At 41.8% G+C, this 72,089-nt stretch overlaps 2 protein-coding genes across 11 annotated transcripts; one reads left to right on the top strand and one right to left on the bottom strand.

Annotated features, from left to right (window-relative positions):
• Window positions 1-23,160: 23,160 nt before the first annotated feature.
• LOC142401400 (uncharacterized protein F54H12.2-like) lies at window positions 23,161-24,468 on the top strand. The gene has a single exon (XM_075486794.1). It carries the CDS (start codon window positions 23,161-23,163, stop codon window positions 24,466-24,468), a length of 1,308 nt encoding a protein of 435 aa, XP_075342909.1.
• Window positions 24,469-26,751: 2,283 nt separating this feature from the next.
• On the bottom strand, window positions 26,752-57,500 carry LOC142401503 (uncharacterized). 10 transcript variants are annotated; one of them, XR_012773144.1, is made up of 14 exons: window positions 42,699-44,098; window positions 41,753-41,831; window positions 40,981-41,058; window positions 39,091-39,144; window positions 38,834-38,971; window positions 38,318-38,386; window positions 36,189-38,136; window positions 36,022-36,093; window positions 35,805-35,948; window positions 35,621-35,683; window positions 35,421-35,510; window positions 33,686-33,781; window positions 28,690-33,594; window positions 26,752-28,534 (listed from the first exon to the last, which is right to left on the bottom strand). XR_012773144.1 is itself a non-coding variant. In XM_075486956.1 (6 exons), the coding sequence occupies exons 2-6, from the start codon at window positions 56,659-56,661 to the stop codon at window positions 48,595-48,597; spliced, it is 1,209 nt and encodes a 402-aa protein (XP_075343071.1). In that variant the 5' UTR covers window positions 56,662-56,784; window positions 56,995-57,500; the 3' UTR covers window positions 48,572-48,594. The 10 variants fall into 10 exon arrangements, 7 of the variants coding, with proteins under 7 accessions (XP_075343071.1, XP_075343072.1, XP_075343066.1 ...); XR_012773147.1 differs by lacking the exons at window positions 26,752-28,534; window positions 28,690-33,594; window positions 33,686-33,781; ... (9 more) ...; window positions 41,753-41,831; window positions 42,699-44,098 and adding exons at window positions 48,572-50,254; window positions 50,350-50,393; window positions 51,566-55,051; ... (1 more) ...; window positions 55,983-56,784; window positions 57,180-57,500; XM_075486956.1 differs by lacking the exons at window positions 26,752-28,534; window positions 28,690-33,594; window positions 33,686-33,781; ... (9 more) ...; window positions 41,753-41,831; window positions 42,699-44,098 and adding exons at window positions 48,572-48,706; window positions 50,178-50,254; window positions 54,909-55,051; ... (1 more) ...; window positions 55,983-56,784; window positions 56,995-57,500.
• Between the last annotated feature and the right edge of the window lie 14,589 nt (window positions 57,501-72,089).

The raw sequence follows: 72,089 nt of genomic DNA, 5'->3' as shown, positions 1-72,089 counted from the left end.
CACCTCGATCACCCCCTGCAGTTGTAGTTTCTCCATGAAGACTCTCTTGACCTTTTCCTCTGAATCGGCCCATGTTTCTCCCGGTGTTTCTTCAATTCCATCTATGACTAAATTGAGTCTTCTGGACTGACCCTCCAGATAATCCATCTTGTCAGTGACAGGCAACAGACTCTCACATATCTTAAAAATTTCAGATTGCATATCTTTACAGTGATCAGACTGTTTAATATTACCCATTTTAATGTCATCGACCTCCTTCTGTGTGAAGTGAATGCTCCAACACACCTGATTCAAATGAATGGCTCCTTATCAGGCCACTGCTGAGCTTGATGGCGAGCTGATCATTTGAATCAGGTGTGGTGAGTGGAGGAGGGAAACATCGAAACACTGAGCTACGCTTTTCAAATTGAACAGACTGTGCGTGCTCCCGCGTACCGGAAATCAATTTCTGGCAGCAATCAACTTTTGGCACGGCACCTGTCATTTCACGTTAGGCCTATATGACCGCTTATATGACGACATTGAGAAACTTTTGCTACATCGTGAAATTGCCTATATCTTTAATTAACTTACCTGAGCAGAAGCGTTTGACTCCATTCAACGTGTGCCCACTGAGTGTCGTTGGCGCTCAGATCCCGGCCGGCAGTAATTGCTGCTCCTTGATTGGATGGTTGGTTGGCGCGTGGGTGGGCACGGGGTTGATTGGCAAGTCAGTAAGCAACGTGCTGATTGGCTATTCACTCAGGCGTCAAAACAGGGTCAAAATTCGTACTCGTAACTTGAGTTTTGTAAACTTGTAACTTCAGGGTCGTACCTGAAGGTGGGAAATTTGTGTGTCCATCGGATTTAGTTTTACACATGCACAAAATGTTTTTACAACTTCAAAACTTTGTTACACATACACAAACTATTTTTACAACTTCAAAACTTTGTTACACATACACAAACTATTTTTACAACTTCAAAACTTTGTTACACATGCACAAAATGTTTTTACATAGACACAAAATATTTTACAACTTCAAAACTTTATTACACATGTGAACATCATTGTACAAGTACAAAATCTTTCTGACCCTTATTTGATCCCACAGATGTCAGCCACATGTGTTGCAAGACGACACACTGTGCGGTATCTTTGGGGCGTAAGTGAGCTGGGATACCCAGGGAGTAGAAGGTTTAAAGCCATCCTGTTCTATAGCAGTGGGAGAAGAGAGACTAAAACTGGATAACAGACTCGTTATCCATTGCGCCAAAGCTGGGGAACAATAGCCTCTTAAGGGGGGGGGGAAGAAAGGAGAGAAGGGGGAAGAAGAAAGGAGGGGGAAAGAAAGAGGAAAAAGAAAGTCCCAGAGTTGCGAGTTCGATCCCACCAGTCGCATACTATGTTTTAAAGCTGCAGTCTTCAACTCTTTTTCAAGCATAATGCCTGGAACTGTCCGGGGATTCTGAAAGTAGTACATTAAATACCCCAATACAAAAAAAATGAGTTCTCTAGGTCCCCTACACTGTAAAAACGAAAACTTAAAATTGTTGGTCTCATTATGATTTCTGTGTAAGATGAATACAAAACATTAAGTGTCAATGTCAACTTTGCAATATAATTTAATCCAACAAACAATGTTGAGTTTTTGGTCAAGAGTTGGGCTCACTGTAGTTTATTTGTTAGCAAGACACACAAACTTAAGTCAGACTCGATTTGAGGCCTGGCCAACTACATTGGACTTGCGCATTTCGACCCTTTGGAAAAAACGGGGTTTCTAACGGAATTTTCAGGGGTTTCACCTTCAAGCCTACACGTTGTGGATCTCCCTCCATGTTCGATCAGCTTTCTCTGATGGTGAGTATTTCTCCAAATAAACTGTTTAAGTTACTCTGTATTGTTGTAAATGTAATTCGCGATTGTTTTTGTTACGTGTGTATTTACACGTTTCATATTATTTTGGGTATTAGAGATTGTTGTTATATTAGCAAGAAAGCTAGCTAGGCTAGGGACAGCATGAAATGCATGCACTACACAGACGGCCAGCATCTGCTAGGAAGCACCAGTCCTGACGTGAAGCATACCAAAATGACGGTGAGAAACTCAGCCAAAAGCCTCTACCAACCCAAACGGAACATTGTTCAATCCCCAAGCAATTATATGCGCATGTAAGAAAAACACATATGTCCACTTCAGTGCTTATGCTACTTTCACCACTTCAACCAAACCACACAAACGAGGTGTCCCGTGAAAGCAGAGACTCCGCTGATTACAAAGATACATGTCTCATCACAGTGCGGCAAAAACTAGGCGAGTTGGTCCCCAAAGAGTAGAAGAAGAAAAAAAAATCCACAAAACGATAGTATATGTTTTATCTTTGCTATTTTGTGGTCAAAAGTCCTATCGAAGTTCTATTCCAGCGGGAAAAAAAATAAGATATGCCTCCGTGACTTTCTACCCGCTGTCAGCTTGCGGACTCGTTCCTGGGGCAATGGGGCTCAGCAGCAAATTAAGCGTCATTTGATTAAGTACCTAGCCACAATTTTACATATGGTCGGTGATGTTTTTTCTATCGATAGGTTGCGGTAAATGTGGCTATGAGCAAAAATGGGTATGAGCAAAAATATACCTCAGTAAATGTGGCTATGAGCCACATTTACTGAGGTATATTTTTGAATGAATGCTAGTGAGTTAGCTTTTAGTTGACTACCCTGTAGCAAAGAGTGTTGCTAAGCGACGCATACACTTAATCACGTGACGTCGCGCTAACATCAGTCAGATTACTCGGTGGTGGAGATATTAGAAATGAACTTAGTTTGTCATCTTTAGCTGTAAAGGTAACATTGTGCACTGTGTAACTGTAAACTCAAGCTGTCAAATTAGCTTGAACAGGTGAAACGGGTTTCCAATCTAACGTCAGGTAAAGTGTTGATATTAAGATATTAAGTTTTGCGGACACCATACATTTGAGATGAATGAGGTGTATTTACTTTGAAATAATAAGGATAAAGACAATTAATTTGTTTGTAAGCTAATGCAGGGGTTTTCTGTTTCTCTGTGAAATGTAGTGCTTGTTTATGGCACAACCATCATGTGAAATATGAATTCATGAATGACAAACAAGGCAAAGAATGATAATTAATGATATATATATATATATATATATATATATATATTTATTTATTTTTTTTTTAAACAAAACACTTATCTTAAGTGGCTGCTCTTGTCCACTGTCCTCTTTAATCCTGAGCAAAATAATGTAAAATGGGCTACAGTTACTAACATTTCTAGACTAGTGTGGGTGAGCTGAGCTCCTTTTCCTGATGAGTACACTCATTGTAATATCAGCATTGAAATTGTATTTTTTTTCATGTGTTCTGGGTAAAACATTATCCAACTAATTGTTGTCTCCTGCTAATTTTTATTTTAGATCATATATGCAGTGCAAATTCTGTACATTTGTTGGGCCCAACCAAGATGTTATTTTGAGACACCACTGGCTACGGCACAGAAGAGGAGCACACTGGCCCTGTATCCATATTGGCTGTGAGTCTAACTTCAAAACAGCTGGTGCACTCAGATCACACCTTTCCAGATCACACAGCAGGACTGTCAAACGGCAAGAGAAGTCACATTTTTCCTGTGGATTATGCGAATTCCGAGACATATGTAGTGAACGTAAGTTTTTGGTCCATCTTGGACATCATCTAAGAAATCAAGAGACTGTGCATTGTCCCTTTCAAAGGTGTGACTTTGAAACAAACAATTTAAAAAGTTTCAGCAGTCACAAAAGTAGAAACCACAAAAATCATACACTTAAGGAGATTCAAACTTCAGAATTTTCTGAAAGTGAACCTCATGTCTTAGACCAACCGTTTGATGACCTTGTTGAGGCAGGAACTTCACAAAGTGGTCTAACACAAGAATCATGTGAACATGTTAGTTCAGAGTATTCAGAGGATGTAGATACTAAAACATTGGAACACAAACTTGCATCTCTTTTTCTGTGCATGCAAACACTGTTGCATGTTTCTAAAAGTGCAGTCCAGAAAATAGTTGAAGAATTGCATGATATTCTGCAGTTTTCAAAATTTCATTCTTTCCAAAGAATCAAAGAGGTGCTTACAAAACACAATATTGAAATAGATGACAGTGTTGCTCAGGAAATTAATGAAGCAATATTCAAAACAAATCCATTAATTTTAACTACTGAACCAAAGGGCGCTTTGTCTACTGATCACAGGAGGGATCAATATTTCAAGGAGCACTTTCCTATAACTGAACCAACTGAATATTTGTATGAACAAACCCATAAAAACACTTTTGTTTATGTTTCAATCACTCTAGTTCTAGAGACTTTATTAAGACGGACTGATGTTTTAGAGAAGGTAGTATTCAGTCAAGAGCATTTACCAGGCCAATACAGATCCTTTCAAGACGGACAGTACTTCAAAGACAATAAGCTTTTGGGGGAGCAAGACACAGGTATTTCTATAGGGCTTTACATTGACGATTTTGAAATCTGCAACCCTTTGGGGACATCAAAAAAAATTCACAAGCTCACTGCTGTCTATTGGGTTTTTCTTAATTTACCTGCCAAGTTTCGCTCCAGTCTACCCTTGATTCAGCTAGCTCTTCTTGGAAAGAGTACTGATGTAAAACTGTTTGGGTACGATAAATTTCTTTATCCGCTGATTAAGGATATACAGTCCCTTGAACACACTGGGGTGTTTATTGAGGTTTTAGGAAGGTTTGTAAAGGGAACAATATTCTGTGTCTGTGCAGATAACCTTGGGGCCCACAGCCTTGCAGGCTTTCAAGAGTGTTTCAATGTTGATAAATTCTGCAGATTTTGTCTGATTAGTCGAAAAAAAATTGGAACCACAGAGACAATTGATTTTCAATTAAGAACTGCAGAACAGCACAACACCTTTGTGGCAGAGCTTGAGGCTAGTGATCAGCAAAGTGTGAATGGTGTTAAAAGAGAATGTGTATTGAGTAAGCATCTGTCATACTTCCACCCAATTACTGGATTTCCACCTGATATTTTACATGATTTTTTTGAAGGCGTTATTCCTTTGGAATTATCTTTGTGTCTGAATGAACTGATTGCAAAAAAATTCATTACATTTGATGAACTGAATTATCGCATAAAATCATTCCCATACAAGTATTCTGACCGGGTCAACAAGCCACAGAAAATTACAAAAGCAAACCTTGCAAAGGGAAGTATTGGAGGCAATGGGCATGAAAATTGGGCACTGCTACGATTAATCCCTCTCATGATTGGAAGTAGTATTCCAGAACAGGAGCCTTCATGGGAAATTTTAATGGACCTAAAGGAGATTGTTGAGATTGTTGTGTCCAACAAATTAACAGAGGAAATACTGGGTTACTTGGAGAGTAAAATATCTGACCATCGGAATCTGCTTATTCATTGTTTTCCTGACTTAAACCTACGGCAAAAGCACCACTTCATTGAACATTATCCACATCTGATACGCTGCTTTGGACCCCTAGTGGATTTATGCACAATGAGGTTTGAGTCCAAGCATAGCTTCTTCAAAAAAGTGGTGCATGATGTTCACAATTTCAAGAATATACTTTTTACTCTCTCTTCAAAACATCAGCAAATGATGGCATACCACTTTGATGGCCCTAATCTGTTTAAACCACGACTGTACATTGGCAATATTGACACTGTCAGAACAACATCATTGGATGAACTACTGAGGACTGCAATCAAGAGAAAATATCCATATCAAGATACTATCTCCCTGGCTAAAGACATTCATTTCTATGGGACGCATTATGTAAAAGACATGATAATATCTGCCGGTCAATGCAGTGGGCTCCCAGACTTCTACAGGATACTTGGCATTGTGGTCAACCTTGATAAAGTGTCATTTGTCTCTAGAAAGTTCTCATCCTGGTTCTTGGAATATTACAGGTCTTACGAAGTTGTCGAAAACAGGTACGGAGACATAGAAATCCTAGCTCCAGAGGTTTTGAACGACTATCACCCCCTGGCTGCCTACACTGTACAAGGAAAGCAGCTTGTGACCCCAAGGACGTGCCTGTTGTATTGAAAGGACTTGTAATGGTATGTAATCACTCATTGATTAAGTTCCTCTCCACTCCTTTTTTCTTGTTCCTCCTGTTGGATGTTTGGAGGGGAACAGTTTACCGTGCATTTGTCTTCTCTGCCCCCTAGCTATGTTGTCAAAATCTGTCACAATTCTTATGTCATTTAAATTAATCAGAATTGTAAGATAAATGTGATCATCACTATTAGTACAGCACAGCCTCTGATATAGACTAGCTCTTTTATTTAGTAATCCTTTAAATTACCTAGTTTATTTTCCCTGTGTTTTACAGGCTTTGTTACTGCGAGTACAGATAAACCCAAAACTCATACGGAAAGTTCAACTAACTCAACCACCAGAATCTGTAGAGCATCTGCAAAATGAACTACAAGAGAAGCTTGGACTTAAAGGAGGATTTTCTCTACAATATGAAGACCCAGATTTTGATAATGCACTTTCTAATTTGGTGGACATTGTAGAGTTGCCAGCTGAACGGGTGGTCTTGCACATTCTGTGGGATAAAGACACGTCAGCATCTGATCAATCAGAAATGCAGTCAAATGCTTCTGTTACCCCTTCCACCTCTTCCCTTGATACGGAAAACTCAAGCTCTGCTTTCGTTCATAGATATTTACGAAACACTGCAGAGTGGCCTTGTCCATTTCCTATCCCCCCTTTCTCTTATGATGTGGAGTTAAATCCCCGAAAGGGCAATGAAGTGTATGAGAAGACGGGCAAAGGTATCACTGTAACGAGGGACATGAAGATGGGCATACTGGAAAAGCTCGCAGATACAATATTTGCCTTGAGAGCCTACCCTGACAAACATCAGATTGAAGCTGTTGCTTCCGAACTTGTTCAAAAACACCCATGCCTTAAGGAGCCGGGCAGCGGCTCAGGTTCTCAAGGCTGGACAGTTAACCTCAAGTACAAGCTTGGTAACTATAGGTCAAAGCTGCGTCATGCAGGCTGCAATGAGGTCAGTGTAAACAGGAAAAAAGGGAGGGGAGAAGATGGTGACAGGAGTAGTCCGTCTTTGAAAAAAACAAAGCGTGGAGAGGTCAATTATGTTCCCGATCATCCAGAAAACCACGATGATGATACTTTAGAAGGTGAAAGATGTGCCATGGTAAATGAGATGAAAAAGAGAAGCAAAGACATGACCATTATCAGACAGAAGATGGACCTCACATTCTCCCTCAGGAGGAAGGAGATTGTGGATCAACAACCTATGGTGTCAGAGATCCAGGAGAGATGGCCTGCTCTGTTTTCTGAAGAACAGGTAATAAAATGTCTGTGATTTCATTTCACATTAATATTTTTAGCTCTCCTGTTAGCACCGAGTTTCTTGTTCACTAAAGTAGAATAACTCTTAAAAGAATAGGTCACTTTTTTTTTTTGAAAGGTGGTGCTGTGTGTCCCAAAGCAGTATATCCCTAGCCTAGCAAGCCAGACCCCTACAGCAAAAAGCTGTACAGGGGTCTAGTGAAGCTGGATAGCAGTGTGGGCGGGATAAACGGTTGTCTGTTAAGTTGCCTCTGCACTCAACGCCACGCAATAGGATGGCGCAACAATCAATCAGCTTGACGGAAAGTCCTCATGAAAACGTCCTTTTTTTTCCCAAGAAAAACTAAAGTGCAGTTATCTGTTCGTCTCGCAGTGAAAATGTATATTTAAATCTTCTAGAGTCGCTGCCAAAGCCAACTTGAAAGACTATTCGCTGGGCGCAGCCATTGTTTACCTCTCTCTGGAACTACACACTGAAACGTCGCACCCCTGTCGTCACTAGGTAGCCCGGCCTCCGACCCCGCTCCCCACGATTTGATTGGCCTGATTAAGTTTAAATTTTCAGCCTCGGAAAACGTCCACAACTGACTAGACTGCGCCCGGGAGCAAATTCAATTTGCGGTCGCTAGGGGCTAGTATATTCCAAAGTTGGTGGTGATACATTGGCTGTGGATAAATGCTCAACACAACCTCAATTTTGCTACTGTTTGACTTTGGTAAATCCAGACTAAACCTTTAAAACATCAGTCACACACCAACACAAACGTTTGGTTGGTTTGGAGAGAGCAATATTTGGTTTATATGAAAGTGGTGTCCCATCAGAAAAGGTGGCAAGGTGGAGCAGTGACAATATTCTATATACAGCTGCTGTATTACAGCATACACTTAAGCTGATCATCTAATGTAATACAAGAACTTTGGATTTCACAGTGCCTTATACACCCCACTTCAAACAGTCCACCTATTCCTTTAAAATCATTAGATATACATGTGAACTCTGAAGGGTGACACGAGTGATTCCTATAAACTCAACAGCAATTATTTACCATAATATTTTAATTTGAAATAAACATTTTAACACTGAAATGTGATTCTGCTTTTGTGTTAAACAGATCTGTGCAGAGTTCTACCGTGTCACCACCAAGGAGCTATTGGGGACCTTCAGGTCAGCCTCAGATGAGCACTCTACTCGCCTGCTGAAATTATACCATGCCAAAACGGGTGCCATTGGTCAAGAAATGGAAAAACTCCTTGACAGGCTTGATCACCAGGTAGACTGATTACTTGAGATCAATTTAAATGTTTATTATTAGAATTTACATATCTGTGGCTCAGTTTTTGCTCTAAGGAGGCAACACCATTTATGTAATAATACAGTGTTGGTCACTTTTCTGAAAAGAAGTTTATTTTTTTTGGTGGGGGGGTTTCAGACAAATGACATTGGACTACACAGAAGGAACACATCCTTGCAAGGTCTACCGCTATTTCTTCGCGAGGATTCAGAGAAGCTCTTCAGGACATGCTTGGTGAGTACAGTAAGAGGCTCAACATTTTTAGATTTATGGGAAGGAATTGGGTCATAATTTTCCATTTTCAGTTATCTCTATATTTGGCACCCCCCTCGTGTTTTTATCAGGAAACTGATCCAGATGACAGTTTGACAAGAGGACTCAAGATTGGTATCATCACTGTCCTTGAAGATGATGGTGCCCCCACCTTGCTGTCCAGAGTCCAGAATATTGCTGTTGTGTTGGAAGAGGACATTGTCCTCACAGATCTCCCAGACCTCCCCACTGCATTCGCCTTGCTGTTTGGCCTGCTCTATGCATTAAACATCAATTTCCCCAAAGAAAACAGGTACACCTTTGAAGTGATCGAGACCATCTTTATGAAACTTTCCACCAACTGCACACAGCGTGTCAGGAACCTCAAAACCAAGCTTTTACTGTAAGTCAGCTAAATCCTGATTTTAAAAAAAAGAGCATGCTATTTCTTAAAGCGATATTCAACATTTTTTTTCTTGTAATTAGCTTCTCAATCGAGATCCAGACCAGAGGATAAATATAATCGCCTAGACTGTGTGTGCATTAACAAGAAACAAACATACGGTAGTAAACAGGATTCACTCTTCTTGGTCATCATCAGATAAACTTTCCAACGGTGTTAACGGTCCTGTTTGCTTGAAGAAAACAACAAAATAAAATATCTTTCCTTCTCCACGTACATAGACATTTTATTTTGTTGACCTAATTCTTCCTGTTCTTGTGCTGTTGCTGCGCTTTACTTCCTGTAAGTATTTGATTTAAAAAAAACAACATCACTCGCTAATTTGACTAAAAATTACATAACCGGGTAAATAAATCAATCACAACCGGCAAACAGGACTGTGTACACCATTAGAAAGTTTATCTCATGACTAAGCAGAGTGAATCTCGTTTATTACCGTTCATTGGAGAGAAGCTAATTAAACTAAAAAATTCTATCTTCTTGTCTGGATCTGGGTTGAGAGGCTAATAACCAAAAGGAAAAAATTGGTAGGAGCATTGCTTTATGTTGCTTTTGGCTACATGCAGATATGCATGGCAAACTTTTTTGTTTTGTTTTTATGGGTGTTTTATTCAGTTGAATAATTCTTCCCAATTTACAATGTTGAATTGTATGCCTTTAACTGGCATTGTTTTTTTTTTTAAGATTTTAACTGTTGTGTTGTGAACCGCACAGGTGCTTTTACAGGTTTTACGTATTTGTGTTTGACACACCAACTTCAGATATGTCAGCAATGTTGTTATAATTGTAATGCACTGCACTGCACAATGACTTGTTTACGACATGGAAAAATGTTTTGAATGTATTTGACCATGGGTCAATAACACTTGGAAGTTATTGGTATGGAGCTACTTGCTCTGTACTTGGTTTTGCTGCATTAAGACAGCGATTCTCTGCTGCTGAAGTAGCTGTGGTACATGTTGCTTGTTCTACTGCTGTCTGTTATTCAGAAATGTTAAATGGAACAGTTTCCAAATATTACTTTTAATAAAGTATGAAGTAAACTTTAAACTTGTTCTGTGTTCTGTGAAATGCAATTTTAAATGTTATTAACCTTAACTTGAAATATTAAGTTAACAACCATAACTTACTTTGAGTAAGTAAAAATCTTAGTTGGTATAACACAAACTTTTAAGTTTTACTAATGTAGAAAAGTAAATTATCTGAACAAAAGATTATTAGTTGGCCCAACTGTTTGAAAACATAGACTTTTAAGTTGGCACAACTCCGACTTTCAAGTTTGTCTAAAAAAGAAAATGTAATTATACAAACAAAATAAAATGAGTTGATGAAACTTTTTTAAAACTCAGCTTTTTTTGTTGGGCTCAAAACTCAAAAATTGATTGCAGCCAGTTGCCTTGAAATTTTGAGTTTTCTCAACTTTTTCATTTTTACAGTGTATATGTCCCGCTAGGTCCCTCCAAAGCCAGCAGGTTTGTTTACAAAATTGCAGACCGGACCGGTAAAAGGTAACCAATCAGGTTACGAGCTGGGCTCTGCTGCCTGTCAATCACCGATTGTGCACGCGCGATACAAGGTAGGCTCGTCCCCACGCTTATTTATCTAGACTATTGAACTTCATTACGGGCTAGTCTACTTACTGTGTCTTCCATGATCGCAAATGACAGGTGAGTTGATGAATGAGGAGTCGTGTACGCGCATCTGGCGTGCACGTAGACGTGTAGACGTGTGTTTTGATGGGGCGGGACAGGAAGTTGAATAACTTTTTATTTTTCAGTTAAAAAATAAGCATTTCTTGCATTTTGCGACTACGGAGTTCACCGTTTTCAACTTCAAGCGTTCTGATAGATCATGTAAACTCTTAAAATGCCAAAAATTAGGACTTTACGTATGACAACAACAAATCCTGCAGACTGCAGCTTTAATGAAACGGCTCAAACTATAGTATTGTTTTAAAGCAATACAATGTAACTTCTCAAAAAGCCCATTATGGAGCTCCCCCTACAGGCTTGGAGGTAATGTACGGTTACACTGTCGTAAATACAACACCCTTTCACTTTCACGTTTCACGTTTGTTGACGAACCGGCGAGGAGTCAGAAGGTGCAAGCTATGTCGACCGAGAAGGTAAGAGTAATCAAATGTACCTGGGAGCATGAGAGGGGTCTATTTGTTTTTGCGGTAGGTGGACCGGCCATCCTACCCATAGACACCCATAGAGTATTCAACATGCCAGAGGACTGTGTGGCGTATTCCTGTGCAAATCGGCGTACGATTGCGAACAGGGTCGGGGGATTACTTTTCACAAGTAAGAATATTAAAACTCATTCTAGCCGCACAATTTTTTTCAAGCTGTTATTTTAAGGTAGAAATGTTACATAGTATTGCTTTAAAGCTGCGGTCGGCAACTTTTTTTTTGTCATATTAGCTTGGAACTGACATGGGATTCTGGAAGTAGAATATTAAATAGGCTGTTTAGGAAAAATAACAAAATCTGTAGCTCCCTCTGAAGCCTGTAATCATGCTTGTAAAAACCGAGCGCGCCCGGCTGTTTTTAACCAATCAAGTTAGGGTGGAGGAATCCTACCTGTCAATCACAGCTTGTGCACACGCTGCTGAGCGTGAGTCTGCCCCAGCTTGTGTGCGCTCACACTGGTGTGAACACACGTGCACAACCTCGTCCACAGAGGGGGAGGGGTTTGGGGGGCGATTCGGAGCTTGTTAGAGGTTGGGGGAGGGACCTGAAAGTTGTATCAGTTCGAATTTTCCGACTTTAGACTCGCAATTTTGAAAACCTGCCGACGGCAGCTTTAAAGTATGTATAAAGTATATAAAGTATGTATATTTCCTAAAGCACTTTCTGAGTGAATTGAGTGATAAATTGTTCCTAGTTTATGCATAAAATTATTACTAATATTTCAGAATCAATAGCAGCTCATATTTATTCACAGTAAAAGATCATAGACCAGGGGGGTATTCCTAGAAGCTGGCTTAGCGGAAACCCTGGCTTATTTCGCTACTTCTGGCTAAATTTAGCGAGAGTTCCGTTCCATAAAGGTGGCTTATTTGAACGCCCGCTGAGTAACCATGGTAATTTATGCTGCTGAACTAGCCTGCTCCCGGGCAGGCTAAAGTTGAAGCTTAGCTTAGCTGCAACTCAAAAAATGTCCGAACGGCTGAAACGGACTCCCGAAAGAAATGTTCACCAAGAATTCTGTGCTCCCGCAACTCATGTCTTGTCTAAAAAGCGAAACAAAAACTGTGGTTATCATATCACCACTTTCACTGTCTCGAAAAATCAATCAGTCGGTGCCAGTGCAACTAAAGAAACGCAACTATACACACGTATTGAACATGAAATTAAATGAGAGAGAACATGGTATTCATTAAAACTAATCAATACCTAACAAACATCTGATCTACACCCACGTAGGACCAGACTCAGAAACATGGGGGACAGGTAATAATGTTAATGATACAAATTATTTGTACAGTCAAGGACTGTACAAACAAGATATTAGATAAAACGCAGGAATTAAAACATCTTACCATATTAAAAATATGACCTCTGTCCTTTCAGGCTGCTGCTCCACATTTACAGTAGCCGATAATGTAAAACAACCTACTGGCTGAAGTATTTGCATTAAGTTCATCATCTCCCTCAGGCTTCCCTAATGTTATCGGTGCACTACACTGTACCCAAGTACGCATCCAAGGCAAGGCAATTTGTAGAGCACAATTCGTACATAAGGCAATTCAAAGTGCTTTACAGCTACATAAAATCACAAGAAGGCAATAAAATCATTCCAAAAAACAAAAAAATCATTAATTAATTAATTTAAAAGTGAAGAGTGCAGATAAAATACTTTCAGGTGTCATATGCACATCTAAATAGAACTGTTTTCAGTCTGGATTTAAACATTGTCACATTGTCCAGGCCCCTGCTGGACCTGTGGAGGCTGACTATGTAAACCGAACATTTTTCCATATCCTAAATGTACAGGTACACTTGGGGATAATTGTCCATAGACTCTGAACTGGATTTCTCATTTTGAAAAATACCACATCAACCCCTTTGAGTAATGCTGAGCAATGTTACATTTATGCCCTGTGAAACCTCATCATTGACTCCTATCCTCCGAGCATACAGATGATCTGTGATGGAGGTCATTTCATTTCCAACATTGAGGCTAAATGGCCGGGATCAGTTCATGATTCTAGGATCTTCCGAGCATCCTCACTGGCACAGAAGTTTGCACAAGGCGCAAGAATTTTACTTACCCGAAGGAGTGTACTTTTGAAGTAAGGTGTAGCATAGGCAGAATTTTGGTAATGTAATGAGAGGTCAGGTGTAGAGGTCATCTCAAGGAATTTAAAGTGCTCATCATACTTTATTATAAATAGCCATATAAGGCACATATTGCATCAAATTGCCTAAAGTCTTAACACATGTATATCCATCCAACATTTCTCTTATTCTGCAGGAGAGTTCAATGGTGTCCTGCTTGGGGACAGAGGCTATGCATGCTGGCCGTACCTCCTCATGCCATATCCTGATCCAGGAACAAGGGCATCCACATGCACATGCACATGCTAAAACAAGGGCACGGATAGAAATGACCTTTGGCCAAATTAAATACAGGTTCATTGCTTAAACTTCTCAGGCACCATGGCTGACTTCTGACAGAGCCATCTTAAATTAATAGTATACTTCATATTTTATACATTTTGTCTTGTGGACAACTTTTCAGGCTGAAGTCTGAGTCCCTGGAGCTTCCTGTGCCTGAAAGGACTCAATTTCTCCTGACACAGTGAGGGACCTGTACAGGGACACATATTTCCTTTGATCCTTATTGTTGTGTGAGTTAGAACTTCTTTTCATAATTTAGCATTGACACAGTAGCAGTTTAAGTCAGAGCAAGTGTAAGAAGGCTAAATGGACAGAGTGATTTATAACTTTCCACACGTTTAGGTCATGGCACCCCACTGTGAATATAAATGGAAAAAACACATTTCTAACACGTTGCATGAATCGTACAATAATGACAAGTTTGACTTCAAGTTGTGTTGAATTGTTTAATTATTATTACATGTTTCTCAAGCTGTGGAGAGAAAACAGAATTAAATACAGTTCACAACACGAAATTCTCCTTTATCTGAATTTATACTAACATCCATCTCCAGTTTCATAATCTCTAGCTTGATCTTTTTTATTTTCAGTTTCTTGTATCTAGTTTGGCGCTCTCTTTATTGGACAAACACATTTCTTCAAAGGCTACTTACCACTCTGAAATATTTTCCTGTACTTTACCTTCACTTGCTGACAGGTACGCTTTTGGCTGTTAAAGGGGAACTCCGGGGCATTTGAAGCGCATTTCCATTGCTACAGGTTGTCAAATACTGATAGTAGGACACAGACAGGTGCAAATCTGCGCTCCCTGTGTGGAGATCGCGCTGTTCGCGCAGCCTGTCATGCGAGGCTAATACGTGGTGGCTAAGTGGCAAGTGCTAACCCTTCCACGTAAAACAACAACTTGCACACTGCAGAAACGTCACACCACTTTACTTTCATAACTTACGCATTTAGTCTGTCAGCAGTTGTTTGCCATGCCGTTTCTTCGCTTTATTGATCGCAGCTGTATTACCATTTCTGGTGTTGACACTTTTAAAATCCTCATGCAGCTCCATCAGCATTATTTGTTCAGCTGACGAAAAAATAACAGCTCTTGTCTCGCTCTCCTTTTCACACAGATCTCCGTTTTTCCACCATCCACTCGTCAGGGCTTCTTATGTTATTCGTGCACTCGCACTAAGCTAGGCAATGTAAGCCTCGCTTGGATTAGCCTCACCGAGATGCAGCTAAAATATCTTTGAGGAACGACTTAAGGCTTAAATGGGAGATGGCGCTAGTTCAAGCGACGCTTACCGGCTATAGCCTGGCTTTCTTTAGCTACTTTCTAGGAATACCTCCCTTATCTATTTTTAAAGAACCAAATATTTATTTGTCAACAACAAAAAGAGTGAATTAAACAATTTTTTAACCTCAAAAAAACTAAAAACAATCTTAACATTTACTTGCAACAAATTTTAAACAGTTGGACTTTGTACACAATCACAATAACAAAAAACATGTAGTATCATCACTAAATAAAATAAATAACCCTCTGTGAAATAAATTAAAAGATTAAGAGGTCTGAAACAGCAGTAACTACATACAATAAAAAAAAGTTTGTAAATGCTAAAAAAGTATAAATGAGTACACACTTATGTCTTCTTTTTAATTTCTTCCAGCCACTGCTCTTTAGTTAGAGTTTCACCAGAGGGACAGTAAATTTGCCCTCTATATTGGCTGTGTCCTGTTTCAGCAATTCCGAACTGCCCGCATTTTTTGCACGTGTTGTGCAAAACTTTGCGGGTCAGTTTTCGGGGTGCTCTATTAGGGTGAGTGTAGCCTGCTATGGGAGCCGGAGCAGGGGCCAGAGGAGGGACCAAAACAGGAGCCAGAGCAGGAGCATGTGGAGGAGTGGCAGAGAACATCCAAAAACTCTGTGTCTGTAGAGTAGTGGGGATAACATGAACCTGTGAGGCCACTGGAGCAATTGTCATTACCTGAGGCCTTTTGGGTGGAGCAGGGAGAAGCTGTCGCTGTCCTGGTGGATTACTATCATCTGTAAATTTCAGCTTTCTTTTTAATTTGGCCTGTCCCACAGTGTTAGGTGGTAAACTGTAAATATGTATTGGTTCTGAATGTGGTATGGTATAATGGGGACGTATATTGGCGGGGAGAAGTGGGTCAGCAGCTACAGAAAACCTGCTAGGAAGTTTTAGCCCTTGTTGCACCACAGCCGTTTCCTGCCTTTTCACCCTTTGATTATGCCACTGAACCAGGGTGGTGTAGCTCACATCCACCAGCTGCAAGGGTCTGCTGCATGATAGCTCCGTTTGCTAAAATGAGCTGCCTGATCTTTCTGTAGTCCTGAAGGATCAGATCCCATCTTGAGAATGTGCCTGTCCCTCTTTTTTTTGGACTACGATGGATACTGCAGAGGCGAACAAAGATGGTCTCCACTAGGCGGCAGCAGTCTGGCCATCAGGCAAATGAGGCTGTGGTTGTTAAGGCATGACGCTTCACACTTTCCACCCCAGGGGTAAATTCCTGCCTCTTTTTGGGGGACCTAAACCTCCCAGTGTTCAGTTTGTCTTGGTGCCTTGCAGCAAATACCACCCTGTTCTTGTCCAGCAGGCTCTGCCACAGAGCAACAATGCTGCTCACCTAAACAGGGAAATAACACAATTGTACATGAGGACACAGCAATGTTCAAGTGAGCTGAGGAGTGTGCATAGTGCATGTATGCAGCAAGCAACAACACGTTACTGACCTCCTGGTTGCTCAGCGTCAGAGAGGTTTTGTTCCTCAGCTCCACCAGATACTCAGCCAAGCTGTCCACTTTGTCCAGGCCTGGTACGCCTGACTCATCTAAACCCTAAGACAACACAACCAACATAACAGATATTAGTTAAATGACATTTTGTTCAAGTTTTCTTTTATCTATCTACTATTCTACAGTTTACTATATATTTCACACCTCAGACATACGGCCAGCTATGGCAGGCTGGGTGGAGGGAGCAGGATGGGTGGAGGGAGCAGGCTGGGTGGAGGGAGCAGGTTGGGTGGAGAAAGCAGGCTGGGTGGAGGGAGCAGGTTGGGTGGAGGGAGCAGGCTAGGTGGAGGGAGCAGGTTGGGTGGAGGGAGCAGGTTGGGTGGAGGGAGCAGGCTAGGTGGAGGGAGCAGGTTGGTTGGAGGGAGCAGGCTAGGTGGAGGGAGCAGGTTGGGTGGAGGGAGCAGGTTGGGTGGAGGGAGCAGGTTGGGTGGAGGGAGCAGGCTGGGTGGAGGGAGCAGGCTGGGTGGAGGGAGCAGGCTAGGTGGAGGCTTCGAGCTGTGAGGTTGCAGAGAAAAGTGTATCACCTTGAAGTCCTGACACCAGTAAGTCCAGAGCATCTTCATCAATGAAGCCTTCATCTTCCTCTCCTTCACTTGCGGCCACATCTTCCAGAAGCCCGTCAGTCTCTTCCGAGGCTGTGGTTTTAGAGACTTGCCCGTTTGACTTAAAGGCGGGGTAGGGGATCTTTTTCTGGAACATTTTTTTACATATTGCTTGAAATACTCTTCACACCCCCATTGCAACCAATTAATTAAAAGTTTTGACACAAATATGAAAAGTTTTAGTGGCCTCTAGAACGTACAATCTAGGAAAAACACTATCCAATCATTGTGAACGGACCGTTCACAATGATTGGATACTGATGCGTGTAACAAACTGCAATCTGCTCCTCCCTCCCCCTCCTTCCCCCTGTGCGCGTACCCTGCTCCGTGAACGAATTACGCGTCCAGAAGCTTGGCAGGAAGCTAAACTAGAGCCAGCTTGGCTAGCACCTAGCATTATTAAACGTATAGTTAGCATAAACTAAATACTAAATACGGCAACGATCGATGCTTGCTGTCAGAACAGCGCTCGTGCGCGTTCATGTACTCTAGAGGCGTGCCTTCGGGGGGAAAGTGAAGAAAAGGGTTGGGACTTTTTACCTGTGTATTTTCAAAATGCAGCTTAGCTGGACTCAAAATCCAGGATCTCCTACCCTACCTTTAACAGGTAGTCAACACCCAGCAGCTCACCTATGGAAACATAACAAACACACAACACACTTATAGTCCCGCCCTTTCCTCAAACTGAATTAGTTAATTGGATGTGACAGGTGAACTCTAGTTGACCCCTGGTCACGAGGTGAACTCTAGTGACCCCTGGTCATGTGGTGTGGGGGGAGGGGCAATGGGGGGGGGGGGAGTGGTGTTAGGGGAGGAGTTATGGGGAGGAGTTTAGGTGGGGAGTGGTTAAGGGATGGATTAAGTCTAAATATTTATTGAGTGTATAAATGAAAGATTGTTTAATTACAGAATAGGGAAAGTTTAATTTTTAGGAGCAAAGCTGACAACATTTGAAGTATCCTATGAGTCGGGACTAGGAGTGACGAAAAAATAGCTGTTTGGCAGCTTTGCAGATCCCTGTAGGGGGAAAATAGAATAAAGTAATTAGGTAAGTCTAAATATTTATTGAGTGTATAAATGAAAGATTGTTTAATGACCGAATATGGAAAGTTTAAGTTTTAGGAGCAAAGCTGACAACATTTTGAAGTATCCTATGAGTCGGGACTAGGGTTGTGGAAAATAGCTGTTTGGCAGCTTTGCAGACCCTCACCCTGCAGGGGGAAATAGAAGAAAGTAATTAGGTCATGTATAGCCCGTGACTTTGAGAACCAATGAGATGATAGAAGGGTGGGGTTTTGGTAATGTATAAAACCCTGAACGAGTCCGTATGTAGAGAGCAATATCAGTGTGAAGATAACTGATTCAGGATGATTAGGACAAGCAGCAGAGTGAAAGAAGAAGAGAAATCTTCGCAGATGGGGGAGAGGTTATTTACTCGGCGCGCTCTCATTTGTGAGACTCCGGTAACGTTATATCAAGATCCTCCATTGGTGCCAGATGCTCCCAAGAGGTGTACGGTGTTTCTGTGCAGAACGCAGCAGCCTCCGCCTGAATCTCTACAGGAAGAATGGTCGCTGGAGCCCTATGGAATGCGTGGAAAATGGGGGTATGTGTTCAGGTATGAAATAGGCGAGCTCTGTCTGTATCAGCTCAACGAAAATGCTGAGACTCTGGGGCCTCTGACCAGTGTGGGTATGCTAACCTCCAACGACTGGGGAGTGTTGAAGCTAGCGACAACTCGTCGTCGTCCTGGAGGATTTCGGGAAGAGGCACCAGTGAAGGTAGAACCAGGAGTAAGCCAGGGACCTCCTGCTAAACGCCCGAGAGTGGTGACTCCTCTAAATGACACCGAGATAGCCCAAACAAGGATGACTTTCAGTGCGGTGTGGCAATCGAAAACAGCCGTCAGTGGTCGTTGGTTCTTTCGTGCAAGCTCACGGGAATCTAGTGATAAGATAGACGGGGATCTTTTTGTTCTTGAGTGTTTTAACTCTGACTGTGGTGTGTTTAGAACGATGCTAGCACTACCTCACGCAGCTTGGATGGAGAAGATGGATGAAATAGCGGAGCGGATTTCCTCGCTCTTCCGCAGCTGTCAGAACTGGGTTGAAATTCTGGCAGTCAAGAAAACACTGGCTGTATAGACATACCGCCAATCAAGTACTACCTCCTCATCCTCCACCCCCTAGACATTAACCACACCCCCAACCTTTAGGTTTATAAAGAGACATTCCAGCACGGTCAGGAACTCAGAAGACCACGTGCGGGGAGATCCCTGATTGCTGTTCGGTGGATACTTCTCCCTCGCTCTTGGTGCAACCAGGGAGTCCATCTGAGGCATCCGTATCGCCGCAGTGTCGATCACCAGACTATGACCTGGAGCCGTACCACCCTCCCTCACGACCAATATCACCCGAGTACTTCCCATCCTCTTCTCCTGAGATTGAGTTCTCCCCCACGGCACCCGATGACAGCCTCGTAACGCTCTACCGGGTAGGATCTAGCATCAACACCGTGGCCGTAATACCGGAGGAAGCTGAGTCTGACAACCTGGAGGACTCTCAGATTCCACCAGGCCAGGGTACATCGGCTGGCATTCGGGATGACCGAGGAGCGGAGGACGTGGATGAAGGAGAAGAGGGGGATGAGAGTGAGGATGAATTTGATGGATGGGTACACTCGGGGTTTATCAAAGTTGTAAAAACTGCAGTGTTACACCTCTTGAATGAGACCATCAAAAAATTCATGGTAGAATGCTGCTATGGATGCACCGTGGACCATCCTAGTTTACGACAACATCAATGTATGGATGTGATGGAGGAGGACTTCTTCCATGTCCATTACTACAGACTGATGCGGAAACTTTATAATCATCGATTCGTTGCTTCTATTCAGCGTCTTTTGACTGCGCGTAGGATTCGTGAGGATGACGCGAGAGTCACGGCTGTGGCGGAAGCTTACTTGTATGAACTGACGGTGATGAAACAAATCAATACAGCTATTCAGGACATGTACGAACACCTGACTGGAGAGGATGCTGAGAAACTGCAACAACTTCAAACCATGACAAAGTTTTGGGAGGGTTGAAGAAGAGGGATGTAACATTTTTTCATTTTATAAGTGTTTAGACTAATGATGTAATCACGTACGATGTTGTTATAGCATTTAACTTTTTTTCTACTTATTAAATTACTGCCATTTATCCATTGTTCATGAATATATAAGTGTGTGTATCTGTGTATGTGTGTATATAATAAAGATAAGATTGAAATATACATGCGTTTTATGTTTTTACGTCAGTACAAGTCTGAACCTGCATAAGATAAGATGACTGAAATGAGATTAATGAAAAAGGTTTACCACGATCCTGGTCGACCAGGTAGTTTTGGGGGAGTAGAGAGTTTACGTAAAGCAGTGCAGGATGAAAGTGGTAGGAAAGTTATGTACGAAAAAGTTCAAGAGTTTTTATCAGGGCAAGACGCCTATACTCTACATAAGCCTGCAAGAATCCGTTTTCCGAGAAACAGAGTTTTTGTCACCAGCCCTTTAAAACAATTCCAGGCAGATCTCTGCGACATGCAGGCCCTGGAGGAACATAATGATGGTTATAAATACCTATTAACCGTCATTGACATATTTTCAAAAAAGGCGTACGTTTGTGCTCTCAAGAGAAAATCCGCTGCAGAGGTGGTGAAGGGTTTTGAATCTGTTTTTAAAGAAAGTAAGACCCCTAAAAAACTTCAAACAGATGCTGGTAAAGAATTCTTTAACAAGAAATTTAAGGCTTTACCATGGCATTGAACATTTTGCTACACCTAGTGAAGTAAAAGCATCTGTGATTGAGAGGTTTAACCGTACTTTAAAAACGAGGATGTGGAAATTTTTTACCGCTAATAACACGCTCCGATTACAATCATAGTTACCATTCAAGCATAAAAATGATGCCTATGCAGGTGACTTTAGAAAATACCCTTCAAGTGTTTAAAAACCTGTACGGTAGTACTTCAGGTCAACAACGCGCAGACTCGAGGATAAGATTTAAAATAGGCGACAGTGTAAGAATATCTAAACTGCGAGGTGTGTTTGATAAAAAATATGAACAAAGTTTTACAGACGAGGTGTTTACAGTGACTGATCAGATTGCCCGATCTCCTCGTGTATACAAACTCAAAGATTTTGATGGAGAGCCTATCGAAGGTTCCTTTTATGCGGAGGAACTCCAAAAAGTTCAACTGAATAAAGACAAGATGTACCAAGTGGAGGAGGTATTAAAACAACACACCGTCAGAGGTATAAAACAGGTCTTTGTCCGCTGGAAAAATTGGCCTGAGAAATTCAACAGCTGGGTCAGAACCAGCGATCTTCGCGGCGTATAAAAGAAGCCTTCATTACTCCCCACCAATTACTTTACATCATGAACCGAACGGTAGACGACGAGGGGTTTTATATCACCCTGCCCTCTAACGCCAGTCTCGACATCTTTAAGCATAATTCTAGCTCCAGTTTTCGTGTGGTTTTAGCACAACATTTTGACTTGGAAGGTTCGTGGCAAGTGGCCTTGACAGAGATTTCCTATCCACACACATGGCACAATGTCCCAAAGACTCAGGCTTATTTTGAGTGGAAGAAGGTTGGGGTGGAAAAGATACATCGCCAGAATATAGGATGTGGATACTTTAAGGAAATGACTCAACTAAAGACAGAGATCGAGAACCAGTTTAGAAAAATAGGTTCTGATATTTACTTTGTCCTGGATACGTTTGAAAATAAACTCAAGTACCAGGCAGGTGCCCAGTATCATCTACGCTTTTATCCACCATTGAGCTACATGTTAGGAGTGGAGTCTGGTGAATGGATTGTGTTTGATCAAAGGAGAGCCCCTTATCCGATGGATTTAAGATCAGGTTTCTACCAGTTTTATTGCTACAGTGATGTGGTTGCTCCACAGATAGTCGGTGATGCTTATGCTCCCCTCTTGCGTACGGTTAGAGTAGAGGGGCAGTTTGGCAATATAATCATGCATACTTTTAACCCAGTCAACTATCTTCCTGTAGCCAAGAGACATATTGAAAACATCCACATAGAGATTAAAACGGACCAAAACATTCCGGTAAATTTTACTTACGGGCAATTCACTGTGAGATTACATTTCCGACCAGTGAAAACGCAGCACGTTATGAAATGATGGTCATTCACTCAGATATCAGTGAGAGAGTAAGACATTGAGCAAACATTAACCCCCTAGGTGACGCCTGTGTTAGGAAAAAAGGATAACAAAACAAAGCAACATGGTTAAGATGAACATGAGGGATGACCCTCATCGCTTTGTAAACTATTACGAGAACCAGGTAGGCGGGACCTTGCCCGGCTTTTATGGAGCACCTGTAATGTACGGTCGCGGGATAGGGTCTATATTTTCAAAATTATTCCGTTTCGTTGCGCCCTTAGTTAAAAAAGGTTTTGCCATAGCCAAGCCACATCTTAAGACAGCAGCCACAAACATAGCCTCAGATGTTGTAGGTAAAGCCATGACAAAAATATCGGGAGGTCAAGACGGGTCAGGGATAATGGTTCTCTCACGAAGACCGAGGAAGCGACCGCCCGGTGAACGTGTGAGAGGGTTACAAATACGGAGGAGGGCTAAAAAGAAGAAGTCAGTCGGGATAAACAGACCTAGGGGTAGGAAGTCTACACAGAGCAGAGATATATTTCACTGAATCATAAATAGAAGGAGCAGGGGCGAGAGAATAAAAACATGGCTCTTTTGCATCACAAATCCCTGGAATGCACCCTGGCAGAACTGGACTTATTTTCAGTACCTATGACTCAGCTTTCTATCGAGGATAAGGTCTACACAGAAATTAGGCCTCTTTCGGCCATTACTGAGAATGGTCCGATTGAGTTTTTTATACCAGGAGATGGTGAAAAATATCTTGATCTGAATGATACCTTGTTACATCTCCGCGTGAAGATCACCAATGCAGATGGAACTGACCTGGTCAACGATGCACCAGTGGGTCTCATCAATTATCCTCTCAATACACTTTTCAGTCAATGCGATGTTACTCTGGGGGATAGATTAATTTCACAGTCTAGCGCGACTCATCCTTATAGAGCCATGATTGAGACTTTGCTCAACTTTTCTGAAGATGCATTAAAGAGTCAGTTCAGCGCCGGTCTTTACTATAAAGATACGGCCGGATCTATAGACTCGATAGTGACCAATAACGGTCCAAACAGAGGATTAAACCAGAGAGCGACCTCTACAGCTAATTCCAGAGAAGTACATCTAATGGGTCCTCTCCACGGGGATGTCTTTTTCTGTGAAAGACTTCTGTTGAACTCTGTGGATATGAGAATTAAACTAACCAGGGCTAGTGAAGCCTTCTACCTCATGGGAGCTAGAGATTCAACTTTCCGATTGCAGATATTAGGCGCCTCTCTTTTTGTCAAAAAAGTCACCGTCTCCCCGGCGGTTCGTTTAGGCCATACATCCGCCTTAATGAGAGGAAATGCCCTCTATCCTCTGTCACGTGTGAATGTGAAAACATACTCCATTCCTGAAAACTCGAGGATATGTAATCAGGAGAATCTCTTTTTGGGAACGATGCCTAAATATATTGTTTTAGGCATGGTGCATCACGAGGCATTCACAGGAAGACGCGACCTCTCACCTTTTAATTTTAAACATATGGATATAGAATATCTGGCCCTCTGCCAAGATGGCAGACAAGTCCCCGCCAAGGCATTCCAACCGCAGTTCAACCAAGGCATTTCAGTCAGAGAATTTTACAACATGTTCATCGCTACCGGTCGTCATTTAAAAGACCTCCCTCTGAGTATCAACCGTGAAGAATTTAACAATGGGTATTCGCTTTTTGTCTTTAATCTAAACCCTGGTGAGGATACTGAGGCGTTATCACCTGTATCCAACGGGAATTTAAGATTGGAAATGAGGTTTAGAGTACCGCTACCTCATACCACTACTCTCATTGTCTACGCGTGTTACGATTCCATTTTGGAGATCAACTCAAGAAGACAGGTTCTGGTGGACTATTATTAAAAAAGAGCGAGCATGAATAACTACGAGATCGAGAGCCTGCTGCATCACCTACTGGGAGATCTGTTTTGCGGCGTGTGGGCCTGTGACCAGCTCCCCTTACTCACACAAACGTTTACAAAACCATCCTACTTTATCGTGAACACTCATCCTTCTCACATGCCCGGAGAACACTGGCTAGCTCTGACTTTGGAGAAGAATGGTCAAGCCACCTTTTTTGATTCTTATGGATTACCTCCAGATTTTACTCACTACCCGTCAGACACTGTGTCATTTCTGAAAGATCGATCCTCGGAAATATTGTACCACAACCGTCAACTTCAGAACACCCTGTCCATCGTATGCGGTCAACACTGTATTTATTACCTCTCCAGACGTGCCTGTGGTCTATCTCTGCAGCAAGTATTAACTTCCTACGGTGGTGATGTTCTTAAAAACGATGTGATGGTGTCCAACTTTGTGAAAAAATACCAGAGATGCATCAGAAAGCAGAATGGTACCTATTTTCATCACAGAGCCTGCTCTTTACAGATGTTCAAAGATTGTTACAAATTGTGAATGCATGAAAAAAAAAAAAAAAAAGAAAAAAGAAAACTGTACACTCTGAAAAAACTGGGATCAATAAACACTTTATTGAGAACAAATAACGGTGTCTTTTTAATTCATTTCTTACAGAGGTTTAAGGGGAAAAGGTATCCCAGCGGGGAGGTTTTGTCCTTTTACGCAGACTTTGTCCACCTGCAGCCTCATCTTGCTCCACCAGTCTTAAAAAATGCGGGGAAAGGGTTATTTTCTTTCTGGTTTTTACGATTGGCCTTTTCTCCGAACTACTCGGATCCGTTCTGAGGCGTTGGTACTGATCACGGGCTTGCGGGTTATTCACAGAGGATATGGGTATGTTCAGTTCATTCAGGATATTAAGAAAACTCATCCAGCCTGTCGGTTGCAGGGCACTGGTTTTTCTTTTAAAAGGGAGTAAAAGATTTTTAAGCAAATCAATCAAATGAGACCCTCTCACAGCCTGCCCCTAAACAAATTCACCCTTAGCGGTCCACCCGTTTCTCTCAGATAATTTTCTCAGAATGTATTCTCCATTTCGACGATCACGCTTGTGGTGGATTTTTAACACCTCATTCGCCGTTGCATCCAGTTCTATCTGATCGGGATCGTGAACACGATCCGTCTCAGTGGAATCTGATTCAGGTATTGGATCATTAACGCTTTTACGTTGTAGAGTCACAGTCACTTGAGGTTCCTCTATTTGACCCTGCTTGATTAGGGTGAGATATCTTTGCAACAGAGCGTTATATTTCTTAATTTTTTCATAAGAGCTCATTCCTGACTCATCGAGTATAGCTCTCATTTTACCATCTAATTCTTCCTCCGCCGTTTGTCTGATAGAAGTCTCTGGTTGAGTCAAATGTCTGAACTGATGGGGTGAAATGAGAAACATTTTTTGCGCCGTTCTGAGAGACATCATTTTTATCTTCTGACAAGTCCGCCCACTAGGTCCCCAATTATAGGTGCTAGAGCCGTTAGGATGGGTAGAATAAACCCGCCTCCTTGACTTTTGAGAGCCAGCTGTTTACGTTTTAAACCGCTTCTCCTATCAGCCAGCAGTCTGATAACTTTCTTCTGCTTTTTCAATTTCCGATATTGAGAAGGTGACAGCTTAATGTTACCCTTTAAAATATTTAGAGCAATCTCACACAAAGTCTTAAGAAAATCGGGTGAACAATGACTAAGAATGTCTTTACGTTTCTGAGGTGTGGCGTAGTACAGAGCTCTGAGTAAAGGAGCATTCCTTTTTATAAGCGCAGATATGATGAATTACTTTGCTTTGGGGATGTAGACAACCGGCCACTGACCAGGAAGTAGACCCGTCCTCAGTCTGTATTGTTCTGGGCATGAGTGGGTTAGATCGACGATTAAGTACCCGTGCGGTTCTCTGGTAGCGTCTTCGTAACTTTCCAGGAAGAGAGCCTTCTGTGAGGGGAAGATTTGACGGGCTAGTATATTCACCTGCAATCTGTCTCTGGGGTTCTTAAACAACATCAGATAATTACTGTTCAGACTAATGGTACGACTGTACTTCCCCTGATGAAACACGTTCTGAGTCAACATCATAATGCTCATATTTCTATGATGTCTGTACTGTGTGAAAATTTTCACCACTTCAGGATGGTCCGAAGCTTGAAAAATAACATCGTCCAAAATAACCAAGTGATTTCGATCAGGAGGAAACAGATTTTCATCTTCAAAAGAATGAGGCAATCCTTCCACAAACTTAATCTTTTTATTCATCCGCTGCAGTTCAGCATACAAAGGTTGGAAGGAAGTGTAAATCCATACAATATTTTCAGGTACAACATCCATCACATGGTTACAATTTTGTAAAATAGTTTTAACAAAGAAAGATTTCCCACACCCACTTGGTCCTACAATCAGACATGAAAAGGGGGTCTTTAGTCTGGGGTCAAAATCTACCTCTGTGACATTTTTTTTTTCTGTTTCAACTTTCCTGTTTTTACCTCTTAACCAATCTTAATAACCGAAAGGGAGAGTTGTTCCGTCGGGAAAGAGACGTCTCTTGTCATACACCACTCGGAACTTTTTGAGGAATGCTGCGTTTTTTAAGACTATGCTACCTGGAAATCATGTCACACAATTTCTAGTGAAGAGTTTGCGAAATCATTAGTGAATTACTCCTCGTTTGTGTTTCGAAATGGTGTGCACTTGCATGGTACCGGGATGTTCAGCCAGCACAAGGAAAATACACGGAGTAAGTTTTCATAGATTACCCAAAGAGTTGGACTTGTGCAAAAAGCCAGGAACTTCTGGAACTGCTAGCAATGCTAAACGCATTTGCCTGGAGGTAAGGCTTTTTTTCTAACTCGACTCTAGCGGCTACTGAGAACACACACTGATATAGTCGTCTGCTGTAAAGCAGCACATCTCATATGATTTGGCTGTTTACAAAGTAAATATCTTGTATGTTTTGGTCGCTTGCTGTTCTAGTGTGTCTGCCTCGCTAACTCCACTCGTCAGCAAAGTTAGCAATGTAACGTTAGACACTTTGCTATGTAGATCTAAATAAGTTCGTTATTAGCGATGTAAATCCACCATGTTTTACTGTGTTAGTCTGACGTTATTCAAATGTTTTTAACGTTATTGAACGTATGACATTTCAGACTAAAACGACGTCGACGTCTGCTGCAGAGTTGTCCTCATCATCAGAAAACATTGAATCCCAGACAGCGCCAGACGTCAGCTGTACCTTAACCCATTCCTCGTGATACATTTTGTAATATTACTATGTCTTATATGTCCTAAATGTCTTTATGTCTTATATGGTCTTTTGACCTTATCCTTGCACTGCCTTACCTGTTTGCACTTCCATCGAGCACCTTACTGTATACTCAATCACAGGGTCAATACCTCTTTTTTTTAATAGTGTGGATAATGTTGTTTGTGTGTCTTTATGTTCATGACAATTCTTATTTTGTGAATTAAAAAACAAAATGTCACTCCTTCTCTCCTGTCTGCCTTCAACAAAGTTTAGAATAGCATCATAAACTTGGAAGGAGGTAACTGATTTGCAACAAACTTATAATGCAATGTATACTTGTAATGCTTCATAATTTATAGTAATTATAGGTAGGCTATGATCACAATTCTGTCGTTTTGTCATCTGAGGTAACAGTAGCTATATTGTTCCAGTTCTAAAATGTTAGTCGTTCAATAACTCGAATACACTTGGAGCAACATTAGGCTACTAAGAAAGAACCACAACAACGTACATTTGAACCATTTAATTAAATAACTATACAAACAATACAACTGTTGAATGAATATAAAACAAGGAAACTATAGCTTCTCCTGAGCGTCCTCCACTTCTTGGTGCCCGCAGTACTGGCCGTCTGGAGCTGGGTAGTTCTGGCGGATAGCCTGCACGACACAAGCAGGTAACACGACACAAGCAGGTAACACGACACGACGCCCTCTGCCCAATCTCTCTCCTTGCAGGACCCACTCAAGAAAGTGCCGGTAGGCTGTTGGACGAAATTGTCTAGACAAAACATTGATCACAAAGTGAGTGATGGCATTTGAGCCTAGCGTGCCACAGTAGCTTGCATAACTGCAAGCTATTTGTGCAATGAACATGCCACGTTAGCGTGTTAGCAAGAGTACTCCTTGACATAGTAACAAAGAAAACAAACTTACTTTACAGAAAGACGTCCATTTGGCCCTGTAGGCTTTGGCTGTCGTTTCCAGTTGACTTTAGGTATTCTAAAGTAGGTCTCCAGGACGCCACTATCCATATGGGGTGCGAAACTCGGGTGATCAACAACACACACGTCCGTGCCATCCTCCGATTTCGTCCAGAAGAAATTGGCACCGCTGGAATTCTCGGCAGCAGACAGACTCTTGTTCTGTGTCCATTGGCGCACAGTTAGAGCACAGGCACCACCAATTCGCCCCAGCTCGAGCCATATCTTCTTCTAAATCCCAGTCCTCCATATTGCATCTGTCTGAGTATTCGGTACCTTCGACCATGTTAGCTGCAGCTCTCAAAAGCACTGGCACTGATCTGTGATAGGTCTGTTAGCGCATTAGGTCCAACCCCCCTATGGGCGGTGTTGAAGGGTGGGAACTAGCGCTTGTAGTTTCAACAGAAATCCACCCCTCTTCCACTTCCTCCTACAATGAAACAAAATGACGATTTTTGCGTCATTGTAGGAGGAAGTGTAAAGAGGTGAATACGGATTTCTCCCGTCTCAGGGGGAAATGAGAGAGTGTTGCATGACCATTCAAAAGTATGACTGGGTTTCTAACAATGCAAAGCCTAATGCAAATGGTTGGAGTGTCCCTTTAAGAGAAATGCCTTTTTATCCCTTCTGATCGTGCGCTGAGGTGTCTCAATCACCCCGTCTCTGGAGTCGGCCAAGTAACCCTCCACCAACTCTTTGACGCTGTCAAAGTTGACCTTCTCGCTGCATTCATGCGTCTGAGTGATGCCTTTAACTCGCATCGAAACCTTTTTCTGGTTTTTGGTCTGGTAGGCGTAACTCTTGGGTCCGGCTGCAACAAACTCCTGGATTGTATCACCCCCCAGCTCGTCGGTCAAATCTCCCAGATAGTTTCTCAATTTCAGGGGGGTCTCACCCTGCTTCACCACATAGATCAGACTGTCTGTGTCTATGTAGAGAATTTTGTCCTGCATGAGTTCTAGACAGCTGTACAGTTTTAAACGTGCATAAGCGGTGGTAAATGCAGCAATGAATACGTTGTTCACCTTGTTGGGGGGAATTATACATCGTTTACTGTAGGTCCATTGCCACATGCATGTATCCGGGGTGAGAAAGTGGAAATAAGTGATCTTATATTTACCCGAGAACGCGTAGTTAAAAAATTCATTCGGGTCACTGATGATGACGGTCTGAGCCAGATCGTTCCTCTGCGCAAATTTCCCCCAAAAACTGTTCAGACAGAGTTTCGCCACCTGTCTTTTTGCAGGATTCACCTCTATTTTGTCGGCATCCAGCTGGATACCTTGATGGAGTTTGTAATCTCTGACATATCTCAACTTGCTCTCCTCATCACGTGCATCAGACGGGTAACCGGAAGCCTCCTGCTTACCCTTAAGGAATGTATGTATGTAACCTTGAAAGATTGTGCTACTGCTTCTGTCAAAGTGCCACATCTCGGTGATTTTAGCAATGCGGTAACCAAGCTTTAGCGCCTTGCTAAACTCCACACTCACCCACATTCCTGTTAGTGCCCTCTCCTCGTCACTGGCTGCACGCATCTGTCTGGTTATTTATTTCAGTACAAGTGCGACAGAGAGTGAACAATAGTTTACCGTGAGATGACCTGTAAGGTAAAACAGGGAAAAACAGACCACGCGGGGGGTAAACGACGGCTCTAATGAGACCAAAGTAGCTGTCAGGGTCATCAAAATCTTTGCAGATAATCGTAGGATGACCAAGAGGGTAGGGAAAGCTGCAGTTCACATAAGGGTACAGAGATGTGAAGTCGCCCCTGCAGTGTATCTCAACCTGAGCGCACAGGTCCGACCACCGTACAGAGCCTGTCGGGGAGTAAGAGGTTCGGGGGCGTTAAATTTCCTGAGAAATTCAATCACCTCCGGGTGAGATTTCTTCAACTCAGTCCATTCATGCCCCCACATGACATGCAAACGAAGACCGTACACTGACTGAAGCACCCGTTCTCTCTCAACGGTTGCAGCGTGGAACTGTTCAAATGATGCATTCCTCACTGGACAAATGTCCTGAGGCTGAAAGCAGATGGGGCAGCCGTGAAAGACGCAACCGTAAAACTCAAAAACGTGCCCCACACCCTCAATTTCAGAATAACTATCTACATGATAAGGCCCGATTTTCCTTTCCCCAGTGTGTTCCAGCCACTGGATGGCTGCATGAGAGAATGTTTTACACTGATGTCGGTAATCAACGGGTGAAGGTATAGCCAGGGTTTTAGGCTCGAGAAAATTGCAAATAAACACCTTCATACATGCCGACGCAATAGTGATGCATTTGAAGGGGTCCACACGTGTCTCGCTGAAAAACTGTTCCCTGAATTTAACGCAGCCTCTGTAAAGTATGTCAACATCATTTTCACAGTAATGAAGAGCTTCTTTTTCAAAGTTAAAGATAGCACTGCTTGCTTCTCCGTACCAGCTGTAAAACTCTTCCTGTTCGCGGGGGTTCATGAGTTCCACAGAGTAGTAACTCGGTGAAGGAAAGGGTCCCACATAATTCAAATTCTGCACTGAAGAGAATCTGTGGGGAAAGAAACCCTTGCTGTGATCACTAAAACCTAGTGCTTTTGGCATCGCACTCAGTTTCATACTCAGGAAGGACAGACTATCGATGAATTTCAAACCATAATCCCTGTCTGTAAAACAGAGAATTTTGCTCCCCTGCGTAATGAGAAAGGGCTTATTCCCTAGCTGCACCATAACGTTGAGGATGAGATAGCTATTATATCCTCGGGCATTGTGTGCTATGAACGTATACCCCTTGTATTGAGGCTTCCTGAAATGGAGGAGAAATTGCTGTACACAGTCTAAACCATAAGCATACCATTTATCGACTTTCAGCGTTTTTGTACAGATCAGAAAGGGGACGTGTACATCATTCTGACCAACTAAGCACTCGAAATCATAAAAGATCAGTTTCTCACCAAGTTGTTTGTCAGCGACGCCTGGTTGAATGTAGCACTGATGTTCGCCGAGAGTACCTGCGGAACCGTGAGCTAGCTTCTCACCACAGACTGTGCATTTTAACCCTTCACAGACATGTGGAGTTTTCTCTTTAGTCATTGCAACTTTATAAAACCTCTTACATGTTGGACAAAGTTTAATCAGATCACAATCACTCGCATGCATTCCGGCACGGGGTCTCTCCCGGGGTTCTTTGTGTCTGGTGAAGCATAATGAATTTCGACAGGTTCTATTACAGGTTCTATTACAATCACCACATAATACAGGGTTGAACTCCTGGCTTGTACAAGACCTGTCGTAACAGGTCGAGCAGTAACCAGAGCAATAATGTAAGTGTGGCTTGTTGTAACCGCTGTAGCAATAATCACAGACATGTCTTGACCCGATAAATCCTTTGAGATTTTTTATTCCGTAGTAATGATTCTGGAGTAACAACAGAAAGAGAGGCCTCGATCGATCTCTGAAATCTCAAATTTACACAGAGCTCGCTCCCCTGAGGCTCTGTGAAACACCACAATTTTTCTCTGTAGGATGTTTTCAAATTTTCCTACATCGCTGAAAGACACAGGTGTCTGATCAGTAAGACCCGCGAGATGATGCCATTCTACTCCTTGTGCTAAGGCCTGATTATCAGTAAAGTTTGGATCTGAGAGGTGAGCGAGACTGATGGCAAAGCAGAGCTGATTGTCACAGTTATCTGTAATGTACAGGTGACGTTTTTTCTTTTGGATCAATTCACAGTCTAAGGTTTTTACAGCCTTACGTTTTCCACCCCCTGAGGGGTTTTTTACCACCTGAAGGATTAACTCCAAGTTGGTATCTGAAGGTATTTCTACGTTAGATTGAGTTAAGTCATCAAAAAAGTCTAGAAATGCATCCAGAATTACATTATCCTCAGCAGTGACGTTAACAACGGTGTGCTGAGAGAAATTTTCACCGACTAACTCCAGCTGGACAATATCATTACATCTGGCCTGTGATCGTGCTGTTTCAGCCAGTTCAACAAGCACGCTCATGACTGCTACGGAGAAGGTTGTGATATCAGGCACAGTACCGGGACTTGGTCGCGGTATTGTGAGGGAGCGCCTTGTTTCAAAAGTGTTGAAACGTTCCCGTACAATTGACGGAGGTGTATCTCTCTGAATTTGATCAGCGTTGTCTACAATCTCCTGATTCAAACCCCCTCCATGCTGCTGCTGCTGCTGCTGCGAACTCTGTTCTGATGCACCTGACGAGGTTGGAGAAGCGTGATCTCTCGAGATACTATCTGGAGACTCGTTTGATAGTGATGATGAGGTCACAGGAGAAGGACTTTGCGGGGACTCGTTTGATAGTGATGATGAGGTCACAGGAGCAGGACTTTGCGGGGGTATGTCTTCTGAATCTGACTCTGACTCTGACTCTGACTGAATGGTGAGAGACAACAGTCTATTTAAATGAAGGACTGCTTGTTCTAATTCGCGTAAGAAAGCGGCTTGATTATTTTCAACAATTTCATCTTCTTGCTCACTGTCAAACCTAGCACGATTTATATTACGGAGTGCAATGATAAGCTCTCTAAAGTAATCTGATGGATGAACCGCTATGGGGATGTTTTGCAGGTCGATTACAGCGTTTAATATTTCATCTGGGATAACTCGAACTGTTCGATTATCCATGTTTACACAGAATTAAGAATGGTCTGGGGTAACAGTGAGAAACAGTTTGTTAACGTTTAGAAATAACCTTCATGTCACGGTTAATTTTCTGTAGCAGTATCAGACTTGTTCCGAGGAATGTGTGCATTCTTGCTTTCTCCCGATATATTGCAGCGTGTTGTTTTCTTCTTCTCTCCCTTGAAGCTTGGATTTTAGGCCTTATACGGTCCAAGCACAGCCTCATTTCTGTGACAGAATGACAGATAAACAGTATTTTTTAAAATGTAACAGGTTCCGTATATTAGGTTGTAAGTAAAAGCAAAGAGAGAATTTATACCTCCCATTAGGTCACTAATAACTGCAGCTCTTGAGCGTACTCTGTTGCGACGCTGATTTACCAGCACAGACTTGACAGGAGCTACAGCTTCAAATTCTGTGAAATAGAATGATACATTGTTTAATAACAGAAATGTAATTATTTATTCTTAATAATAATTAATATAATTTTATAATGAATAATTTAATATATATATATATATAAATGTTTAAATGTATGTCATTTGGAGTATGTATAGACATTACCGGTTAATACTCATAAATGATCAGAGCACACAGTTCATATATGAGTGGCTCTCGTCAGACAGCCTGCTTTTTTTAACCCCCAACCTCATTCATCTCTCCTCCTCAGCTCTCTCTCTCTCTCTCTCTCTCTCTCTCTCTCTCTCTCTCTCTCTCTCTCTCTCTCTCTCTTTTATGTATTGGCATCGTAGTATGATGATCATACTGATGCGGTACGCATACACACACACACACACACACATACGTGTTTTCGTGAAATATAAGGACGCAACAAAAAAAATGGGACAAATGGGTACGTGCCTTTCCAAAGGTTCTAGAGGCATCAGAATCAAACAGTGTCCAACCCATGCTTCCAGGAAAACATTCATCTATTGAGATTTCAGCTAGAGCCTAGTTTTGGTCAAATCTGATTTTTATGTGACTTATGGGGACATTGTCTGGTTTATGTGACTTATGAGGGCTAAAACCTCTCACACAGTTTTTTCATGTCTAAGTGAATTGTGAGACCCAGAGATACACACAATATTTTCCAGTATATGTGACTTATGAAGACCAGATAACTACAGTGTCTGTTTGCAACATGGCCTGTTTGAAATATATCCATAGTAACCATAGGTGTGTATTCATCACACTCAGTCAAGTAACATTTGAAATAAATCAGATATTACAATACAGTAAAACTCAGCTGTTCAGAGACTTAAAAGTGACAGTCGAAGAATGTGGTAAGTCTATTGTTTAAACCTTAAACTACTGCATTTATGAATTTTGTAGATGGCATTCATGTGGAAAGAGGGAAAAAACAGCACTGAATTTCTTGATTTATTTCCTTTTTTTTTTTAATTGCTGGCAACAAATCTAAACTCAAACAAGGTTTCATTGTGCTATTTAGAAAAACAAATTATATATACATATATAAAGCTTCCACTGAAATGAAACTGAACAGCATGTTTCCATGGAATTGGTTGAAAAAAAATAAATAAAAAAATAAAAAAATAAAGCTTCCACTGTCAATGAAACTGAACAGCATGTTTACATGGAATTGGTTGAAAATAAAATTATATATATATATATTTATAAACCATATTAAAACATCTGGCCAACAACAAAGTGATGTTGAGGATTTAGGTGATAACTGTAACAGTTCCTTCACACATCATTATTTTGTTTAAGGCTAAGAACATACTCTGAATTTATCTTAAACACTTTTCAGAAAGAAATTAAAGCAGGTGCTGTAAATAAAATCGTTGGAGAGAGAATTTTTTTTTGAAAAATAAAACTCAAATGACAGAACGAACAAAAAGCAGAGAATTAAAATAAAATCTATCACTGATAAAATTGCACCTGAGTCAGGTTTAGGATTTTATAGTTCTATTTATTCATCCTCCTTTTTAATTTTACGATTCTGTTGTGAATGTAGTATTTGATTCCAGCCCAGTCTCTGTCTTTTAGAGCTACTGGTTCTGCCTGGAGGCAGGCATCACAGTCCCTTTTACCTGGTACTTTGCAGCTTGTTATGAAATGTAACATGTGCCGTTCGACAGCCTTCACTTCATCATCCCTCCACTTGCTTCTCACCTTCCCAGCTGTCATGCATGCAAACAAAATAAAATGTCTTTACTCCAGACTAATAATGAAAAATGTTTAACATAAGACATTTTATACAGAAATGTGAATATAAAAATTTTCTTTTTACCTTGCTTTTTATTGGAGCACTTCAAAGATGTATCCACGTTAATTGCTGTGTCCTGCTGTGAATCTGAAAAAATGGAGTACATATCAAAATAAATACACATTTCTTTAAAAATACTATTTTCATAACACATTCCCTTACTTTATTCAATACATTCACCATATTTGGGTACATTTCAGATTTTCACCTGCTGGTTCAGTGCTGACAATGCTTTCTGTCTCTGTGCCCTCCAAGTGGTCCAACATGACTGAATCTGAAGTGGCCTCCATGTTCCTCAATGTGGTTGAGTCAGGTGGGTGCTTTGGATCCCCAGAAGTCTCAGTTCTTGAACCTTGGAAAAGTAATAATGAAGTCAAGAATCTATAAAGCATGTCTAATCTCAGAACTTTGATATTAAAACATACTGAACAAGCTCTGCTGATGTAGGTCAGCAATGGTTTCTTCATCAGAATCATTGTCAGTCATGGCAACCATATCTGATTGGGTAAAAATAGGACAAAGTATTAAAAATAAAGGCCAAACACACGTTATATATGAATCTTTGTAACTGATGTTTGATACAAAATTTTACCATCAGGATGTACATCAATGTCATCCAGTCCTTTCCCCTGCAGGTCAGACAGTTTCCCTTTTTCCATTGCTATCAAGAGTTTGCTAACTTTTGCCAGCTGTATGGTACTCTCTGGAAGTCGGTAGAACTCTCGGTGGATCCGGACATCATGTTCAAGAAAGGTAGCAAGTTGATCCATTTCATTTTCTTTTAGATTTAGTACTGTGGATAAAGTGGCAACTTGCTTTCGCAATCTTGTTGACGTAAGTGCCTCTGGGTTCTTTGCACCACATTGCTTTGCATACTTGCGAAGAGAGTCAGAGCCTCTGTAATGGGAGAGTGCATCTGGACGTGCAAATAAGTACACATTCTCTGTGGGGACTTGACACTTACTCCTGTTTTCCATGAGGAGGTTCATTGCTGTGACCATGTCAGGTGTGAGAAGCACAGGCACCATTCTTGACCTTTTACCACGAATCTCAACTCTATCAAAGTACTTGGCAAGTTTCCTCTCCAACTCATTGAGGCACATCATAATGTCGGGATTCAGCTCTTTGCGATTCCGGGATGTAAAAGACTGGACCTCCATTTTTTAAACTTCCCCCTGCCGTTTTCTGTTAAATAGTACTACCTGTGTCAAAGTTACTTTAGCAAGATTTCCAAAGTTTGTGTTGTTAGGTTTTTCCTCCACATCCTTCATGCATTTAGCACACTCAGCAGCAAGAAACTGGTGCAGCAGTGACACATCCTATGTAAATGGCAAAAGCTGGGGTTTATTCCATTTGGCTTGTTGAAGCGTGCCCAATGCAGCAGCTGAAATTGACTCTGCCCATTTTTTCTAATACAGAGTGGCAAATTGCTTGGCTGACTCAGCAACATCGCAGCGATGTGCAATGATAGCAGTGCACTGCACAATTCCTGCAAGTTTGGCTAAACTGTGCCCCAATTTTAGAGCCAAAGATGGGACTTTATACGAGTTGCTTTCCAAGTCATAACCAGCAACAGCTCTGACTGCTTGTATCACTTGAGGAAAGTTACTGGGTATAACAAGGTCTTCTGTGCTCTTCAAAGGTGTTTTAGCTCTAGCTTCTATCAACAGCCTTGCTATCTCTCTCATTTTCTGGCGAATATAATCATTCCTTCTTTCATGTGGTTTCCTGCAATTGTACAGTGACTCACCAAGGCGAAGAATGTCTCTTTCACTTCTTACAACCAAGGAAATGTCATCCTGGTTCATTTCACAAGCAATCTTCCAAACAGTTTCATGAACTTGATCGGGTTTTGGCAAGTCAAGTTGTATCCGCTTTCGTCCAGTGGGAGAGTCTCCTTCAACAGGCTTCTGGGGGCACCTTCTCGCATGTCTCCAAAGGCTTTCTCTTGCATATAGTCCTTGACAAAATTTGCAGTGACGGTAATCATCAGATTGTTTTTCTTTAGTGGGTCTTCGACAAGCAACAAATGCTCCAGCACCTTGGACTGCCACAGAAGCATTATGTTGAAAGTTTCCCCTCTTTTTAAGACACCGTAACAGCTCTCTTCTTTTGTGGGATCCTTTAGCAAAACTGAAAGCCATTGCTACATCAGGCTGGTTACTGTGTGCGCTTTCGAGGTGTCTTGCCAATTTAGAAATGTTTTTTTTGCAATACAGACAATATTGCTTTTTGTTGTACTTGCTCTTCCTTCCTCTTTTTGGCAATGCTGTGACTTTTATGGCACTGTTATTGTGCAACATGCCCTCTGTTGAATCGGCGCTGCAACTTATCACTGAAGAACTATGAGAACCAGTGATTTCCACACTGTGTGCTGTAGCCATCACCAATGAAATGTCATCTAACAGTTTTTTGGGAGAATTGTCTGTCACTCTCAGTTGCTTACTATGAACACTTGTGTCTGAAGAGTTGCCACATGAGTCTGGAACATAGTCGACATCTTCATAATCTGTGTTATCTGAAAACTCGGAATCAGATATCTGAGGATAGGAAAAAAAAAAAGTTATTGAAGAGCTCCAGTATCATGTTCCCTGAAGAGCCATAAAAAGGTGCTTAAGTGACTTTTGAAAGTGATAAATAATTTAAAACATAAAACTAGAAATAACACTTGATTTTCTTAATGCATTTTTTGTTTCTCTATTTGACAACTGTCATAATTACCTGGTCATTAAAGCTTGAATAGTCTCCATCATGACTTCCATCATCATCTTCATCTGCAGCATGTCCAACCTTTTAAAACCCATCATTAATAATTAAGATTTATTGAATAGAGGTTTCAGCTCAGTTACATTAGGTTTTAAATTATGAAATAATACTCCTAACACTGAGACAAGCTGCTTCACTTATTACGACTATTGGGACAGAAGTCTCTACAGCACAACACTTCTCAGTGCACAATATGATATTTTGGACTGGAAGTTATATAGGAGAACAACACATAACACCTTGTGTTATGGCTCACCTACCACATAAAATTAAAATTAAATAAATAAGGAGAAAAAAAATCTGTGCCAACTGTTCTTCAATTATGTGTATAAAGTAGAAACAATGAGTAAATGAGAAAAATTCACCTATTTTTGTAAGCCTCTGAATATTCTAAAACTCTAAAATGAACATCCTGAACATAATTCATTGCTTATAATGAAAATGTGTTTCTGCTTGTATTTAAATACTCACAGAATCATTCATTCTGGTGGATAGACTCAAAGTTCTCTGCCTTTCTCTCTTTAATATCTTCAGCTTAGCATAATCATAACGTTCCTCACACTGATCATGATGTCTCTTTAGATTTTGGAGACGGTTTATTGCTCTAAGCTGTAACAAAAATAAAAATAAAAACAAGAATCAAAAGTTAACTCTGTATTATTCTCACACAGTAAATGACCCAGTGAAATAACATGAAATATTTAAAAAAAAGAATGTAGCCGTCTCACCTGTTTTCCAGTTACTGTCCCATGAAAAGGCACAGAACCAGAGGTCTGGCTGACCTAAAAAGACAAAAATTTGATTGAAAATTTTAACCAAGGTAATCTAAAACAAGTTATGTTATAAACAAAAACATGTAGAACTACAAAAGATATAAAATTGAATGATAGATTGTTATGAACGAGGGGCGAGGCTCATTATACTAGACCTAATACGACCTCAGATGTTGTCTAGGTAGATATAACAAATAATGCACTGGGGTGAATGAAACGGAAGACAAAATGTAGCAAAAATAAAGGATTGCATTGATAAAGTGTGGCTTGAGCTTCCTGAAAGAACAAACAGGTAACCTAACCCCAACACCTCTACTCCTTAAAACTAGCCTAAAATTAGCACCCAAAATACTCCTAGAACATAACTTAAATCACTCAACCAAACAGAGGTCTCTTCTGAACAAAATGAGCAATCACCAACAAGTTCTTCTCTCCCTAGGAGGAGCAGAACAGCCACCCTCCTCTCAAGAGGAGTAAACAGAAAATAATAATAATAATAGTAATCACCTTCCTTCTCAAAGAAAAAACACCAAGCACAATACACACACACTCCTTCGTGGTCACCAACAACGTCCCCCACCATGAAGTAACCAGACCAGGAGGCATTTGGTCAGACCAAAACCCTAAAAGGTTCTAAAAAGCCATGAAGCCAGACCTGTCTCTAAGCCAGACCTGACACCCACAGAAATACTCTCAGCATTTAAATACTCTGGTTCACCTGCTGATTAACTGAAGTGGAAACACCAGTAGACACATGCACAGCTTAGACACATGAGTGAGAGAGTGGAGAAAAACACTCAGTGCTGCACAAAAGACCCTATAGAACAGGGGTCTCAAACTACACAACTCAAGGGGGATGTCCTGCAACTTTTGGATGTCTCCCTGTTCCGCATACCTTGTGACTCACACACTACCATTTATTAATTAACATAGCTCTGTAGAGCTTGATTGCAAGCAACTGAGGAAGTTTCACCATTTAATTCAAGTGTGTAAGCCAAGGGACAAATCTAAAAGTTGCAGCACTCTGGCCCTCGAGCAATGCCATTTGAGAACACTGCTATAGAAACACTTAACACAGTAGTGTGTCTCCCCCTAAGCAATATGAGGACATTGTGACACACGTACACACTACCGTTTATTCAGACTATATGAGGACGTCAAATTAAACACTCTAAACTCTTTGAAAGTTAGGACAATATGAGGACATTGTGACTCACACACTCTACCGTTTATTCAGACTATATGAGGACGTCAAATTAAAAACTCTAAACTCTTTGAAAGTTAGGACAATATGAGGACATTGTGACACACGTACACACTACCGTTTATTCAGACTATATGAGGACGTCAAATTAAACACACTAGACTCTTTGAAAGTTAGGACAATATGTGGACATTGTGACTCACACTCTACCGTTTATTAAGACTATATGAGGACATGACGACTATAAACATGTTGAATCTGTCTTCCCCACTTCTAACGTCTTCTGTTGTTGTCAAAGAAAGCTCTGAACCCCACCTTAATGTAAATGGATCAACTTCATATAGAATTAATTCAAATAAAATCTGCAGCAGGCGGTCAAATTGACGAAAACATGTGTAAAACTACAGAAGATATTAAATTGAATGATAGTTTAAAGTTCATTTGAACTTTGAAGGGGACGTTAGACCTCAGTATTGATGAAACAAAAGTATTTCTGTCAGAGTATTCTGAAACAAGTCATAGAAATGATGATATTGTGAAACTGTTATCCAAGCTGATTGTTGAAAGAGTATTTTACTTATGCACTGGACCCAACTGAGACATTTATTTGAGTTTAATTGGAGGTAGAAATGTGTAACAACCTGTTGGAAGGATGAAGTAGATGACCCGCTCACTTCTGGCTCTGCTGAAGGCTGAGTCGGGATCTCTACACTTGGTGTCTGCAACAAAGCACACAAATTCACTATTAAATTAATTCTGTAATAAACTAACAATCATCCTAGTTTAATGAGGGTCCAGGCTTACTAAACTAGACCCTATAGAAACACTTAACACAGTAGTGTGTCTCCCCCTCAGCAATATGAGGACATTGTGACTCACACACTCTACCGTTTATTCAGACTATATGAGGACGTCAAATGAAACACTCTAAACTCTTTGAAAGTTAGGACAATATGAGGACATTGTGACTCACACACTCTACCGTTTATTCAGACTATATGAGGACATGACGACTATAAACATGTTGAATCTGTCTTCCCCACTTCTAATGTCTTCTGTTGTTGTCAAAGAAAGCTCTGAACCCCACCTTAATGTAAATGGATCAACTTCATATAGAATTAATTCAAATAAAATCTGCAGCAGGCGGTCAAATTGACGAAAACATGTGTAAAACTACAGAAGATATTAAATTGAATGATAGTTTAAAGTTCATTTGAACTTTGAAGGGGACGTTAGACCTCAGTATTGATGAAACAAAAGTATTTCTGTCAGAGTATTCTGAAACAAGTCATAGAAATGATGATATTGTGAAACTGTTATCCAAGCTGATTGTTGAAAGAGTATTTTACTTATGCACTGGACCCAACTGAGACATTTATTTGAGTTTAATTGGAGGTAGAAATGTGTAACAACCTGTTGGAAGGATGAAGTAGATGACCCGCTCACTTCTGGCTCTGCTGAAGGCTGAGTCGGGATCTCTACACTTGGTTTTCTACAACAAAGCACACAAATTCACTATTAAATTAATTCTGTAATAAACTAACAATCATCCTAGTTTAATGAGGGTCCAGGCTTACTAAACTAGACCCTATAGAAACACTTAACACAGTAGTGTGTCTCCCCCTAAGCAATATGAGGACATTGTGACTCACACACTCTACCGTTTATTCAGACTATATGAGGACATGACGACTATAAACATGTTGAATCTGTCTTCCCCACTTCTAATGTCTTCTGTTGTTGTCAAAGAAAGCTCTGAACCCCACCTTAATGTAAATGGATCAACTTCATATAGAATTAATTCAATTAAAATCTGCAGCAGGCGGTCAAATTGACGAAAACATGTGTAAAACTACAGAAGATATTAAATTGGGCCAAATGGTGTTAGTTGCAAAAATAGCAGCTTCACTGAAGGCATCTCTCTGCACATGTTTCCCAAACTAAAAAATACTGGAACTGAGGCTGACAAGGAGAAGGCAAAGACAAGAGCACGGTGGATCGTATCACTGCCTGCTGCCGCCTGCTGCACCTGTTACGGTGTTTGCTACTCGGAAGCAGGGGACTGCTCGGTCTGCTCTTCGGTCTGCACACATATCCAGCTAGAATTTGGCGCCGTTGTGAGTGGCTGGCCGTCTACCTCTGCTAGCTTTTTTTGTGTTTTGTCATGTTTTTATCGTTTTCATCGCTACTGATGCATGATCGCCTGAGTCTCTTGAAAATCAGAGATTCTGTGGACATAATATCGATCACGTCAACGATCAGACAAAGCCACCGCCACCTGTTTTGGCGTCTGCCCTAGTAACAGAGAACGGAAATAAAACGTTTGACTTTGAAACCAAAATATACCTATGGCATCTACCTGGTCGGTTGCCACGCAGCAGCCGTCGCAGAAGACGTGGAAAGAGAGGTGGAGTAATATGCCGGCTGAAAGCCCACCTGGCTTTGCCCTCCACCAATAATGCTCGCCATCTGCTGTCTGGTCTCTCCGGTGATTGCGCCGGCTACGACATCCGAGGCTCCGTGGATCAGTCCTACCGATGGCTGCTGTCAGTCGTGCCGAGGCCGGGTGCCCATCTCCCTGCCGCCAACCCGTGAGGATCCGCAGATGGGGCCGCGCACAGGAGGATCTCCGACCCGTTAATCCACGCCATTGTTTATTAAGCTTACATTAAAACCATGTTATTATCACATACGTTTTTTTTAAGTTGCTAGATTTCAAAGTGCCACTTCGTCAGGTTTCATCGTGTCAAAGACAGCGCAGCAGAATGCCATATCTGCGAAACCGGCATGTTCAAATCTTTTCCAGTTTATCACAGCAAACATACACTATTGTGTCATTTGATTGATAACATCTTAATAATAATCAGCGTGTAGTAGGAGCGATGGCTGTTTTGTGCCCGCCGATCCTGTGCCGAAAACTTTCTTTCATTTCCATTACCCATACGGGAGGTGCAGAGAGCCTCTACAATATAGATATTAAATCGATTTGTGTGGCTTAAATTCAACGAAAGTTTTTCCACATAATGTTAGAGGTGTGTTCTTTCGACCTGCTGATGTTTGTATCAGAATTTTGGTTCCTTTATGAGATATAGGTCCATCAAATGTATGTTATTATCGCAGCCAGCCATACTAGCAAATAAGGGAGTCAACCCTATGACGTCACGGTCACGTTGCCAATTTCGCACCAAAGGCCACATAATTCACACTTTTAAATGGCCGTTTTAACAAGTTATGCCCGGAAAATTTTGTTCAAGTTGGATTGATGGTTTTAGAAAAAGACAAAAATTTCATTTGAATGATAGATGAACATTCGTTTCAGTTCATCTTTAAGGGGGTGAGGATCAGCGACGTTACCAATCAACTATTGTTCTTAAACCCATCCACCCTTCTATCATCTCATTGGTTCTCAAAGTCACGGGTTATACATGACCTAATTACTTTATTTTATTTTCCCCCTGCAGGGTGAGGGTCTGCAAAGCTGCCAAACAGCTATTTTTCCACAACCCTAGTCCCGACTCATAGGATACTTCAAAATGTTGTCAGCTTTGCTCCTAAAACTTAAACTTTCCCCTATTCTGTCATTAAACACTCTTTCATTTATACACTCAATAAATATTTAGACTTACTGAGGTGTATAGACCCACAGACAAAATGGAGGAAACAGGCCTTATTTGAGTTCATTGAGTCCACAGCTCTATAAGTTCATTAAGTGCACAATGGTTGCGCGCGCCTCCGCGCGTCTCCGTGCAAGGCACTGAGATACACTGAAAAATAAACCCTTAAAGGGGAACTCCGGGGCATTTGAAGCGCATTTCCATTGCTAGAGGTTGTCAAATACTGATAGTAGGACACAGACAGGTGCAAATCTGCGCTCCCTGTGTGGAGATCGCGCTGTTCGCTCAGCCTGTCAAGCGAGGCTAATACGTGGTGGCTAAGGGGCAAGCGCTAACCCTTCCACGTAAAACAACAACTTGCACACTGCAGAAACGTCACACCACTTTATAAACCATCCGACAATAAAGTCACAAGCCTTACCATCAAAACCATATGCATGGTTCTCACATTACTGGCATGGGGACGTTACAAAACAACTTTATAAACAGCATGTAACTCACCGGTTAGTTGTACGCTCGCGCATGTGAAAGCCCAAAAGAGTCGATGGACGATAATCCCATATACAAAGCAATTATCTTCTCTAGAAAAACTGCGTTCAAGTATTTAAAACATTACAACAATATTACTGGGCATGGATTGTTGTAACTAACCGGTGAGTTACATGCTGTTTATAAAGTTGTTTTGTAACGTCCCCATGCCAGTAATGTGAGAACCATGCATATGGTTTTGATGGTAAGGCTTGTGACTTTATTGTCGGATGGTTTATAAAGTGGTGTGACGTTTCTGCAGTGTGCAAGTTGTTGTTTTACGTGGAAGGGTTAGCGCTTGCCCCTAGCCACCACGTATTAGCCTCGCATGACAGGCTGTGCGAACAGCGCGATCTCCACACAGGGAGCGCAGATTTGCACTTGTCTGTGTCCTACTATCAGTATTTGACAACCTCTAGCAATGGAAATGCGCTTCAAATGCCCTGGAGTTCCCCTTTAGTATGACCAAATAAGGTAGATTTGAGACATCCTTACAGTCAGACCATATCTCTTGGCTTTACGCCTGGACCAGTGGCCTTGAATCTTCTTTAAAACGTAGGGACTTTCTCTCCCAGAGCAGAGAGCTTTTCCATTTGACACACTCTCCGAGAAGATGCATTTTCTGTAATGAGGCGGACCTGATGACAGAAATAAAGATTTCTTTTGTTCGACTACGTCCGTTTCAGCAGCTTTCTTCATCACTCATTTTCTACACCGGTTCGGCGATTCTCCTCTATCGAATTCACTACATTTTTGGCGTCACGAACATTGGCTTTGCTCTGCGATCCGGCTGTCGTCTGTCCTCCCGGGGGGCTGTTTGCTCTGAAGCCGGCTAACGGTGAGTTTTTTTCCTCTCACCTTCTCATGGGGAGCAGCTGCGCGGGAGGCTGGATGACTGTCGTTTTGCATGTGGGCATGCTTTAAGTTACCTGACTCCCGCCCTCTGGTATTCGCATACCATCTGGGACGAGCCCACAACCGACATGTTTTCAAATGGGGCTATTTTTTCTAAAACTCGTGCATGTGATTGGATGAAGAATCTGTCCGTCATCTTGACTGACACGCCACTTCAGCCACTCCCAATGACTCAACCCGTGACGTAGCTCAGAGCTTACCTGACTCCCGCCCTCTGGAGCATGAATGGGCGGCCATAACGCCGCCCATTCATCCAAAGTCCCACCCAGCAATTAATGATTGGCTCTGATTATTTTCTAATCGGACGAAACACATATGACTCCCAGGCTCCTCAGATGGTTGTGTGAGGAAAGGGAACGCCCCCGCGTGTAGTTGGTGAACGCAGCCAGATGACGTGAGTCAGGTTATGCTTTAAGGGCCTGTCCGGGGGAGAGGTCGCCTGCGGTGTTCTGTGAGTGGGGAAGAATCTGTCTAAATTGTTAAGGTTGTTATAAATAGTGAATTGATGAAGTAAATTTTTACAGGACTGTGAGTTGCTATTATTAAAAAGTGTGTGCGTGATACGCAGTAATGTCACAAGGATTTTGAGTGGCCTAAAATATGCCTTCTCTGCGTTGTCGCAATATTGATAAGCCGATGGTCGCCTAGGGGGAAATGTTGCTCAATAATCGTTGTATTCGATCAGTGGAGTTTTGTTTATTGATTAAACTGCTTCGGTAAAAGAGTTTTAAGTGATACAGAGTGTAGTAGGTCAGTGTGGTGGGGAATCGCGGACGCGCGCTCTCCACTGCAGGCCTTCTGAGTCACAGTGTTTTTGTTGGTTTCGTCAATAATGCATCATAACTATGCAGTGTGAAGGCGTGGCGCTTGCTTGTCACATGTCAGTCAGTGTGTAAATTTGCTGAGAAGAAACCACAGACGCTGTTTTCGGTCTTGGAGCCAATATGGCTTCGGTAAAATGATTAATGCGCCTTATCGCTGGGCGCGCTGAGTTGTGACACAGGTGTCGTTGATAGACACGTCAAGCGCTAAGAAGAAGTTGTTGTTATTTACAGGTCGGTTGACCTGACTGTGGCATTAAGTGATCAGTAACTTTTGTCGGTAAAAAGAGTTCGGGCGTGGCCCAGTGCACGCTACAATTATTAAAATATTAAACAGCTGTCGACATAACAGAGATACGCGGGTGCGCGCACAGAAGAAAATGGAGAGAGAAAATATGCCGGCTTGGGGGTAAATGTTTTCTGTTGTCTGGCTGTTCGGTTCAAATGTGTTGTGAAGTCTTTGGTTTAAATGTTATATGTGTATATGTTGTCTGTGTATGTTGTCTGTCGGTAGTTATCCACCAGTGTTGTGCGTGAACGAGTTCAAAAGAACGCGTTCATTGAACACGCTCATTTTTTCGTGAAAGTTGAACTGAACGCAACACATTTTTTAATAAAGAACTTGAACGTGAATGAGTTCACATTATGTGTCATGAACGGCAGACATCACTGTAAATGAACGTTTTGTTTTCCATTGAAAACTGAGTGACATCTGTTTTCTCTTTTGAAACGCAACGAGAGAAAGTTCCTCCCTCCTGTATTCTAGCTGGTGCCGCTTAAATCATGTATCACCAGACAGAAATGGTTTTGACATAGTGTGCGCAATGGATTGCGGGCAACATAGTGTCCGGCTGAATAACATACTGGCTTCCGCACGACTTTACCCGTGATGAATTGCAGCAGAGTGGGGTAGGCATAACAACGCCGCGTAGCAGGCAACGACGAGAGCGTGGAGGGCTGGAGGAGCGAGCGAGCGAGAGAGAGAGAGCGCGCTGCAATTTAAAAAAAAGGCTAGTGGAAGTGATGGCACGGAGACAGACACCGATTCTCCTTATGAACATTTAAAACAATTTTACACTCTTGCAAACCAAGACCCCGACGGCATTTCATATTATATATTCTTTTTTTAATTAAATGCTGGTAGATTTCATTGCACTAAGTATAGAACTGGTCTACCTTGTCTGTACTGCTGCAAGTTTCATCACCTGGTAAGAAACCCACAATTGCAGTGTCATGAGCAAATGTCTACAATGAGCAGTTTCAAAGAACATATAGTGATTTCTAGCTCGTAGTGTGAAAAAAAGTATTTATTTGAATATCTCACGAAAAAAGTAAAATGAACTGAACTTTGAACTAGTTCAGAATTAAAATTGTGAACTTTGAATGTGAACTGTTCACTTTGAGCATGTATGAACTGAACTTGAACTAGTTCAGAAAAGCTGTGAACTGACACAACACTGCTATCCACTAACTTTCATACTGTACTGGCGTGCTTGGGTGGAGTGTGGTTGAAAAAAAAAAAAAAAAAGTGTGGGGAAACGGACAATGTGTGTGCACGTTCACGACGAAAGAGAGAAAAATAAAAAGTGTTTGCAAAAGTGGATTTTGGCTTATAGCGGGAGAGTTGGAGAGCGTTACTCCAGATAACAAAAAGAGGGGGATTTTCAGAGTTCGGAAATCGTGGTAATGATGGTGGGGTTCATGCTTATTTAATGGGAAAGTGAATACATTTAACATGTGCTCTGTTTCATTAAGTGTTAAAGTGGGGTTCTTGTTTTTCTCAGCGAATGTACATGAGAGCCAAAGGAGGGCCAACACTCAAAACTCAGGACCCTCCATATAAGTCGATAAAGGACCAAGACGGAGTGTGTGTGCGCTGCAGCAGTGCGGGTTGAAGCGGCCTGTGGGTGCGCGTTCACGGCAAAACAAGAGAGGAGGAAAAAGGAGGGTGTGAGAAGAGCTGGTTACGCGCATATTTGACTTTGGACAAAAAGCGCTGGAGTTAGATCCCAAAATATATTGAAAGACATTCATTTTTAGTTAATCGGCTGTTTAATCAATACCAACGGAGAAAATTAAGAGATGCACAACCTTAAAATTCGAGTTAAGCATGAAATCTGATCTAGGATCGGCTGAGTCTCATACCAGATCAGCAAGTGCTTCGGAGGAAAACGAAAAAAAAACAAAGAAAAAAGATTTAGATTCGAGTGTGTGGGAGGGTCCAAGCAGACAGAGAAGCTGCGCCCCAGCCATATAAGGCCAGTGTGATTTATCCACAGAGTCTTTAAATATTGTGGCGTAATCACAGCCACTGCGGGTTCTTTTCAGCCGGCAAGTATGACTGAGACTTGAGATGAGGTATAATACTTTATTCTGTTCACTCTTTCAGTGATTCTTTCTGTGGTTTTTCCTTAGCACGGCCTCCCTCCTGCGCTTCCTGCGCTGTCAGCCGGCTCGTTCTCCTCCTCTTCCCCGGTTCCAGCACGCTACTGTGTTTATAAAGGAGAGTGATTAGACAAGTGGATGCTGGTGTACTAATCACTCACCTGGTGCTGCTCCCCTGAGCTCTCTCCACACCTCTCTCCTGCAGCTGATGCACCACGCCCCCTCCACAAATATCAACATACATACACATACACACACGAGCACTCACACTCCTATGCCCACATACATGCACACACACATGTTTGTGCTTGTTGCTGTGTGTTTGTTTGAACAGACTGAGTCTCATTGAAAGAACAACTTTCTTAACAACTATGTCCTCCTAAACAAATCTCGGCGCTCTTTCCGCCCCCCAGGGTCGGTGCTGAAACCGTGCACGGGGGAGTGAAAAACTCCTAATAAAAGACCTCCAGCTGAATTGCTGTCAAAGGCCAGCTTCCACTGGAGGGGGGAAAAGTGACGAGATCATATTTTTTAAATCAGTGGCCCAAACACTGCTGCTGTGTGTTCAAGTAGTAGCATCTATGGCATCAGAAACTATAAGGTTACTTCACGCATTAATGATTAAGGTACCTCATAAAGTGACTGTGATATTGTTACTCAACAAAACATTTTATTATTTATTAATTTTTTTTTATAAATTTATAACATCTCTCCTGCATAACTGTTGTTCTTTCACAGCCACACCTCGTGGTAGAGAGATGGACTTCACTTGTTCCATCCTCACAGCTGCCTGCCCATCGAGATGGAGAGCATCAGGATTGCATATCAGAAATTACTATTAGTGTCTTACCCAGGCCCGACTTGAATGCCATACATTATGAAAATGCAGAAATAAATATACTTGTCGACAGGTCACATAGGAAGAACCCTGATGACACAAATATTACAAAAGTTGCTGTCGTAACTGAAGCTGAAGTTCTCTTAAAACGACCACAACCAAATAATTGTTCTAATCAAATAGCCGACTTGGTAGTTGTAACTAAAGCTTGTAATTTGGAGAACAAAAAAGTTGTTAACATTTACATTAGCAATCAGTATGCTCCCTCAAAAGTATGCGGGTTAACACAGCAAGGGAAAAATAGATGTATGAGGACATCCACAGGTGAATCTATACGTCATAAAGAATTGATTTTAGCATTATTAGATGCTATTCAGCGGTTAGCTAAAGTAGCAATTTATAGATGTGCTGGACACATAAAAAGCTTGTTTAAATCATGGTGCAGTATTGAGTCATGGCCTAGGTCATGTCTCAACAGGGGGGGTAGTAACAATAAGAAACAAAGGTTTTTACAACATATGGGTTTACTAATTACTTAATAAATAATAAATAAGTAAATAAATTTGTGTCTAACAGGTCAAATATATGCAAAACAGAAGCCACAGGGCACTCAAGTGAAAATATGAGGATAACTCCTTAAAGCTAGAGAACCCTTTTCATCAAATTTGTATGAATTCCATTGAATTAACTAAATGAGAAGAGAAACAATTCTGCCAAGTGATAATAAATGTATTTACCAAATGGGTTGAAGTATTTCCATGCGCAGAAGCAGATGCACTCTCAGTAGCAAAGGCACAGGGAAAATAAATATTTCCTAGATTGGGAAGTATGGAAAAAACCGATAGTGACAATGGAACACGATTAGTAAACAACGTCGTCTCCCTGATGCTAAAGAACTTAAAAATATACCTTAGAAACCACTAGACATATCACCATATCAGTCAGCAGGATGACTGGAAAGACACAAGGGAATAGTTATGTCAAGACTGAAGAACAATCATAGAAGAAACAGGAAAATGGTTTCACTGTTTACCACTAGTAGTTCTAAATGTCAGATAGGGCAGATGTGAGGAAGCATGCGGGTACAGAATAATTTCAAAAACTAAACTTGGTTTATTATCAAAAAGGTTTCGAGGAAAAGCGCAGCTGGGTCAGATATCAAAAACCAAACAGTAACAAAAACAAAACATAACTAAGGTTAAACAAAACAGGACTATGACTATGACTGAACACAAGAAGGATACTTAATTTCAGTGACTAGTGAGGATTTGGCAGTGAACATGAATAAACCGGGAGACTAAATACTGTGGAGGGGGATTAGTGATTGAGTGCAGTTAATGGCAGGACAGGGGAAGGACTAAGGAAAGGTGGCATGACATGACAAAACTAAATACGAAACCTGAACCTAAACCTTAACAAAACTAAGAAATGGTAAAAACTAAGAACTAAACAGAAAACTAAAAGCGTGCCAAAACTCCACAGACACGACACTAAACATGCATATCATTTCAATTATCGCAAGATTAATGCCATTTGAGATAATGTACGACTATTTGTACTCCCACAGTGGAAACCATTCACCAAACACGATGAAGAGAGAGAAGAAACCGTTGCAGAATACATGGTTAAAATGTTAACAAGGAGAGAGATCTCTTCTGTTAAATCTGTTCCAGGTGAACCTGTGGAGGAATCTCTGAAGACAGTAAAACCCGGAGACTGGACCTTCATCAAACCGATAAAGAAAAGGGACAAAGAACTGGCCCAGTCCAAAGGGGGAAGGTCCATATCAGGTACTACGTACAACACCCACAGCAGCTGAAAAAGTAGAAAGGACTTCCTGGATTCACTTATCACACTGTAAACTAGTAAGACCACGACCTTCAGAAAAAGGGAAAGATTAGTTACCCACCACCGTTCTTTGAAGCATAAGTCTGACTACAAAGGGGAACTTTCTCAACAGGAGAGGTTCATCTCAACCTCAGTGAAGAAAACAACGGCTAAAACGAGAACATAGGGTGCGGCTAAAATAAGACAGAAAAATAGACAGACATTGGCCGTGGCATCCATTCAGATTACCAGGATTTTGTGGGTTAAGAGGAACTACCTGTGTATTGTTTATCATTACCTTTATTATAGTATTTCCAATTTTATGGTATGAAGCTTGGATTAACAAAAATGAAGACGATGCGAAACAGAGTACCACCACTGCTCCCGTGACATCTGGGGTGCCACATAGAAATTGGGTTTAGGCCTCACACACACAGAACAATATCAAGAAATATAAGAAAGACATTCATACATAGACATAGAGGTTCACATATAGGCTACTGAAGGCAACAAATCTGCTCAAAACATCTATTTACACCCAAAAAGGAATGTACAGGGTTAAGTGATTTGCCATATCTTAATTTACAAAATCAACAGGAGAAGGGGGCAGCAGCACGGCCTGATCCAATGGAAGTAATGGCCGTTAAGGCCAAAGTTTATTTTTGTTCAAGCGACACTCACGGTGCAGTAGGGATGTTCGTAGGAATATCAGAGTGCGACAGCTATAAGATGCAAGTCAGAATAGAAGCAAACAACGAGATTGAAGGTCAGACAAGGATAACTTTCCATGCCCCGGATAAACGAGAGAGTAGGACCCTGTGGGTTAAACATGAACTCCTCCCTGTAAATGTGACCATTGGAACCTTTAAAAGACATCTGGTGGGTGTGGGGTAATAAAGCATATCTATTTTTACCATATGGATGGACAGGTTGTTGTTTTAGGGCTAGTCTAAAATTGCCATACGGGGTTGTTACAATCCAACAAGAACCACCAGCTGAGGAGATTCACCCAATTGACAGTTCGGCGAACAGGAAAAAGAAGGAGAACCAAGCACAAAAGCCATTATTGGAAAGGGACAGGTGGAATGAAGACACGGAAGAGGTGCAAGCAGAGGATGATATCATGGATTTGTATCCACTTTAAAGATACAACTAAGACAATCATGCAGTAGGAGTGGACGGCCATTTTGTTAACCCAGTTTTCTCCTGTTTATATTACTCTAGGGAGGTAAGATGACTGTATTTTTGGTTTGCATTAATTTTGTCAGGAAAGTCAACTATATTCAAGATAGACAGGTTTTGTTTGTTATTTTGGCCAGGGTCCACTCCAACTCGTGTTCCTAAGAAATGTGTTCATTGCGGAGTTGCCAGTTGAGTGAGGAAAGGTTGAAACCAGACTAGAAAAGAGGTTCTGTTTCTAGCACCATGCAGGAGCCACTCCTGGGATGGAAAGCCTAGCGGTTATTACCACAAACATATTTTATAGTTTTATACTGAGTGTGACGTTTTTACATGGTTTATCACTTATTTCTGACAGTGTGCAGTCTTATTAACCTTGTCTACATGTATGATACAGTGTTTTACTTAACAATCTGCTATTGCAGTGGTGTGGCCAGCTGCCGAGGTGTTCCAACTCTGTACGGGAGTTTTGACAGATGTAAGGGGGGAATGACTATGCTGAGGCTAACAGGATAAGATGGGTGGACACAAGTAGATACATGTCACATACACACTAATATAGTAATTAGGGGAATTAGTAAACAACATATACAGGTATAGTAAGTAGGACTCTGGAAGCGGAGTTTGGACACATCGTGTGACAATTATGTAATCATGCAATATACTGTAGCATAAGTTAATTTTCCGGCAAGATACTGGTGGGTGTTTTCTTTTCTTTCTTCTCAGGATGACATTCTGGGAAATGGGAAACAAAGTGAGAGACACTGGCTGTCCAGGGACCCCCACGGAATGGACTCAGAGACTTGAGACGGGGTGATGCAAATGGACTGTGGGACCCTGGACAGGAGAATACGATAAAGGAAAATGGACGTTGGATAACAAAAGATGGAAACTAAGCTGCACGGCTACTCTACTGCAAATGCATTGATATTTTTCAGTAGTACTAGTTTGCTAAAACTCTAGAATTGTGTGGATTGAGTTATAATCATGAAAATGTAATCGTTGATGTTATAATCTTGGTTGCTGTTATGAACCATTTCAATCTGCATTGTATGCCATAATGGAGTGTGAACTTATATGTTACTTGTGATATTGTTGTCATTATGCTTTTGATATAGCCTATTCTCTGTAATACAGTAGGAGCCACGCTTTGTGGACATAATAGGACGAAATTGGACCAAATTGACCATAAAGGTCCTGAAATTAGACGTTAAAGGTAGGGTCGGAGATCCTGGATTTTGAGTCCAGTGAAGCTGCATTTTGAAAATACACAGGTAAAAAGTCCCAACCCTTTTCTTCACTTTCCCCCCCGAAGGCACGCCTCTAGAGTACATGAACGCGCACGAGCACGAAGGTGCACGAGCGCTGTTCTGACAGCAAGCACCGATCGTTGCCGTATTTAGTATTTAGTATTTAGTTTATGCTAACTATACGTTTAATAATGCTAGGTGCTAGCCAAGCTGGCTCTAGTTTAGCTTCCTGCCAAGCTTCTGGACGGTCACGGAGCAGGGTACGCGCACGGGGGGGAGGAGGGGGAGGGAGGAGCAGATTGCAGTTTGATAAACGGCATCAGAATCCAATCATTGTGAACGGTCCGTTCACAATGATTGGATACTGTTTTTCCTAGATTGTACGTTCTAGAGGCCACTAAAACTTTTCATATTTGTGTCAAAACTTTTAATTAATTGGTTGCAATGGGGGTGTGAAGAGTATTTCAAGCAATATGTAAAAAAATGTTCCAGAAAAAGATCCCCTACCCTGCCTTTAAGGGTAAAGGTAATTGTTAATATGAAACAGGGATTGCTTGCTTAGATTGGCACCAGAGTGAGATTCCCTTAGGTCATCCAATCTTTTTCCCCACTTTTTAGGAAGGGTGGTTTTTTATCGACTGGATGACAACTGACCTGCAGGTTCCCCACAGAGACACACAGATTGTATGGGAGAGCAGGACATGAATGTTTAGTCATGTCAGGAGACTGATGAGCTGTGTGACTGGAGGGAGACCGGTAGGCTGGTTTACTGTAGCCGAATTTGGACTAATTATATGATAGATTTAGCTTACCTAGTCTAAAATAGTTAAAATAATGTGCGCATAGACACGTAAATAGGAGTTAAACTAATCAGTTGACTCAGAAATTGAGGGCTTATGATATATTAAGAGATTGGGCAATCAATAATGTCGAACAAGCGAAGTCTTTGTTGATGCTGGTACCATGGGTTTGGCCATTTACCATGACACATATTGTAGAGGCCATTTTGTGTTTCGGGACTCTAAGTAGTCCCGAAGGGGGGAATGAGGTGTATAGACCCACAGACAAAATGGAGGAAACAGGCCTTATTTGAGTTCATTGAGTCCACAGCTCTATAAGTTCATTAAGTGCATAATGGTTGCGCGTGCCTGAGATACACTGAAAAATAAACCCTTAATATGACCAAATAAGGTAGATTTGAGACATCCTTACAGTCAGACCATATCTCTTGGCTTTACGCCTGGACCAGTGGCCTTGAATCTTCTTTAAAACGTAGGGACTTTCTCTCCCAGAGCAGAGAGCTTTTCCATTTGACACACTCTCCCAGAAGATGCATTTTCTGTAATGAGGCGGACCTGACAACAGAAATAAAGATTTCTTTTGTTCGACTACGTCCGTTTCAGCAGCTTTCTTCATCACTCATTTTCTACACCGGTTCGGCGATTCTCCTCTGTCGAATTCACTACACTTACCTAATTACTTTATTCTATTTTCCCCCTACAGGGATCTGCAAAGCTGCCAAACAGCTATTTTTTCGTCACTCCTAGTCCCGACTCATAGGATACTTCAAATGTTGTCAGCTTTGCTCCTAAAAATTAAACTTTCCCTATTCTGTAATTAAACAATCTTTCATTTATACACTCAATAAATATTTAGACTTAATCCATCCCTTAACCACTCCCCACCTAAACTCCTCCCCCCACACCACTCCCCCTAACCCCCCTCCCCCTCCCCCTATAGCCCCTCCCCCCACAACACATGACCAGGGGTCACTAGAGTTCACCTCGTGACCAGGGGTCAACTAGAGTTCACCTGTCACATCCAATTAACTAATTAAGTTGGAGGAAAGGGTGGGACTATAAGTGTGTCACACACATAGATAGTAAAACAGTTCTTTACTCTTCATACATATTAGTGACTCAGTCATACAATAGTTTAACTAAACAGTTTTTTTACCTTCACAGATATCATTTTGTAATACCTGTGTATTTTGCTGGAGGTGTGAAGTTCGGGACGTATTCTCGGCCAAGCACCTTCAGGCTGTTGTTGTTAATGTCTCCAGCATATGTGAGAAGACACGACGGCTTGCCGCTCACTGCTGCAGTGCCCCAATCCTGATTCCACCTGTTAAGGCCCTCCAGGAGATAGAGCTGGAAATTCAGCAGATTTGTACTGGTTCCTGAAAAAAAACAAGCAAAAAAACAAAACAACATATTTATGCCTTAGAAAAAAAAGTGCTTGTTGATCCAGTTTTGATATCATGTAATCATGTAGAGAGTGACTTACCAGGAATAAACCTGTTCAAATGGCAGTGAAATGACTCGAGAGATGTTGATCCTCTGGCACAGCGGTAGCTGGTGAGCTTGATGCCACTCTTGTTCATGCTGCCTACTTCAGTGTACAACTGAATCCCTGGAACATCCTGGATGCATTTTATGTGCCGTTTTTGCACACGCCAGATGTGATCCATCCTCACTTCATCCAGCAGAGGAACACCCATCAGGTCTCTCCCTTTTGGACCCCTTAGCTCCTCCAGCAGCCGTTCTATTTGTACAAGAGTTGCTTCCTCTCCCCGAGTCCTCCTACGGCAGAAAGTACTCAACTCTTTTTTTGTTATTTGGCTGTCCACCATGGATCTGGTTATACCAGGTCTCTGTTCTTGCTGGAGCTGCTTTGTTTTTGATCTCTGGAGGAGGTCGAGGTCCCCTGCATCCCACTCAAAGATGCACGAGGACAGGGCCCTCATGAAAGCAGGATACAGGGGATGAGCATCTGTAGTACATCCCACAGCCAGCCGCCGCATGAAATGCCATATGTCAAGTCGTATGTGGAGATCTGGCCACTCCCCAAACCTGGCCTGCAGCTTGCTCAGCCCCTCAGTTATACAGCAGCCACAGTCAACACAAAGCACCATGGGAGGTGCAACCCCAGCCTGGCGGTACCGCTCCATCAGGCCAGCAGCCATCCTGTCCAGTCCTGGACCCTCCTGCCCAGTCAGGACACTATTTAAGATTTGGCCCAGCTCGTTGCCCACAGAAGACACCCACAGGGCCGTTTCTTTGCTGTGTCCTGCCAGCTTCTTTGTGATCTACAATTAAAAATGTGATGTTAAATCTCACAGTTTGTCTTGTCATTAGAAACCTCTGTATGCCATAGATTTCATTGCATTTTTTATGCACTTTATACAATAAACATTTCACAAATAATTAGAATTAAACAAGTTTAGTTGTTTGTGAAATTAGAAAAAATGAGTGTGATCTACCAAACCTTTTTAAATTAGTGTATTTAATACTCTCACATTACAAAGATGCACCTCTGCAAGATGGCGCCGTCCATGGCAGCCGTAGCCTCTCCGTATGTTGTGGTCTGTTTGTTATGTTTGTTTTGTAACGTCTCTGTGTCCTGCTTGCCCTCTTACACAACGGAGGAATTACTGCACTTTAGGGGCTCAACCCCACCGGACTTATACCCCGATCTACTCACCCGTTCCACGGTCATTCTGGATATTTTTGTAAGGGGTACCGTGTTCTTCGCCGGTGCTGCCAGATGGATCAATAGACGGCGGGGAAGGAGAGCCGGCTCCCTGGTTCGTCTGCGCCGGAGGGGAGTGAGACCACCTCTTCCGGGAATATTCCTTGCAAATGTGAACTCCATCTGCAATAAAATGGATGAACTCCAGTGCCTTGTAGCACGGAACAATGACTTTCGCTCATCAGCTGTGTTTGCGTTCGTGGAGACCCATCTGTCACCAGCTACACCTGACGAGGCTGTGGAGCTGGAAGGCTTCTCCTCGTTCCGGGCAGACAGAGACACTCTCGATAACTTCCGGTTTCTGAAATGCTGTCTCTGTCCATGTGAGGGCGCTCGCGGGCGAGTCCAGAATGAATGGGGGTCTATGGGGGTTGCACCCTAAAAATCCACTTTTCTCAGGATATAATTTTTTGTCAAGTAATTTGAAAGTTGCATTCAAAAGGGGGGACTAAAAAAATACACTCGGCTGAATATTGCATTTTTGAAGTTCACTTATCTGTTCTAAAAAGCCGTTCAAAAATGGTGATGACGTCACAGATTGCGTACGTTCTGCTTTACGGCAAGTTCTGAGTCACTGCAGAGCCCGTCTGGCAATTCAGCACGGTCGCTATGTACCCTAACCCAGAGCTATATATAGATACTTCTTTCCATAGCTCTGCCCTAGCCAACTTACGGTGGCAATAGCGAAAATTAAAACAAAGTTTAGACAAAGTTTATACCAACAGAGCTCAGTTTGAATGCATGGACACGTTCAGTGAGTTTGGTTTTCTTAATAAAACAAAGGACTAATGAATAAATTGACTAAATAAGTAACACTTGTTGCATGTAGTATGCAAAATAATAACACAAACTTAAGTAAAGATTCCAAAAGTAGGCCCTTGTTGTTAAACATGTATTTATTAATGTCCTAAAATAACCTATTTTACCTAACCTAATCTAACAAACCTAACTAACCCCCTAATCTATCTACTAACCCCCCCCTACTGCCACTGCAATTTACAGTCAAGCTGCAGAATTCAGGCTGTGAAGGAATGGCGGAATAAAAACGATTGTTTAATATTATTGAGCGGGACATTTACTGTACTTTTTAAGGTCGTAATACTAAACCATGTATATTGATACGTTGAACACACGAATAAGAGACTCAAATTCCATTTATACCCATGTACTTTCACAATACATATATAACGATCTGAAAACAAAAGTGCCCGCAGGAAGAAATAAGTTACTATATACAAATATTAACTTAAATATTAATAGCGGGAAGGTCCTCCTTAAGATTCTGTTTCATATTCCATTCTGGACATCCACTGCTTTGGCTTCAGCTGCCATCAAGCAGGGTCTCTGGTCGTAATCAGTCGCATGTCCGTCACTGACCAATCAGCATTCATTAGCAGAATGCTAGCGTTTTATGGCCAACAACGACCCAAACTGAAAGAAATTGAAAGGACATAAATACTCATTAATTCGACTTTCGACCTATAATCTATATTGAACTTGCCGAATCTAGAATAAAATATGCGATGTTTCAACGACAAGCAGGTGAAATAAATATATTTAGCCGTTTAGCCCCATAGACCCCCATTCATTCTGTCCCCCCAGTGGAATTCTGGTGGGACTGCATACAATGGGGCTTATGGAGAGTGGCGAGGCTCTCCGTAGACGGGCTCTGGTGTTGCCAAGTTATTCTCACTGTCCGAGACTGACTCAGTCTTTGCCACATTACTTTACTCTCCTTGACTTCAGTGCCCATGTGGGGAATAGCGGGGTGAACTGGAGGTTGACGATTGGGAGGAAATATTTAGGCTTTTTATTCATACACCTTATTTATGGATCATTTGTCCACATGAATGACAACATTATCCTTAACATACACAAAATGTCCAAACAGGGATGGTCTGACTTAATCTTTATTAAATTATGATCAATAGAAGTAAAGACGGGAATGAATACAGGGACTGAAAGTAGATCAGTAAATAGACGAATAAATAATTATAACAATAATGATGATAACAGTCATCATTTTTATTATTAGAAGTATAATAATAAATACAAAGAAAGAAGGTGAATATGTTGAAGCATTTCCTTCATTTTCCCGATGCTTAAAAATATTAAAACAACTATCATTAAACAGAACTTTAATATAACATGTCTGAATAATGAGCGCCTAAAGCAATCAAAAGCGTTACCTGACTTTTTCAATTTGTTTCCATTCAAAACGTTTTCTCTAACATGCATATTTTGTCATTTTAGAACCAAATAAAGATGAAAGAGAATTTGTTTGTTGGTTTACTAGAAGAAAAATATAAACAGTCCAAGCAGCAGGTGGAGCATGTCCAGTCTGATGGAACAGGCATCACTGGTAGTTGTTGTAGTCGTGGATGATTGTGTTGTATTTTCAACTGTTGTATTGGTGGCAGCAGCAGTGGTTGTGTTTGGTACAGTGGTTGTGGTGGTGGTTGGAGCAGTAGTTGGAGCGGTGGTTGGAGCAGTGGTTGTAGTGGTGGTTGGACCAGTGGTTGTAGTGGTGGTTGGTCCAGGTGTAGTGTGGGTTGGTGCAGGTGTAGTGTGGGTTGGTGCAGCTCTTGTGGTGGTTGGTGCAGCTGTTGTGGTGGTTGGTGCAGCTGTTGTGGTGGTTGCTGCAACTGTTGTGGTGGTTGGTGCAGCTGTTGTGGTGGTTGCTGCAGGTGTAGTGTGGGTTGGTGCAGCTGTTGTGGTGGTTGCTGCAGCTGTTGTGGTGGTTGCTGCAACTGTTGTGGTGGTTGGTGCAGCTGTTGTGGTGGTTGGTGCAACTGTTGTGGTGGTTGGTGCAGCTGTTGTGGTGGTTGCTGCAGCTGTTGTGGTGGTTGCTGCAGGTGTAGTGTGGGTTGGTGCAGCTGTTGTGGTGGTTGCTGCAGGTGTAGTGTGGGTTGGTGCAGCTGTTGTGGTGGTTGCTGCAGGTGTAGTGTGGGTTGCTGCAGCTGTTGTGGTGGTTGCTGCAGCTGTTGTGGTGGTTGCTGCAATTGTTGTGGAGGTTGGTGCAGCTGTAGTGGTGGTTGGTGCAGCTGTAGTGGTGGTTGGAGCAGAGGTTGTGGTGGTTGGTGTTTTTTTTTTTAAACAGAATAATTTTAGACACAATTAAATACACAAAAATTTCTCTCAATTGCAAAATGTTTTTATATTTTTACTGTTGTAGATATAAAGTACTGCGACACGTCTCCCTATAAAGACTCTACAAGGTCTCCAAGATTAAACATTTTCCAAATAAGAATAAAATCATTCTTAAATCTAACTCTTTACTTCATGCATTAGCTGTTGTAAAAACACTAGGGCTGACGGCAAATAATCGATTGGTCGTTGGTCGACCAAAAAAATTACCAGTCGACCAAATTCCATTGGTTGATTGGTCGCAGGAAAAACAAATGCCGCGTCTCGTCAAAGGGCTCCCGGGACTTTTAATTTGAAGTGCTTGACAAAGGAAGACGTCAAACAAATCAAAACGGTAATTTCGTGTCACATGGACAGAACGATCAGTTAGCGCGTCACCCGTCCTGGGGTAACGTCCAAGGAGTTCGTTGCGCAGGGCACACTTTGCAGCGGTGCATCAATGCGGCTCTTAAAAAAGATCCCATTTGCCGTGTCATTGCAGCTGCCAGACGTCTTGTTGGACATTTTAAGAAAAGTGCCAAGGCTACAGCGGCTCTCACTGAAAAACAAATACAACAGAACGTTGTTGAACACAAACTCATCCAGGATGTCTCCACGAGATGGAACTCCACTGCATGTTGCCGCTTTCGGACAGACCGTTCTAAGAAAGTAGTTATCAGAACTACCCTCCTCGAATTTCGCTCTGATAACTATCCTTCCCCAGCGGAACTGTTTCAGTCTGCATTCGCACATGAGTCGGGACCTGATAGGGACTGATGCGCCGCGCGCAGCCATCTGCTTCAGTGACGTGTTAGCCGTTAGCCGTTTAGCGCTACATTCAAACACAAAACAAAACGGTAAAAGTAAGGAGAGTAGAAAAAACACCACCAAGAAGCTAATATGGAGAGTGGGGAGGCCACCGTGTTTATGGTCTGCATGATGGTGATATTAATCATGGACAATCACATCAGGCGTCTAACATGGAGGCTGGAAGAGCTCACAGAGAGAGTCAGGAGATACTTTTTCATTTCATGAAGGAAGAAAGGAGAGCAGAGCGCTGCAGACAAATGAGACCACTGTAAGTTGAACTTATTAAACACCCGCCGGTTGTGTCTGTGTCTATGAGGAAACATTTCAGCCGTGATAGCATGACATGGGGCGTAGCTACCGACCACCACACACCTCCGTTAGATTCGTTCTATAGAACCATGAAAAGACCCGACCTCGGAGAAGGAGCTAAATAGTTATAGGAACTAAGGGAGAAATTGATTTTTGTGCAGGCTATAGGCCTAGTGTTTAGACAAACCAGGAAACATTTTGGTAAATGCGCATAGATGCGGCAGCCGGGCATTAAAGGTAAATGTTGTGGTTTAAAAAAAAAAAAAAAAAAAAAAAAATCAAAATTTTTTCAATTTTTTTTTTTTTTTTGGGGGGGGGGGTCGATTAGTCGATTAATCGGAGTAAATGACGACCACTGGTCGACCAACAAAATCCTTGGTCGTGGACAGCCCTAAAAAACACTTTAAAGTGGAGTTACCTGTGCTGGAGAGAGCCCAGATGAGAGTCAGAGTAAGAATCAGCTTCATTGTGATGAACAGGTGAGAACTGCTGCTCAGTGTTCCTGGATGATGATGCTACACCTCAGCAGCGCTACAATTTATATGCTGCACATGTGACCTCATCGACTGGGTGTATTCTCATCTTTATAGCATTCAGACACTCTCCTCCCCTGTCATCCAGGTAAAGTGAAACAAGGAAACACACCGTTTTGGAGTTCATCAACGGTATTTATATCAGATGCTTCACACAAACATAAAAATAACTTCGTCTCACCCTTTTACATTTTGCTTTCAGTAAAAAAAAATCCTATTTTCAGTTAAACTTTATTACTAAATTCATGATTTTTTTTCTCAATGAATAAAAAAAATAATAGAAATGCACATGTAACCCAACCTCTCATAAAAAGCTTTTTAAGGTAAAAAAGCTTTGTAAAGAATTTCATCCATGTGTTATATCAAATTAAATATTTAAACGTCTTCAGTCGCTCATCGTTTTAGTATTACAGCTCATAGCTCAAAGGTGCATTTTTGTCTTATGAATGGCATCATTCTGAATGATAACGTCCATAAAATACAAGATCAGCTGTCAGGACATGGGCTTTACTAAACCTAAACCTTCATATTCGAAATGTAAACATTTATCAGAGCTTGTAAATCATGATCTTAGCACCGAATAAAGATGACGGGAAATATCTTTCTGTTGGTTAATTAGAAGTCAAAGAAAATGAGTCCAAGCAGCAGATGGAGCATGCTCAGTCTGAACCTAACTGGTGTTGTAGTGGTCGGTGAACCATTACCAAATTAGTGCTACAACAGGTCGGTCCACACATACTCGGTTTACAGACCCCTCACATCCTGGTCACAAACTGTTCAACCTCCTCCCCTCTGGCAGACAATACGGGGCACTGCTTACCAAAACCAGACGACACAAAGACAGCTTCTTCCCCCAAGCAGTCACTCTGTTGAACACCCAGGAATAACATTCCCACCTATAGTGTCTATTTATTGCAAATGTACATACTGTATTTATTATTCTTGTACACATCCCTATTTACCACCCATACTCAATTCCACTCTTACTGTTCTGCATTTCTAATTTTTATTTTTTTATGTTTTTGTTGAGTGTTGTACTTTGCGAGTGAAGTTGTACCGGAGTCAAATTCCTTGTTTGTTTAGTCAAACCTGGCCAATAAAGCTGATTCTGATTCTGATTCCACTGCTGATGGAACCAAAGTTTTCCATGAAAGTCAGAGTACCGAGACTCCAAGTCTGCAAAAAAGCTGTCGAAGGTCCGATGGTGAGGAAAGGAGCCTAAGGATTCTGGCAGAGAGGAAAATGAGCCTGCAATAAAGGCTCATCTGAGGCCAAAAGAGAGTAACTAAAATTACAGAAGGCTGGGAGAGAGGGGTGTCCAACAGCCCTCAAGTGATAAGCTTGAGGAGGAAAGAAGCTGGCTGAAGACCAGAGGGAATGAATAAGGAATACTGACTTTAAGAAGCGAGTCCATCTTTGTCCAGCAGCCTAAGAGCCTAACTAAGACTAAGATTAGGGCTGGACGAGTTAACTCGTTATTATCGCGTTAACTCGGTAATTATTTAACGCTGATAAATATTTTATTGCGTATTAATGCAGTTTTTTGGGGGGTTTTGTGCCTTTAATGGATAGGAAAGTTCAGAGAGATAGGAAGCAGGGGGCAGAGAGAGGGGGAACGACATGCAGCACAGGGCTGTCCGATGCGGGACTCGAACCGGGCCAGCTGCAGCGAGGACTATAGCCTCTGTACATGGGGCACCTGCTCATCCCACTATGCCACGGACCACCCCTGTTTTATTATTTATTTTATTATTGTAAAAGCCTGTTGCTCACAGGCTTTTATTTTGTAAAAGTCTGTTGCTGTCTGCTGTGGAACAGGAAAAGAAAGTAATCGGCGGATCCACCAAACATGGAGAAGGGTACGGAACTTTTACTCGGCCATTTTCATTTTAAAGTTCTTCCAGACGGCGGAGTCGACAGAACCAAAGTCATCTGTAAACTCTGCCAAGTTGAATTGTCTTCTCAGCGTGGTAGTTCCAGTCTAAAATATCACTTAAAGGCAAAACACACAACTGATAGCAGCAAGTCATTCAAGGAGACAGACAGTGGAGCGAGGCTTCTACATAAAAACTACAGAAAGATGCTGATGTTAAAAGTGTGTTTGCACAACAAATGTTATGGCACTTTCATTCATATGGCAGCACATTTAAAATAAAACTAAATGCTAAAAGCTATACACTACTTTTGGATTCATTTTTGGATTTTGCGTACAAATGCGATTAATCGTTGCCCAGCCTTAAACAAAACACTTAATGAATGGACAAGCAGTATCTGCCTTCGGGGGCCCTAAGGCATTGCAGGGGACAGCTCCGACATGAAATTAAGGCTGAATGCAACATGGTCAGGAGAAGATAGAGCTGATGGTCTGTGTGAGTCGCTGGAGAGAAGACCTTGATTGTCATTTGTGTGTATGAAACAAACAGCTTTTCAGACTACATGACATAAAGAACAGCGTGTTCGAGCAAAGAAGTTCATAAGTGTAGCTGACCTGCAGCCATATGGCTCCAAAACTTGGGATGGACAAAGCTGTCGACTCATTACTACCTGGTGGTGAGTGGGATCTGTTGGCGGGGAAATGAACAACAACACACTCTGAAATTCAAAAGCATTGGACATTTAATAGAACTTTACATAGAGAGGATGTGATGCAAATCTCAGGAAGCTTTTCCATGACAGGGCAGACGGAGGCTTCTGCTTGGCGAAAGCATGTGCCCTGAGAACACGAGAGAATGGCACATACCCTACGAAGTGTGGTGTGTCTCGATGCTACAGATTCACTTGGATGTGATTTATGAAACATCTCATTTTTTACTGTTTTCATACATTCAACATTTATTTTTTGAGTTTGAAGTTTCCGGTAAGCATAAAGTATAATCAGAAGGGAAATTCTGATCCTTCATGCATTTCTACTTCTGTGTAACTGCTTATGTTGCAAATATTGTGCCTATGCATGAGAATAACAGCTGCACTCGGAGAGCTCATCTCTGTCTGCTCCCAGGAGGGCCGAAGCGAATGTCTCATGACTCGTATCAGCAGAGATTTAAGCCTCCTTCTACCCTATAAAAGCTTCTTGAGGACTCTGTATCTTTGAACATTTGCATCACATTCTCTGTATGTAAATGTTCCTTTGCTGCAAGATTTCTCAGGAAGCTTTTTTTTATGGTTTGAGCTACAGGAAACAAGAGCCTCCACCTGTAGCAACCACACCCAAGAGGCAAGCAATACCAACCTAACATCACCTATGACCTCAGATCAACCTCAGAGCATCACCTTCCTCATTGGCTTATGGCCCACTGGCAGCCGCAGTGGTAATGATCAATAATATTCTGCAAATCAGAAGTTTCTCTGTCCTACCTGGGGACCAGTTTTCCTTTCCACTGATCTGAATTATCGGACACATGATAAAAGGAGACAAAGATGGACTATGGTGAGGGGAATAATCACTTTCCCGTGAACTGATGATTGTAATACAGCGTATATAACAATCCAAAACCCACAGTGGGAAAATGACATAAACTCTAGAGCAGGGGTCCCCAAACAATTTCAGCACCAAGGACCGGTTTGGTTCTGCAATTTGTTCCTGTGGCCCGGTCGGGGGGGAGGTTGGGTTGGGTTGGGGTTACTTTTTTTTTTTTTTGTACTTTACGTTCAACAGACATTACATTTAGCAGACGCTTTTACAAATTAGGATATGATGACAGACAGACAGTCATCATTGAAAAAAATAAACGTGCACAATCGGCCTCCTATAATGCAATCTATGCAGTTTCCAAGTATAGAATCTAGCGAGTGAAATGAAAGAATTCCCGATTTCCATGTCTTTTTTTTAAATTAAGAAAAAAAAAAAAAAAATCCCCCCCCCCCCAATCTCACGGCCCGGTTTGGAATGTCTCGCGGACCGGGTGCTCTAGAGCAATGGTCCCCAAACTACGGCCCGCCACGTCATTTTTTATGCCCCTCCAAAATATGTCCGTAATGTATTCCATCCCTCCCACACCGGACTTCAACATCTTATTTCTCAGCTCATTCTCTACGGCGACTCCTAACAGGTACCTGTGTCGTTCCTTTTGTGGCCACTGGCAGATTGTGGCGCTGTTCCGCAGCCTTTTTCAGAGACAGACTCTGGCCGATTTATCGAATTCTGCAAATGTGATAACATCAACGCATTTTTGTCCCCTTATGGCCACTGTATTCAGAATCGTATGCAGTCATCAGAACATAACGTTCACACTGCTCTCACCTCAGTATTGTGTGTCAAGAACAGCCTCCTCACCTGGTCCAATCTCCCCCCAATAAGCCATGGTTTTATATTGAAATGTTTTTAATTGTTGTTCATTCTTGGAAGTTTTTTTTATGTCAAACAGAATTGTGAGAGTTCACAAATGTTGGAATAAAATATGATTTGTAAAAATGATTAAACAGGCTTTTATCTAACATTATTAATGTTATTATTCTTATTTTGTGATTTCAGCTATTTTCATTTAACACTATGCTGTATCATTTTAACATGATAGCAGCCTGACATAAACAATAACAATAACTTACATTGAATGGGGTAAAATTCAGCTAAGATAGATCTGCTATATATAGGCATATTTACTGTAATTTACATGGAAAATCTCCTCTCAGAGAGCCATGCATCTGAACACCTCTTCCCTCCAAACTGTGGTAGCCATTGAAACTGGTTTTACTTATAAGAACACATGGCTTCATTGGATCATTTTTACAGCCCCCAAAAAAACGGGCCGAAACAAGATTGTTTATCTTGTGCCGCAGCTCGGCCAAGTTTGGGAACAATTCCATTCCCACTGGATCTATATACTGATCCCACCGGCTATAAGCGTGTTTACGATTCTTCACATCCTCTTAAAATTGTACCACTGTTCACTTCCTGTTGCCCCAGACGGTTGTGCTTCATCCACCATTCTTCACTCCTTATGTGTACAGCTCAGAGGCAATGGGCCAATGGTGGGAGAGCTGTCGTGGAGTAATGTCACCATCATTCCTGGGGATAACACACATCTCACTCAGGATGTGTCAGGCCCAGAGAATGGAGGACGCAGGAGTAGGAGATGTTTAATCCACAAGCTGTTATTGGAGGAGCAGGAGTTCCAAAAAACTTTCCAAGAGAACAAAGCAGGCTATAGAAGTTATCAATAATATATATACTTCTCCCAAAATGAGAGAAGCATATCTATAAAAAATTTTTCAAAACAAGAATCACTCCACCAAGGAGGAAAACAAAAGGATTATCAAACTTTAGTCTTAACTTAAAGTCACTCCTGCTGTGGAGGAAAACAAAAAAACCTCACCTGAAAAATAGGAGGCACTACAGTAAGAAATATTATCCAAACAAAAGGTCACTCCACTTGGAGGAAAAAGCAAGAACGCTATAAAACTTAAACTACGCTTAATCAAGGCTATATTATTAAAGTTATCAAGAACAAAAAACTCTCTTAGCGAGGACTCGATCAAAACGATGACTTGGTACTAGGACAATGGCTTAGTAAAGGCGAGAGTGAAGCACGTTAGGACCAACAAATACGACACACTGGCACAAGACAAGGGGAGAAGCAGGCTGTGTTCGAAACCGCATACTTCTCCTACTACTCCCACTACTCATACTAACTTTAACTTTTTTTAAGTTCCCGGATGCATACTAGATTCTCCGAAATGTTGGGTATGCATCATGAGGTTACTACTCAATTCAATTCAATTCAATTCATTTTTATTTATATAGCGCCAAATACAACAAATGTCATCTCAAGGCACTTAGATAGTAAGTCCAATTCAAGCCAATTGGAATTCAATTAATTAATAATAATCATAATTCGTAAAATAATCCATTCGTTCATATAGAGCCAATTCAAAAACAATTTCCTAGCTAAGAAAACCAACAGATTGCACTGAAAACTTTTTGTTTTTCGGTCCAATCTCCCGGCCTGAGCGTGCCTGAGGCGACTGTGGAGAGAAACGACTCCCTTTTAACAGGAAGAAACCTCTGGCAGAACCAGACTCAGGAAGGGTGGCCACCCGCCTCCACCAGCTGGGGTTTGAGAAGACAGAAAGGGGGGGAAGGGGGCCGCGGCGGCCGCGGCGGCGGCACTGTAACACCATTCAAAGGATATCTGTTGGAACAGGGAAACACGAGTTAATGACCACAATAATATCACATAAAGAGAGTAGAGTGAGGAAAGGTGTGACAGATGAGGCCCCCCAGCAGTCTAGGCCTATAGCAGCTTAACTATGGGATGTTTCAGGATTACCTGAGCCATCCCTATTCAAGGTAAACACAAGAAACTTGTGCTAACGAAAAAATAAATAAATAAAGGACCAGACTCAGTGAGTAATTCCCTATACTCCCTATATAGATCTGCTCCTCACACCACAACAACCATCTTTTTACAGCCACAAGCTACCTCAGCCTCTCACCAACTGCACACCAGTCACAGCGGGGTGGGGATGCAAACCCTGGTTCGGGTAGGGGGAGAAATAAAAGAGGTAAGATAAGCGGGAATGGGATTCAAACCCTGGTTCGGGTAGGGGGAGAAATAAAAGAGGTAAGATATTTAACAGGGAGCCAATGAAGAGAAGCTAAAACTGGAGAAATATGATCTCTCCTGTTAGTGCTCATCAAAACTCTGGCTTTATTTTATTAATAAAGAAGCTCATGAAATCATCACTGCTGAGAGTTAAAGGAATAACTGGCTCAGCAGAGCTCGGACTCTTAGACAGACTGGCTACAGTGCTGAAAAGAAACCTGGGATTGTTCTTATTCTCTTCTATCAATGATGAATAATAAGCAGTTCTAGCTTTACGAAGGGCTTTCTTATACATTGTTAAACTATCTTTCCAGACTAACTGAGACTCTTCTAAATTAGAGGAACGCCACTGTCTCTCCAGCTTTCTTTCAGTCTGCTTTAAAGCATGCAGCTGTGAATTATACCAAGGAGCCAACCTCTTCTGACTGATTACCTTCCTTTTCAGAGGGGCAACATTGTCCAGTGCTGTACGCATTGAAACTATAGTGCTGTCAACAAGAGAGTCAAGTGCTGCTGGAGTAAAGTTTAGGTAGTCGTCCTCTGTCATATCTGCACATGGCAGTGAAGAAAAGGATGATGGAATTAATTCTTTAAATCTGGTTACAGCATCCTCTGATAGACACCTTCTATACGTAAACTTCTTCTCAGAAACTGTATAGTCAAGTAATGTAAACTCAAAGGTTATCAGAAAATGGTCAGATAAGACAGGGTTATGAGGGAACACTGTTAACTGTTCACTCTCAATGCCATAAGTCAGCACAAGATCAAGGGTGTGATTAAAGGCCCATTTATGCCCTACGGTAAATACGGAAACGGACGCTTTCACCCGGTTCCGGGGGTCGTTTCATCCGTCAGTTTGTCCGTAGGTCAAGAGCTTAGCAATCCGGTGAGCTCCGGGCGAAACGGAGCAATACCAGAGGAATTCGTGGGGGCAGTAGAGAGTCAGGAGCGTGTTGGCTCCGGAAGTTATGGAGGAAGAAGAAGAACGAAGAGTAGGAGATTAAAAAATTTTAAGATTTAAAAATGCCAGGTAATGGAGGAGAGGATTTGTGAGATGGTCAGGGGGTATATACATTTGTATGACTGCAACTTCCTCAATTGACGCCATGTTTCTCAAACCCGCGGCCGACAATGACTCAATATATACCGCCCTCTAGAGGATTTCTTACGGACGTGTGGAATACGGACGGAGGCATAAACAGAAGCTCCGGGAGCAACGTATGGACCGGACAGACGAATTTCGTCCGGTTCCGTAGGGCATAAATGGGCCTTAAGGCAGTGAGTCGGTCCGTGAACACTCTGAGAAAATCCAATAGAGTCCAATATAGAATTAAAGTTCATATTCAGGCTGTCATTTTCAACATCTACATGAATATTAAAGTCACCCACTACAATGACTTTATCTGTACTCAGCACTAACTGGGATAAAAACTCTGAGAATTCAGACAGAAACTCAGAATAAGGGCCAGGTGGACGATACACAACAACAAACACAAGAGGTTTCTGGGATTTCCACTTTGCGTGGGAAAAACTGAGAATCAGAGATTCAAAAGACCTCAAACTAATCTTGGGTCTGGGACTGATTAGTAACCCTGATCTGAAAATAGCTGCCACTCCTCCTCCTCTGCCTGTGGTTCCAGGAACGTGAACATTTAAACAGTCACAGGGAGTTGATTCATTAATGTTAACATGATGCTAACATGATGCTAACATGATGCTAACATGATCCTCCTGCTGCAGCCAGGTTTCTGTAAGACAAAATATATCAATATGATGATCACAAATCAACTCATTCACTAACAGAGACTTTGAAAGGAGCAAACCACATTTAATAGTTTGATGTTTTTGTTCAGTTAAAGTTTTTGTTTTAATAATTTCTTTTTGCACAAGAGGATTTGCTCCTTTTGTGTTAATTGATTGGATGGGTAGCAGCAGGTGGGAAGCTGCAGAGAAGTGTGTAAGACTACAACTCTGCATCCTGGTCTGAGCCCTGGGTTGTCATGTTTTAGGGTGGCAAATAAATTCATCCATATTTCTAGAAATGAGAGCTGCTCCTTCCAAAGTGGGATGGATGCCGTCTCTCCTCATCAGACCAGGTTTTCTCCAGAAAGATTGCCAATTATCTATGTAGCCCACGTTGTTTGCTGGACACCATCTAGACAACCAGCGATTGTAGGACGACATGCGGCTAAACATGTCATCACTGGTCAGATTTGGCAGGGGTCCAGAGAAACCTACGGAGTCCGACATTGTTTTGGCAAAATTACACACCGATGCAACATTAATTTTAGTGACCTCCGATTGGCGTAACCGGGTGTCATTAAAGCTGCAGTCTGCAACTCTTTTTCAAGCATAATGCCTGGAACTGTCCGGGGATTCTGAAAGTAGTACATTAAATACCCCAATACAAAAAAAATGAGTTCTCTAGGTCCCCTATATGTCCCGCTAGGTCCCTCCAAAGCCAGCAGGTTTGTTTACAAAATTGCAGACCGGACCGGTAAAAGGTAACCAATCAGGTTTACGAGCTGGGCTCTGTTGCCTGTCAATCACCGATTGTGCACGCGCGATACAAGGTAGGCTCGTCCCCACGCTTATTTATCTGGACTATTGAACTTCATTACGGGCTTGTCTACTTACTGTGTCTTCCATGATCGCAAATGACAGGTGAGTTGATGAATGAGGAGTCGTGTAGGCGCATCTGGCGTGCACGTCTACGTGCATGAGTTCTCATGTGTTTTGAAGGGGCGGGACAGGAAGTTGAATAACTTTTTATTTTTCGGTTAAAAAATACGCATTTCTTGCATTTTGCGACTACGGAGGTCACCGTTTTCAACTTCAAGCGTTCTGATAGATCATGTAAACTCTTAAAATGCCAAAAAGTAGGACTTTACGTATGACAACAACAAATCTTGCAGACTGCAGCTTTAACGGCGACGTGAACAACTATTTTACCATATTTACGTTTATCCTTAGCCAGCAGTTTTAAATAGGATTCTATGTCGCCCGCTCTGGCCCCTGGAATGCATTTGACTATGGCCGCTGGTGTCTCTAATGCCACGTTTCTGACTATGGAGCTGCCAATTACCAGGGTTTTGTCCTCAGCGGGTGTGTCGCTGAGTGGGGAAAATCTGTTTGAAGCGTGGACAGGTCGATGGTGAACAACGGGCTTGACTTTAGAGCTATGCATCTTCCTGACAGTCACCCAGCCACGTTGTAATCCTGGCTGCTCAGGTTCTGCTAGGGGGAGGCTAATTGAGCTAGCTACGCTAGGTGGCTCCACACTGGCAAAAGGGACCTGGCTCGCTATCGGTTGATTTTCAACAGTGCAGAGCCGAGCTTCCAATTCAGATAACCTCGCCTCCAAAACTACAAAAAGACTACATTTGTTACATGTACCATTATCACTAAAGGAGGCAGAGGAGTAACTAAACATCTGACACACGGAGCAGGTGAAAGCAGGAGAAGGAGGAAGAGAACTGGTAGCCATGCTACGCTAGAGAACCAGACACACCGTTAAAAAGTGAGAATAAAGATCTGTAGGA

Source organism: Odontesthes bonariensis, chromosome 16, assembly GCF_027942865.1.
Source record: "Odontesthes bonariensis isolate fOdoBon6 chromosome 16, fOdoBon6.hap1, whole genome shotgun sequence".
Classification (NCBI taxonomy): Eukaryota; Metazoa; Chordata; class Actinopteri; order Atheriniformes; family Atherinopsidae; genus Odontesthes; species Odontesthes bonariensis.
Note: the sequence above shows the minus strand (reverse complement) of the source record. Positions and strands in the feature narration are given on the sequence as shown.

What these genes read in the sequence shown, in the direction of transcription:
- LOC142401400 (XM_075486794.1), top strand. Translation starts at nt 23,161, where the DNA reads ATGGCTCTTTTGCATCACAAATCCCTGGAATGCACCCTGGCAGAACTG.
- LOC142401503 (XM_075486951.1), bottom strand. Translation starts at nt 57,350, where the DNA reads ATGGAGTTCACATTTGCAAGGAATATTCCCGGAAGAGGTGGTCTCACT. An exon ending in ACCTCCAGCAAAATACACAG is followed by an intron (nt 55,052 to 55,677) that starts GTATTACAAAAT and finishes TTCTGTTGTCAG; the next exon opens with GTCCGCCTCATTACAGAAAA. An exon ending in CCAAGAGATATGGTCTGACT is followed by an intron (nt 50,255 to 54,908) that starts GTAAGGATGTCT and finishes TTCCCAATCTAG; the next exon opens with GAAATATTTATTTTCCCTGT.